Consider the following 72089-nt stretch of genomic DNA (forward strand, 5'->3'; position numbering starts at 1 on the left):
TTTACAAGGTGGATCCCAATATTGTTAAGTTCCTGAAAAACGCCATGTCAACCTGGCGTACTAGTCTTCAAATGAAAGCAGCAGATTGCTCCATTACAACAGGACCTATTCCAATAAAACGCGGAATTTTCCAAGGAGACTCCCTGAGCCCTCTGTGGTTCTGCATGGCCCTGAATCCCTTGTCTCATAGATTGAATTCTACGGAGTACGGATTTTCCATCAAGAGCGGCAGTAGAACTATGATGAAACTGAATCATCTCCTTTACATGGACGACTTGAAACTCTTCGCATCTACCAAAAAACAAATGCAACTGATGCTGAAAATGGTGGAAGGATTCTCGGAAGACATCAAAATGAAGTTTGGACTAGAAAAATGTCGACTGCTTAACATAACGAGAGGGAAAATAGAAGATGGTACGTTCAAACTCAAGGAAGGTGCAGAAATTGAAGCATTAAAGGAAGGAGACACATACAAGTATCTAGGCATAAAACAGGCAAGAAAAATCAATCAGACCCAGATGAAGAAAGAGTTAACGGAGGAGTTCACCCGAAGATTGAGGAGGATAATGAGAACTGGTCTTAACAGCAAGAATCTGAAAAAAGCGATTAACACCTACGCTTGCTCGGCGCTGAGCTATTCATTTGGTATTATCTCTTGGACGACCACCGATTTAGCAGCTTTACAGAGAAAAATAAGGACGATGCTGACTAAACACAATAAACATCACCCCAAAAGCTCAATAGAACGGACCGAGCTGCCACGACATCTTGGGGGTAGAGGAATTGTTGATTTGTCCAACCGTATGTCCCAGGAAATTGAAGGACTTCGAAAATATTTCTTGAGCAAGGCAGCTTCGTCAGAACTCCATCGAGTAGTTTGTGTTGCTGATAGTTCTACACCATTAAAGCTACAACAGGATCACTTGGAAACCGTCGAACACTCTGCAGAAAGTAAAATGCAGAAACTGATTGTCAAACCTTTGCATGGGAGGCACCACAACGAGGTCAACCATGATTACGTCGACATATCTGCGTCGAACTACTGGTTGACTTCCGGAAGGTTGTTTCCTGAGACAGAGGGCTTCATGCTCGCCATCCAGGATCAGGTGATTCCAACAAGAAATTACATGAAGTACATCGCCAAGGATGCCTCAGTGGCGGACGATAGCTGTCGTTATGGCTGTGCGACACATGAAACTATCCAGCACATCACCGGCGGATGTCAGAAGTTCGCGGGCACGGAGTACAAAAATAGACATGATGCTGTTGCCAAGATTCTTCACCAAGAATTGGCACTAAAACACCAACTTCTAACTTCGAAAAAGGTTCCTTATTACAATTACCATCCGGATGCTGTGCTGGAAAACGAACATCACAAGCTCTACTGGGATCGCACGGTTCTCACAGACCGAAAAATAACCCACAATAGACCAGACCTCATATTGCTCAATAAGGATGAGGACAGAGCACTATTCATAGACGTGGCAATTCCAAATAATACCAATCTTCTAGATAGGCACACTGAAAAAATTTCAAAATACAGAGATCTCGAGGAACAAACCAGAAGACAGTGGAAGCTGAAAGATATCAAGACCATCCCTATTGTCATTTCATCTACAGGCCTGATACCGAAGAAACTACTAGAGAACTTGAGGAAACTTCAGTTGGACGAAAATATCTATAGAGTCATGCAGAAGGCGGTACTACTCGGAACGGCGAGAACTGTACGCAAGTACATGGGGAATGCAGAGGAACACCGTCTACTCCGACAGGAAGTGCGGGTGGAGCAGGAATCCAACCTACAGCAGGGAGGCGAGGAGCGACCCGGACCCGACCACCACCACGAGCCCGAAAACCTGGAAAGGGCTCCAACAGAGCTTAATCCTTTTGATATCTGAGATATCTGGGATAAGTGAATTTTCCTCTGGAGAGGAGTGTGAAAGCCGCAAGGCTAAAGTCATAATAATTTTATTTAATCCCTTGAGACATGGTTCATGTATAGGACAAGTCATTTTACAACCAAAAGAAAAGAAAAACAATATATTTCATTCAATAACAGAGCTCAAAAATTCACTTTTGCTGTAGAAACATTTCTCCAGCAGAAGCTCCTTGAGTTCTCTCTTAAATCTATAGTATTCTAAATTTTTTAGCCTATTTGGCAGATTGTTATAAAGTTTAATTCCACTATACATAGGTGAATTCTCAAATTTTGATGTTCTATGCACAGGGATTGAGATAGTGTTCTTATGCCTTGTATTATATTCATGATATTGAGAGCATTTCATGAGAGACTGAGTATTGTTGTGAATATGTAATAAAGATCTTAAGATATAAATACATGGAAAGCTCATTATTCTATGTTCCAAAAACATTGGCTTGCAGGACTCCTGGGGTTTGAGACCGAAGATCAGTCGAATTATTCTCTTCTGAGCAATAAAAACCTCCCTACCGCCTGCTGACCATCCCCATAGAATGACGTTGTAATTCATATGTGAGAATGCCATTGAGTAATAAATACTAATCAACACACCTGGCGGAAATATATTTTTTAAACGTTTCAGTGCAAAAAAGGCACTGCTGAGCTTTTTGCAGACAGACTCGGTATGACTCTGCCAATTTAAATTTTTGTTAACCTTCAGGCCCAAAAACTTCACACACTCAGAAGATTCTAATCTTCCCAGAGGAAGATCAAGAACCAATTTTTCAACAGATTCGCGTATCTGAAAGTGAACTAGATTTGTCTTATCAAGGTTCAGTATCAGAGAATTTTTCCGGCACCAGTCCGAAAAATACTCTACCAACATTTCGCATCTACTCTTTAGTTCCCGTAAGCTTGATGCTGTTATCAAGAAGGACGTGTCGTCCGCAAACAACAAGATTCTAAAATCAAACAGGATGATGAAGTATATTTTAATAGAGTCCGGTAAATCATTTACAAATAAAATAAACAAAAGTGGCCCCAACACAGATCCCTGTGGTACACCCATTTGAATAGGATAATCTTTAGAACTTTTTTGATTACTGTAGACAAACATTTTTCTATCCGCAAGATAACTTTTAACCCATTCGAGAAAAATTCCCCTGAATCCTAGATGGTATAGTTTTTCCAAGATGAATTCAAAATTCAGACAATCGAACGCCCGAGATTCGTCGAAAAACAACCCTGCCACAAAAAGTCCACTATCCAGGCAGCCATGTACATAATCTACCAGTTGACATGCCGCGGTCTCAGTTGACCTACCAACTCGAAATCCATGCTGGCAACTTGTTATTGTTGAGAACTTATTGAGGTAATTCATCATCCTTTCATACACTAGCCTCTCCATCACCTTCGCCAAAGAGCTCAATATAGATATCGGACGATAATGAGCTACATCGTCAATTGCATTTTTCTTTTTATAAATAATAATAATCAATACTTAATCAATGAATTATAGAGGAGCTTTCAGGACTCTGGAGAAACAAAAATTGGAATTTTTTACCTTTTTCTGCGACTGCCGTTTGTCTGACGCTGCCGATGAAGAACTTTTCGACACCAGACGTTACCCGCACAAATCGGCGAATTCTTTACACTCAACCGAACTTCCCGCACTTTTCCGTCGCAAACGTTTTACGCTTTAAGTTTCCCTATCCAAAATTCCAACACAATTCTATATATGGTCTTACTACAAATCAAAATAAACGATCACTCCTCGACTACTACTTTACTGATTCCCGATAAAACTGACTTTAGCTCCAAATTATTTCCGTTCTCTTCAACTACCTATTTCCCGATATTCCGTTTTTATTTCAACAAAACCAACAAAACAAAGGACTGGACTTTTCTTTATACGCAACTCTTCCAAATTTATGAGCCGACCGAGTCTCCGATTCTAATCCGTGATCTACCTCTAGTTTTTTCTCTTACTTCGTGCCAACCTAATTATTCTAAGTCCCTATACTCTTTCCTTACTGACTGACTCTACAAAAGACTTATAATTTCTCTCCTATTCCGTACCGACTCGAAGGGGTATATTTTTCGATATTTTACAGATCACGTCCCCGGACCGACTTAAAGGGGTATTCTTTTTTTTTATCACGCTCCCCGGACGACTTAAAGGGATATTCTTTTTGATCACTTTCCTCGGACCGACTTAAAGGGGTATTCTTTTTGATCAGTTTCCTCGGACCGACTTGAAGGGGTATTCTTTTTTGATCACTTTCTTCGGACCGACTGACTAACTTTTCCGAGGTACTTTTGCCCCCGGTCTTTCTCTCCCACGCTATGGGTGGTACCAAAACGTCCCAAAATCAAAATCATTGGACTATCATTCTTGCTGAGTTGAAAAATCAGCGTTCTCAAGCTCGGCGGTTACAAGAAAATTTCGGCTACTTCGAACTCTGCGAACTGATTTCCTCTCAGGGTCTCCAGACTAATAAATCTCCTTAATCAACATTGCTGACCATTTTCGCTTGTTCCGAAGTCCCTATCACCGGATATTGAAATCAATTACAGATCTCCTTACTGAGTGTCATGAAAAACATTTTCAACTCTTATCGGTCAGGTTATTATTTAAATTCCCGCGACTTAATACCGTCTGATCTCAAGCGCCTCAAAGTATCATATTTCCGAATAATAAACGCCTTTGCAGCTCTGCTGCAACAATGTATGAAGGTTCTAGCTATATACCGTTGAAATTATCTCAAATTAATTCGGAATCTCGTATTCCGATTTATTACAATACTCCCTCCTTTTAAAAAGTTTCGGCATTGGATGCCACAACTTTTCCTAATTAACATATATTCGTCCAAAGTCCATCATCTCCTGCTCTTTCCTAAAACTAACATTCACCAAAAATTAAGTTTCACAAACAAATTTTCCTCACAAGCTACAGTTCCTTCCTTATCACTTAACATACAAATGCTCTAACAACTCTACTTATGTAGTAGTCCTTTAAATCACACATCATCTTTAAGCTCTATAAACATAAAATAACAACAAAAAAAAACAAACATGAACAAACTAAACCTAAATAGTACATTATTCGGACAACGGTCATCAAAATAGTTTTTACCCACATCTTTTCATCAATCACTTCACTATCTCCAACATGGAGTTCTTTAGGTTCAATTTTCGGAATTCTTTCTCACTATCGCGAACATTCTCACACAACCATATATATCCTCGGAATCATATGGAATAACTCTTCAAGTGAAAGACCAAAACTTATCTCAGGTGGAAAAGTTTCTTTAAACGGAACGCCACTGTTCAACCCGTGCTAATGTCCATATCGTATGATCATCTGGGTTACGAAAACACAAACTCAGTTCGACCTTTTTGACGCGGCACATTATTCGGCGCATCGTTTACCGGCTATGTCTCTCAGTTCAGTGTGGTGTCACTATAAGTAAAATTGGGTGTAACCCTGGATATTGCTCGATTTGTTTTTGGTAGCGTACTTTCGACGTTGGATTTGCTCGCACTTTCTCGCCGTTATTCGTCTCCCTTAAGTTGAAAACATTCTTTACTGAGTGATGCATTTGATTAATCGCAGTTTGTTGAGCTTATCCTTTTCCTTCTTGATCGTCAAAATATGTAGTGGACAGTCTATGTCCCGCCGTCTCTAATCTAATTCTCTTCTGGTTCCCTTCCACTCGCATCTCTCGAAGAACCTTTTTAAGCTGAACTATCGTCGTTCTACTGATGACGATTACGTCATCATGAATGATGAATTTCGAGCCTTATATACGGACCGACATTGTTCCATAAACCGCACTTGATCAGTTCAGAATACCCTCGTACGCACACGTCCACATATTGAGTTGAATGTCTCTCATTTCTTCTTTCTAATTCTTTGACGCACAACTTTTCGAGTTCATGAAGATTCTCAACATTTCTGATGAAATAGCCGCAATATTCGGTTTTCCGCACTATGGTTATACTTGACCAAAACCAACTTATCCACTAAATGCAAGAATGACAAAAAAATACATGCAAAAATCATACAAAAACAATTCATCTCCCATGAGCGTGCAATTTAATCATATAGGAAAACAATAATCATAAAATGACCTATCATATACCTAAATAAAACTCAAATCTTATGAAATAGCATGCAGAACGTTGTGCTCACATTAAAGGTGACCACAACGCTTCTTCATAATCCTTTTCCGACAAGGATTACTTCTTTCTCATTTCATCTACCTACTTCCGATATTCTTTATTGATGATATTTAAAATCATCCATCAGCAAATCACAATTAACCCCTTTTTTCGTTAATCTAACTCCCAACATGAAGCTCCTAACACAACCGAATATGACTTTAGATCCAGCTTAACTCAGAATACTTCAACTCTGCAGTGTCTCTTTCAAAACTTCTCATATTTAATACAGCAAACAACCTTTAACTTCAACGATTTCAATCTAAACGAAAATGAACCAATTGCTATATAATGATCAAGGGTTTCTCGGGAGATTAATTCGTTATGATACTCAACCCTGGCGCCCATCTGACCCAAAAAAAAATTAGAGAAACCCATCTTTATACCATTCATTTCCCTTACTATAAGTCATTATTACCGGACCTCCTTGTTATTCTACTTATAATCTATGGAATGGGAATGGTCGATTATTCCTTTTTCAGGACTATCAGCCAGAATGTCCTGCCACTACCCAGAAAAAAAAGAAAAAGGACCCTTTTCAGGTTGTGACTCTCCGGGTCAGTGAGAGCTCCTGGAATCTGCGAAAGGGCAGGAGTCGATTCACTTCTCCTGACAGGTCAATCTTACAGATTTTCCCGCCGCTACCCTGGTCTCCTATCTGATCAGGTAGGTCTCCACCTATCTGGGGGACGCCTTATGTGGGTAGACCTCCTTAAAATCTTGTCTGGTTCTCTGTTGTCATCATCACTGCCTTCTAATTCTGTATCTGAATTCCGTGTATGTCTCCCATACCCCTGTGGAACCATTATCGGATAAATCCTCCGAGGTTTCTCTATTTCCGAATCGGTCATAGTAAAGTGCTCAAATCTTTCCTCCCTTCCTGACAAATGTTCGTCAGGGCGCTTTTTCCGAACCTTAGCGACATAAGGCTGAATGTTTACTCGAACAATTCTGCTCTCCCACCCCCACATTTTCGTATCCTACAGGTTACCGAATCAAACACTTCCTTGATCTTGTTTGGCCCTAACCATTTCTTTTCCAATTTTTCAGATACCTCCTTGAAATATACCAAGTCTCCTACCCTAAATTCCATCATCTGATCTTTCTCTGTATTGGGTCTATTTTCCTCTGGATACTCCACTTCGTTCGTATCCACTACTATTTCAGTAAACTTCCTCCTGATCTACTTCGATCATCTGCTCTACGTTATCGATTATTCCCATATTCGATTCTGCTAACTGGCATTCCTCCGTCGCGACCGTCCTTGGCACGCGTTCCCTAATCTTTGACCCCCTGGGCCCCTTTTCATGTAAGTACTTAGCATTCCTCCCTATCATTTCTGTATTTATTGCTAAGTTTCCTCCTTCAAAATCCCTAGTATTCTTATTTGAGGCTTCCTTTTCCCATGCCTCTACCGGTTTTTTCTCGGGTTTTCCTTTGTTTGTTTGTTTTTTCCGAACACCTTAATTCTCCTGAATTCCCTCCGCAACTTCTGCTTTAACCATGGAAGACTTCTTCCCGCAGTTTTCAAGCTACTTCCCTTTCCCCTCTAGTCTTCTTGTTTCCTTTTCCATTCTCCTCTTCCCCTCAGGATTTCCACCAGTGACTCTAGGTTCGCCGACCTATCACCACCCTTGTGACCTACCCCTGCTGGGTCCGGATTTTCTATTCTGATAGTATTAATACCCCTATGTATGTTATCCTCTTGCTTCCTGGGTTGGAACTCCCGCGAAAATGGAGACAATTGGTTGGAAATAGCTTCCGTACTTCGATTCCCTTCTCTAGTTGAATGTTGTGCCATTTCCTCCCCCCTTTGCTGAATCATTTCCAAACTTACATCACCTCCTCTTATTGGGTTCGTAGGTGTCTGTAGTCTATTTTCCCTAAAATTCTCTTGTCCCCGACTATTTTGTCCTAGACAATCTCTAGCCCAATGACCCTTTTGACCACAAGTATAACAATGTCATTTGCCCTGACCTTCCATAATTCCTACACTCTCTAGCGAAATGTCCCGATCTACCACATGAATAGCACCCTTTTTTTGGTGTTTTGTCCTACATTTTCCTGACTCCTCCAGCTATTTTTACACTCTTTCGCCGTGTGACCCTGCTGCTCGCATAACTGACACACTTTGTGTGTGTGAACTGCCGATATTCGGATGTTTGATGCCCTTCCTTGTATCATCCTGGTTGCAGTTTCTTAAAAAATGACTAGTCTCTCCGATTTTTCTAAATCTAAATTTTCTTCTCTTAATAAAACTACCCCCATATCTTTCATCAAGTCTTTGCGCAACCCTGTTTTAAACTGATTTAATATCAACTCTTTATTTTTTTTTTGATTCCCGCTTCTTCGCCTGGCGATGCTCCGCCCAAATCTTCCCGAAGTAATTCCGCGCCTAAAATCCGCAGCCTAGTACAAAATGATGAAACATCTTCATCATGTCGCTGGAAACAACGACTTAAATTCCACTGACTCTCCCCTGGCAATTTTGATGGTGTAAATTTTGAAATAAGCCGCTGTTTCAATTCCGAGTATTTCAATTTATCATACACCTCATCAGACTCAAAATATTCGTACGCCGCGCCTATCAGTTTTAATTTCAATAGAGTAAGTATTTCTTCCTCACTCCATCCGTCCAATTTCGACCTCAACTCGAATTTGTCGAAGTACCGCTTTGCGTCTTTTCCCGAAAAACCATCAAGTGTTGTCGCAATCATCCCCAACGAATACATAAACGGAAACCTCATAACATTTTTTTCCGCCACAGCAGGGGTGGTAATACTAGCACTAGCCGCCGGCAACATTTTCAAAACTTTCTGAATAACCTCAATAACAATTAAATCCGAAAACTATCTTCAAACTCCGCAAATTAGTCGTGCAAAACAAAACAATTATATCAGGTTTCCGATATTTCAAAGTATGAATCTAGTATCCCTATTTCGAAATCCAAACTACGCTGTGCACACACGATAGAATCAATCAGACTATAAACGCCAAATACTCTCCCTATTAAAATTATATCAACCTTATATGGAAACGTCCTGAAAGAAAAATTATATCAAACAAAAAAATACTATTCTGAACGCAACTGTTATCCCAAAAATAAATAACGCCCTGAAAAAAAATTATATCTCAACAGCAAAAATAAAATTCAATAAACAATGTCCTGAAAAAAAGCCTGCAACCCTATCTTGTCCTAACTTTCCGATCCAAAAATCACATCCGACTGACTTAAAATTCCGAAATATTCTGACGTTTACTTGATCAAAACACTTAACTTGAAATTACTAAAATTGCAAATTTCACTTAATTGAAACAATTAAATTCAAATGACCGAAATTCAAAATTATTTTATCCTCCAAATTGAAAATAATATAAATTAATTGAAATGATTTCACCCTTAAATCCGCGTTCAAATTCTTAAAAAAACAACATTAACAAACGTCCCAATTTTCCTTATCTGCTTTCTCTAAATTGTTTTAAATTCCACAAAAAATATACTTGAATGAAACTAGCTAATTCTTGAATCCACTTTTTTTCTGTAACGAAATAACCGGTCATTCAATTAGTCATCAATAAGCATTAAATGAATCATTCATTCATTGCTGTATCCCGTTACCGGGAATAAATCTACAAAAAGAAGAAGGAAAAAAAAAAAAAATCGAACAGACTTGTAACTTCTTAGTGCTAGTTGCGACTGTGTGCCCTCCTGTGACTAAAGAGACCCAACCGTGACCTGCAGATCCTTCCACACTCAGGGCATGGATAGTCTCCAACCAGATCTGGCCGCCGCTGTATCCTTCTCGATTCTCCATTATAACTGTGGACCAAAGACCTCCACTGTGACCTGTCTAACGCTAGTTGTTCCCAGTTATGATTAGCATTAACTGATTTTAGGGATTGATGTAGTGTATCCTTAAACCGCTTATACTGGCCTCCAGGTTTCCGGGCTCCCTCAGTGAGTTCGCCGTATAGAGCTATTTTGGGGAGTCTTGTGTCTTGCATCCTCAGAATGTGGCCACTCCATCTGAGTCGGGCCCTCGTTACTTGAGTCTCAATTGTTGTACAGCTCGCGCGCTGCAAGACTTCTGCATTCGAAACTTTGTGGAACCATCTGATGTGCATTATCTGTCTTAGATGACGTTGCTGCGTCTGTTCAAGCTGTTTAATATGTCGCCTGTAGGGAGTCCAGCTTTCGCTTCCGTAAAGAAGCGTTGGGAGGACCACTGCTCTGTAAACAGCTGTCTTGGTCTTCAGATTGAGGTCGTGATTTTGGAACTCTCTGTCCTTCAGCTTCCAGAATGCCCTTGATGCCGAATTGATACGGTTGTGTATTTCCGTGTCAAGGTTAGCCCTAGTATTTATGAAGCTTCCCAAGTATTTGAACTGCTCGACCTGTTCTAGAGTTTCATTGTCCAGGCTGATATCTGTTTGAAGGCTTTCTGGCGGACTTACCAGGATTTTGGTCTTGTCAATATTGAGTCTAAGGCCTAAAGCTTCGTATATATGTTTATAGGTGTCCATCATTATCTGTAGATCCTCTGAGCTGCTAGCGATGAGTGAACAGTCGTCTGCATGTTGAAGTTCCGTGATAAACTTGGTACGGGTTTTTGCTCTGAGGCGCTTCAGGTTAAACAGGCCTCCATCAAATCTGAATCTTATCCCAACACCTCTTACGGGCATGCTCATGTCAGCAATTATCGATACAGCTATGGCGAAAATATTGAACAATAAAGGCGCTAATACGCAGCCTTGTTTTATTCCAGAGTTGGTTGAGAAATGGTCGGTTGTAGAGCCATTATGCTGTATTCTAGCGGTGTTGTTGGTATGAAGGCTTTTACACACTGCTAGGAATTTTTCGGGTACTCCTAGACGTGCCATGATTTTCCATAGCGCTCTCCGATTCACCGAGTCGAATGCCTTGCTTAAATCGATGAAGGCTGTATAAATCCTTGATTGTTGTTCACGGGCCTTTTCTTGCAGCTGTCGCAGTGTAAAAATTAGGTCCACCGTACCTCGATTTGGTCGAAAGCCGCACTGGGATTCAGGTAAAAGCTTCTCTAAGAGTGGAACCAGACGATTAGCCATAATCTTCGAGAGAACTTTACCGGCCAGATTAAGCAACGATATGCCCCTGTAATTGTTGCAATTCGACGTATCGCCTTTGTTCTTATAGAGGTTGATAACTAAAGCGTCTCTGAAGTCTTGTGGCACATCTCCCTGTTCCCAGATCTTGCGGAATAGTATTAGGAGACTATTGACAATGTCCTCATCCAAGGCTTTGAATATCTCCGCCGGAATGCCGTCTAGACCAGGTGACTTATCATTTTTCATATTTTTAATCGCGCTTATGATTTCCGACATTGAGATTTCATCATCAAGCGATGTCATCGGACTATACGCGGGGAGCAGGTCTAAAATGGATAAATCCGAGTCGTTATTTTGATTCAAGACCTGTGAGTAATGCTCCTTCCATCTTTCGAGAATTTTTCTATCATCAGTTAGAATAGCTCCATGAGCATCTCTTATAGGAAAGCTAGCTTTTCTGCTTGGACCGTAAACAGTTTTAATAGCTTCGAAAAAACGCCTGTAGTCATGGTTATCGGCGTAAGCTTGTATTTCCCTAGCTTTTTCTTTCCACCAGCTGTCCTTGATTTTTCTTATTTCTTGACGGACCTCGCGTTTTATGTTTATGAAACCTATTTGGGCTGCAACATCGCCAGGCTTGTTAATTGCGGTTTTCATCGCTTTGTGTTTTGCGTCCAAAAGGGGTGCGATATGAGTTTCGCTGTCGGCAAACCAGTCTGGGGATTTTCGGGATCGTTCTGTGCCCAGTATTTCTTTCGCTGTATTTGTAAGGGATGACTTGATACGGAGCCAATGAGTCTCAATGTCGTCGTTATAATCCGGTGGTGTTAGGCTATCTTTGACGGCAGCTGTGAATCTGTCCTTTGTAGAAGGGTTTTGTAGTTTGGATATTTGAAGGCGCTCTCTTAGATACTTCGGCTTGCGTTGGTATTTTGGGCGCATTGAGATTTTCATTCTCGAGATTACCAGCCTATGATCAGTCCAGCACTCCAGATCTGCTCTGGGTTTAGTGACCAACACCTCTTTCAGATCTTTCCTTCTCACGATCACATAGTCGAGGGTATGCCAATGCCCTGAGCGCGGGTGGCGCCAGGTCCCCCTTGAATTGGTTCTCGTAATAAAATAGGTGTTCGTTATACACAGATTGTGTTCTGCACAAAGAGCCAGCAGACGTTCTCCATTCGAATTGATGCTGTCTGTGCCGTGTTTCCCTATTATTCCTGGCCATAGTTCTGAGTCTTGACCTCTGCCCACTCTAGCGTTGAAGTCTCCAAGGAGAATAATTCGTTCCCGTTTTGGGATTTTACTTAATGTAGCAACGAGTGTTTCGTAAAAAGTGTCCTTTAAGTTGTCAGAGGAGTTCAAAGTGGGTGCGTATATTGCAATGATGTTCACAAACGTGTTATTCGCTGCAGGAAAACGTAGGGTCATTAAACGTTCTGAGATACCAACTGGATTTTCGGTAAGTTTGGCGGCCAGGTCGTTTCTAATGGCAAAGCCTACGCCATGTTGTCTGATTTCGCCTTCCGGCAAGCCTTTCCAGAAAAAAGTATACGCTTGTTCTACCAAGCTACCTTCGTCCGAAAAGCGTGTTTCGCTTAAAGCAACTATTGCAATGGATGTTCGTTGCAGTTCCTTATCGATTAGGGCAGTACGCCTCTCTGGTCGGTCGGCCTTGGGGTTGTCTAGCAGGGTTCTGACGTTCCATGCTGCAAAAGCTATGTGCTTTTCATTGGTGTTTGTTCGATGATTCACTCGCTCAGGCACCCTCCCCCGGAGATCCGAATGGGAGGGTATTTTACCTCCGGATACGAATTTTGTCCTGTTCGACTGATCCATCTTTTTGTAGGAGCTGCGTTAGAAGGTGTTCAAAAGCTGCACTGGTAACGCTGTCAGTGCAACTTTGGTTGCGGCTACGACTAGATTATCTTGTGGCACAGGTATCCTGAGACGACAAGGTCTGAGACGTAACTTGAGCAACGCAGAGAGCCATTTCCTGCTCAAGCCAATGTTTAGGCTACGTAATTGTGGGAAACAGAGTTATACCGCTCATGTTCGGTCGCCAGAGCCTCGTTCGTAAGAACAGGGTGCACCGCGAGTAGGTGAGGTTGGCATTTGAGAGGAGAGGCTATAAAACGCATCCTTCCCCCTTACACTCCAATTAAATGAATAACTATGCTCGCAAAAATAAAACTTGATTGACGACTTTTCTTCTAAAATTTTCGATAAACTGCAAGTCCAAATTCAATAAATCCGCGCACTCAACTTACACACAGTAATATACACTCAAAAAAATAAATTACCTGAAAACAATGAAAGACAAAAAATATCTTTCGCCATCAGCCAAGAATGCACCCTCAAAACAATAAACTTATCGCGAAATATTGAATTCAAATGTTCAATACTGATCAACTATTTTATCAATTTTTCTTAACGTTTCCATCAATCGATATAGAAATAACTCAAGAGTTCCTTCATCCGAAAGTCCTCAAATTCATTGATATAATCTAAAATCTCAACTGAATCCATCAATCAACCACAAAAATTTTTATATCAAAATTCTCTTAATGCTTCTACAATGGCAATGGATTTTATCTCGACTCGCTCCAGAAACAACTAAAACTATAAAAATCAAATTTCTCAAAAGAAAGAATTTAGTATTCTACCCCAGAAAAATCAACTTAAATCCCACCTAGCTGTTCACCAGTGTAATAATGCACCCCGTATCTTGATCAATGGAAGAGCGGCTTTCCACTGTTCATGGGGTGATTATTTTTAAGACGTTAAACACACAAAATTGAAGGCCCTCGAAGGGGGAAAAAATGTGGATTCGGCCCGTCGCGCGAAGGACAGGTCTTGAAGTTGATATTATTTCTGGGGAGAAATTTAAATGAAACTCATGGAAAACTTTAACAAATAAATCTATTGGCAAAATGAAATTGGAACTTCTCTACAAATACGTTCCTGTCGAAGACGACCAACAAAAATCTTCAATTTCTTAAACATATGCAAATGAGCGCAAAACAATAAACCATATTTATCGTAACAAAAATCTTGGTTTAAAATTCAACTTCCCCAACTTAGCGCGCAATAATAATCAATACTTAATCAATGAATTATAGAGGAGCTTTCAGGACTCTGGAAAAACAAAAATTGGAATTTTTTACCTTTTTCTGCGACTGCCGTTTGTCTGACGCTGCCGATGAAGAACTTTTCGACACCAGACGTTACCCGCACAAAACGGCGAATTCTTTACACTCAACCGAACTTTCCGCACTTTTCCGTCGCAAACGATTTACGCTTTAAGTTTCCCTATCCAAAATTCCAACTCAATGGTCTTACTACAAATCAAAATAAACGATCACTCCTCGACTACTACTTTACTGATTCCCGATAAAACTGACTTCAGCTCCAAATTATTTCCGTTCTCTTCAACTACCTATTTCCCGATATTCCGTTTCTATTTCAACAAAACCAACAAAACAAAGGACTGGACTTTTCTTTATACGCAACTTTTCCAAATTTATGAGCCGACCGAGTCTCCGATTCTAATCCGTGATCTACTTCTAGTTTTTTCTCTTACTTCGTGCCAACCTAATTATTCTAAGTCTAAGTCCCTATACTCTTTCCTTACTGACTGACTCTACAAAAGACTTATAATTTCTCCACTATTCCGTACCGACTCGAAGGGGTATATTTTTCGATATTTTACAGATCACGTCCCCGGACCGACTTAAAGGGGTATTCTTTTTGATCACTTTCCTCGGACCGACTTGAAGGGGTATTCTTTTTGATCACTTTCCTCGGACCGACTTGAAGGGGTATTCCTTTGTGATCACTTTCCTCGGACCGACTGACTAACTTTTCCGAGGTACTTTTGCCCCCGGTCTTTCTCTCCCACGCTATGGGTGGTACCAAAACGTCCCAAAATCGAAATCATTGGACGATCATTCTTGCTGAGTTGAAAAATCAGCGTTCTCAAGCTCGGCGGTTACAAGAAAATTTCGGCTACTTCGAACTCTGCGAACTGATTTCCTCTCAGGGCCTCCAGACTAATAAATCTCCTTAATCAACATTGCTGACCATTTTCGCTTGTTCCGAAGTCCCTATCACTGGATATTGAAATCAATTACAGATCTCCTTACTGAGTGTCATGAAAAACATTTTCAACTCTTATCGGTCAGGTTATTATTTAAATTCCCGCGACTTAATACCGTCTGATCTCAAGCGCCTCAAAGTATCATATTTCCGGGTGATAAACGCCTTTGCAGCTCTGCTGCAACAATGTATGAAGGTTCTAGCTATACACCGTTAAAATTATCTCAAATTAATTCGGAATATCGTATTCCGATATTCTTTTTTGTCCTTAGTTTATGAGTGTTTTTTCTGTTACACTGTGTCTTTCCTTTGCTTGATTGATTTCGATTTAATTTCAACTTGCTATTTCACTTGCTCATTTAATTTAAGATGTATATGTATCACCTCATAAATATTAATTGTGGGTGCAGTGATTCGACTTTAATAAGTCCGTTGCATTCCTTATTCGTAATAATAATAATAATATAATAATGATGGATTACAGAACTTCTGGATCAAAAAATTTTGGATTATGCATGACAAATTGACCTCCACAATAAATGATGTCATTGAAAATCCTGAAAGAATTCCAGTATTCCTTACACATGGCACAACATATCTGTTACCTAAAGATCAAAGGAATTCAGAAGACCCATCCAAGTACCGACCAATCACATGTCTTCCAACGATGATAAATTAATCACATCGTGCATTTCAAACCGAATTCACAACTAAGATGTCTAAAACACTGGTGTGTGCACTTGTCACTTTTTGCAAGCATCAACATTTCAGAAAATCGGGGATATGGGATCAGTTTCGTGGCGGCGCCACCATGTCATTTGCTTCGTTTTATCCTTGTTCTACCAAAGGAAGTCCAATGATACTCTCTCGTTTTATTCTGTTTTGCGTTTTGCGAATGTCGATCAACGAGTTCAAAATATAAACTGGCCCATTTTGTCAGCTGTTAAGGAATATTTGTGCTTTACAGTTCAATTTTCGTTGTAAAAACTAATCTGTAAATATTTCAACACTATGGAATAAGGGTTCGGGGTTCGTTGTTCTTCTTCAAGATAATTTCCGTTTGACAACTTGAATTCATGAGGGGGGTACCTAATTCAATATGATTTTAATAAAACATAGTTGATTGGTCAAATATCCAATATATTAAGTTGACGGAAAGGGAATTTTCACTATATCTACTCAGGAAGAATATTTGAAGTAACAGATTCGAATAGATTTATATATTTCTGATTTTCAGTACATGCTCACAATTCACATTACGTATTTCCAATACAGTTTCTTTGAAATATTGCTGAAGTTTCCATAAAACTTAGCTATATCCGTCCCGAATGTTCGTTCATCTGATTTGGTTCTGCGTTCTGCCTCAAATTCCAACAACACCGAATTATTAGCTGTAGTTCTTGATTCTCCATACAGAAACTGAACTTACTGAAGGACATGTTGAATAAATGAATGTTCTACACCCCTTTCTCAAAACTAATAAATATTCACACATACAATAATCTTATAAATACAACATATTCGTAAGTCGTAGGAAAGTATTCGAATTATTTTCAAATATCAATTGACAATGCCCTGTCAAATTCTAAACAGCGCTACCTACAGTAGGAAAAACGAAACTCATCCCATATCCCCACGAAATTAAAAACAAAATCGAATCAGTGAATACACCAGAGTTTTAGACATCTTATTCACAACCATTGCGGAAGAAATAAAATCATCGCCATACAACCATAGAAATCATAATATATATACTTACTCTAGAATGCTAATCCAGTAGTAAAAAATGCGGCGAAAAATTGACAGTTGTCGTTAAAGCGAATGCGCGACATTAGTTTATTTCAACTCGAACGTTGCCTAGACATTTCTACCTTATGTCAATCGAATTGTTTATTTGGTATATATGAGAAATAAACATATTTCATTCGGTGAAAAAACTTATTTTTCGATTCATACAGGACTTCTTGTCGGTATTGAACGCATGGATGACTACTTGTTGTAGGAGTCAATGAAAATATATCGGGATCTCGGAGGTGACGTGTTATAAGTCCAAATCTAAATTTGTCGATAGAAGTATTATTGAGTATTCATTGATTGTTTGACCAAACCGTGAATTGGCTGAATATTGGAGTTTTATAGCGAATTCCATGGTAATAACTGGTGCTTACTAAATATTTGGAACTCACAACAAAAATTCCAGCAGATCTCAACTTAATATCACCAATGCAATTCGATATTATCGCAGATTCCATTAGATGAACAGGTACCTATGCATTGAGTGCATATTATAAACTCCATGCAACAATTTTGAAATATCCTGATCTAGTGCAATACTAGGTACTATATACCATCAATGGAATTCGCTATCAGTGGAACTCGATAATTCATTCAACTTTTGAATTTTTTTTTTTGCATTTATTATTTCAATATGATAGACAAGTACACAAGTACATTTCAGAAAATGTGACTTAAAACTTCTTACCTCTGAGCAGATCGTGCAACAGTGAAAAATCAAATGACTGAAAGAAAACGCGTTGTTGTCCGACATACCTTCGTTACATGAATTGCCCCCTCTTCATAAGATTCGTTTGACAGAATATTCAGAAACTCGGCAACGTTCTACTAGAAAATAAACTAATGATGCGCATTCGTATTAACGACCACTGTCAATTTTTCGCCGCATTTCCTACTACTGGATTAGCATTCTAGAGTAATAATATATAATATGATTTCTATGCATACAACAGAAAGGATGCACCAAAGACAGCCGAGGGTGCAAAGAACAACAAATAATTGATTCAGTTATCTGCAATCAAGCGTTCTCAAAGCGAAGGAATCTTTACGCTGCGTACATAGACTACAGAAAAGCATTCGATTCTATACCTCACGAATGGCTCTTGACGATCTTGAAGATTTACAAGGTGGATCCCAATATTGTTGAGTTTCTGAAAAACGCCATGTCAACCTGGCGTACTAGTCTTCAAATGAAAGCAGCAGATTGCTCCATTATAACAGGACCTATTCCAATAAGACGCGGAATTTTCCAAGAAGACTCGCTGAGCCCTCTGTGGTTCTGCATGGCCCTGAATCCCTTGTCTCATAGATTGAATGGGGTATTTTCCTAAAACTCAAAAAAAGAATTAAAAATTATTTTTGGAAACCATTTTCCATTGGTTAGTCACCACATAAAAGGTTCCACTCAAAATTCAGTAGGAAAAAAAATATAGCCTTTGAAAAAAAATATGTGAGAGCTTGTGACGTAGAATGCCTTTACTAGAGTCTAGTAATTTTTGTGAATTCGACAACATCGGAACTGATCAAGAGGATATTATATAGAACTTGGAACATAAATGCATTTATGTATTTATGTTCCAAGATACAGAATTATATCTTCCTGAAACCGATGACAGTTTCTGACATTGTTTTAAACGTTCTTGTCAGATTGTTATAACTTGTGGAAATGGAGTCGAATTTTTCAAAAGCAAGCAGTGAAAATTTACCACCTGTAAACTTTTTCATATTGATGACTCTAGGAACCTATAAAATATATCAGCAATGCCTTCTTTCATCAACAATAACAGCCCAAGGAAGATCGAATATTAACTGACAATAAACAACCATAGACTCAATAATATATTATCAAGTCTATGGAGATCAGAAAACATTGATGAGAGTCATTGACATATATCTATTATACCAATATTGATAACACGCGTTCTAGACTACGACAAAAAATGAGCCAAATCGTTGGGAGGAATCCACTTGTACGCATGCGCGAATTAGAAGTTCGAAAATGACAATCAAGATATTGCTTAGTTTGTTTTCATATTTGTCGTTGAATGAATTCGAATGATGATTTATTTCAAATTCTTATACAAATTTTGAGAAGAATTTTACATGAGGTGAAAGTTAATGAATATTAAATTCATCGACAAATCGTTTTTTTCAACTTTCAGATGAAACAACGAAAAGAGATCAAACCAAATAAGTGCATAAAAACTATTCACCCAATATTATTATGAATTGTGAAATAATAAGTGCCGAATAGGAATGGTATTATCCATACTCAGTAAATTCAAGAGTGACATAATAACAAGTTCGTTTCATATTACTGTTTCATACCAGTTTCAATATTGCGTGTACGTGTTAACATCATACTTATCTCACCTCCTGAATTTCCCTCTTGTAAATCTACTCAATATAATAGATATATGGTCATTGATGGCAATACACAACCATAGACGCAATAATATATGGAGATCAGAAAATTTGATGAGAAACATTGATGAGTGTTCCAACGATGCCGGATTGTAAAAGTGACGTAGAATGTTTCTGGGAGAATGCCTCCGCGATGTGAATTTCCGTAATTAAAAACAGGCTAAATACAACTGTTAAAATAGAAAAAAAATACTTTTCCATATATTTGAGATATGAGGATTTCGTTGATATATATTTTGAAATTTAGGAAAATACCCCATTCTACGGACTACGGATTTTCCATCAAGAGCGGCAGTAGAACAATGATGAAATTGAATCATCTCTATAAACGAATTCCACCATTAGTGTGAACAGTATTTAGAAGAGGTAAAGTGTAGTGTTTGTGTCTGTTCAGTGGATGCCCACATTGTCTCATGTACACCAGTGAATGCGCCGGCTGTTGATTAGTCAGTCGTTTGATAACGCTTATCGAGATTGGACGGGCGTACTTACTGGTGTAGTGGTGAGCCAGTGATATTGTACATACAAAGGTACTTTACAAGTGGCGACGAGGTAAAAGGTAATTTAACTTTCTAATCAAAAGGGGAAGGAAAGTAAGGTCGGAGAATTCCTTTTGGAAAAGAAAAATAAAAGAGTTCGATCTAGAGTTGTTATTTACTCGTGTATCAAACTTTTATCCGATTATGTAAGTAGGACATATTCACTTCATAGAATGAATGCAATCAATTTCGAGTTATTGGTAAAATTGGTACCTGACTTAGTAATGTAGCTATGTACCGAAGCGTAGAAAGTTTCTACAAAAGCTCATAGCATAAATAAAACGAATTATGGTTATGCTTCGCCTTACTTTCTTATCTAAGGTTTATTTTATTGCCATTTCAATGCATGAAATAATATACCTACATTTAATTGCAATGTCATTAATGTTGTGGTATATCTATGTGAATGTGTCGATTGTCATTGAATTGACGATAACTGAATTGACTTCCATTAAATTGAATGTCTTGTTTGTCATTAAATTGACGATAACTAAATTGACTTTCATTGAATTGAAGGTGGTTGTCATTAAATTGACGATAACTGAATTCACTTTCATCAAATTGAATGTGTTGATTGTCATTAAATTGACGGTAATTAAATTGACTTTTATTAAATTGAATGTGTTGATTGTCATTAAATTGGCGATAAATAAATTGACTTTCATTAAATTGAAGGTGGTTGTCATTAAATTGACGTTAACTACATTGACTGTTCATTAGATCAACGTGTTAATGAACGGTGGTCTTATCAAATTGTAATGAGGATATGATTCGACTGTTATCCTATTAAGGGGCTGATGCAATCCATTCAATTGGATGTCCTTTCAGGTAACTCAACTTCAATTCATTATGGCCTACAACCTACCTACCTCAGCCAGAAAAACTTAATCTTGAAGGGGACAATTCGTCAGTCGCTGTAAGATGGGAAAGCTGGAAAAGCTCTCTGCTAATTTATTTTGAAGCTGCCGATATCACGAATGCATCTAAAAAGAGGGCAATGTTATTGGTACTGGGTGGTACCGCGCTACAAGATATTTTCTACAATCTGCCTGGCGCGAGTGGAGAACCTGGAGATAATACTGATGTGTTCGAGTTGGCTATCAGGAAATTGGACGGATATTTTCTTCCAAAACAAAATAAGACTTACGAAAGGCACATTTTCAGCCACATTAAACAAGAGGAAGGTCACAGTTTTGAAAAAATTTGTGATTAAACTCAGGGAGCAAGCTAATAAATGCAAATTTCACGATCCTGAAGAATATATAATCGATCAAATCATAAGAAAATGCTCATCATCCGAACTGAGAAAAAAAATTTTTACTATGGGAGATGAAGTAACACTGGATAAAGCGATAACTATTTCAAACACTTTGGAGATAGTTAATCATCAACTAGAGAGTTATGAAAAAAATGGTAAAGTACAATCCAGCGAAATCAACGCAATTAAAATGAGGAATACGAATATATATAAATATGCAGGGAATGAATTGAAACAAAACTCAAGTGAGGAACGGATGACTAAGTGTAGCAGATGTGGAACTTTCGCACACGTCAATAAAGGTTTACCGTGTCCGGCGAAGCAAAGAAAGTGTAACGGATGTGGTAAACTGGGCCATTATCAAAAATGTTGCAGAACTAAACCCTATGATCGAAAGAGAAAAATTGGAAAACAAGAAGACCAGAAAAATGATTACAAAAAGCATCGAAAAGACGAAGAAGAAGTGCAATATATACACTCCCTGGCCATATTATTAGACGCATTGATTCGATGCAAAATCTCAATATTGAATTATTAATTTGAATGTATAGGTATGTTACATATACTTCATCTGTAAATGGTTTTCACTATAATATATCATATTCAATAAAAAATATTGATTTATTGATGATTAAACATGAAATTCTAATATTTTGTTGAGCCACCCTGTGTAGCTATGAGAGCTTCATACTATCAATGCAGAATTGTTCGGTTTGCTGCATTCGAGGATAATGATTTCATATATGGATTATCGAAATAACGTCCGAACCTGCAGAATGCAAGACGTCCACTGGAAGACATAGTACTGATTCATACTTAAGTACTAATACTACAACATCAAAAATAAATGCCAAATAGAACAATTTAATGAGAGTCGTAGATAAAACTGACATTCTGTGGAAATGAAATTCAAATATTCTGCTTTTTCCTCGGGCAATACCAGTAAATATAAAAAAAATCCTCAGTGCGTCTAATAAACTGGCCAGGGACTGTATTCAATTTAAATGATGATGCTACTATTAAATGCGAAATGGGAGGCGTGTGTTTAAAAATGCTAATAGACTCGGGCTGCAAATCGAATTTGATCTCGGACGAAACATGGGAGTATTTGAAAGAAAACAATGTTAACTGCTCCAACCAGATTAAAGAACCAAAGAAAATATTCTTGGCCTACGGCAGCACGACGCCATTAAAGGTGAAGGGATCCTTTGAAACATCGATTAAAGTTAACGGAAAAATCACCCACAGTACTGTTTATGTTATAAGCGATGGATCCAGAAATCTTCTGGGTAAGGATACCGCGTTACAATTAGGGGTTTTGAAACTGGGCGACATGGAAGTCGATTCGGTTAAGGAGCTAAAAACCCCGTTTCCGAAGTTTAAAAATATTATCGTTGAGATACCAACAGATCCGTCAGTGAAACCAGTCATGCAACCTTATCGAAGAATACCTATTCCACTAGAAGAAAAGATCCATGAGAAAATTGAGGAGTTGTTAGAAATGGATATAATAGAAGAAGTAAATGGACCATCGAAATGGGTTTCGCCTATTGTGCCTATTCTTAAAGACAATGGTGAAGTACGAGTGTGTGTTGATATGAGGCGTGCAAATGAAGCAATTTTACGAGAAAACCACCCGTTACCATGTATGTGCCATTTACTCCCAAAGATCAAAAGAGCACACTTCTTTTCTAAACTCGACATCAGTAACGCTTTTCACCAAGTGGAACTAGATCCAAACTCCAGACATTTGACAACATTTATTACATCCAAGGGACTTTACAGATATAAAAGGCTGATGTTTGGAATCACCTCCGCTCCAGAACTTTTCCAGAAAATCATAGAGAAAATGTTGATAAAATGCGAAGGAGCTCTCAATTTTATCGATGATATATTGGTATGGGCGATAGCGAAGAAGAGCACGATGCACATTTGTCTAACGTTCTGAAAGTATTGAATGACAATAATGTATTATTGAACAAAGGAAAATGCATATTTAAGGTGCAGAAAATCAGCTTTTTGGGGCACGAACTAACACCAGAAGGAGTCAGGCCATTATCTAAATATATTAAGAGCATTGAAGAGTTCAGGCAACCTAATTCTATTGGAGAATTACAAAGTTTCCTTGGATTGATAAATTATATATGTTCGTCGTCAGAACCGGTCAAATAAAACTGAGGTCCTCTGGTCGTCAGAATATATATAATTAACTTTTAAGAGATAAAAAAATGACATTAACAGAAAACAATTATTATGTTATCAACTGTCGCTGTCATCCAGGGCTAGATTTATATTTTTTCCTCAACATTCTCCACCCCGATGACAGCAATTTTAACTGCTGGTCTTCTTAAAACTCCTCGATTGGTCTTGATTTCCGCTGATCGGATTTGCCCATCTTTTCCCGGAAATACCTGAATGATTCTACCCATTGGCCAAGAATTTCTAGGTAAGTCATCGTCACATATTATAACGAGGTCGTCGATTTTGAGAGGTCTCGCTTTCAGGAACCATTTTGAGCGCTTAGTCAAGGTAGGTAAATATTCTTTCAACCAACGTCGCCAAAAGTGATCTGCCATGAGTCCAACTTTTCTCCATTGTTTTCTGGAAAATATATCGTCTTCCTGAAAATTTGTAGATAGGAACAAATAAAAATTGCCTCCCAATAAAAAATGGTTGGGAGTTAATGGTGCTCCATCAGTTGCGTCCAAAGAAATGGGAGTAAGCGGTCTAGAATTGACGATATTTTCTACATAAGAAAGGAGTGTCTGTAGTGTTTCATCTTTAGGATATTGTGAAGTAAGTACTGCGCTCAAGCCTTTCTTGACAGATCTAATCAACCTCTCCCAGCAACCTCCCATGTGTGGTGTTCGTGCTGGATTGAAATTCCACTTGATACCTTCTTCCATATGAATAAGGGTCTTCTGAATTTTTTGATGATCCAAATGTTTCACTTGTTGCTGTAACTCTCTATTAGTACCTATAAAGTTTGTACCACAATCAGAGAAGATTTCTCGTGGACAAGGTCTGCGGCTGGTGAATCTTTGTATGGCCATTATACAACTGTCTGTTGTTAGCGAATGAGCGACTTCAATGTGAATAGCTCTGACAGACATGCAAGTGAATAATAAACACCAACGTTTTTCATGTCTTCGTCCTACAGCAACTTCGATGGGTCCGAAGAAATCCATTCCTGTGTAAAAGAAAGGATATGGAGGTTTCGTCACTCTACACTGGGGTAATGGTCCCATTTCTGGCACTTCAGGTTTAGAATCTCGTCTCTTACACCAAAGACAAGTATTTTTTACTTTCTTGACAATTGTTTTAATCTTAAAGATCCAAAATTTTTTTCTTAGTTCCATTATAACAGATTCTGTTCCTTGATGTAAAAATCGTTTATGCACATGTTGTACCAACAATCTTACTGCTTTACAATCATCTAGGATTACAGGAAATTTCGTCATTCGGTCAATTTCAGAAGATGCTTCCAAATGACTCCTCATCTTAATTATTCCATCTTCATCAAGGAAAGGTGACAATGGAAACAGTTTGCTTGATTTTTTCAAGGCTTTTTTACTCTGCAGGTGCTTCACTTCTTCTGGAAATAGGAGAAACTGTATTGCAATTAGAGTCATTTTTTCTGCCTCTTCAATTTCTTCTAAGGTGAGTTCAGGCACATCCAATGATCTATTCAGTGTATTTCGAACTTTTTTATGACTTTTCAAGTTCCTTGTGAAACGAATAATCCAAGCAGTGCATCTAAGATATTTCAACCAGGATGAGAATCTGTTAATATATGAATTCGGAATAATCCAGATGCAATTCTCCATATGAACATTCACATACTCCTTCTTCAGTTCTAAATCAGACTTATGATTCAAAAATATAGGAGGTTGGTCTGGCCATTCGGATTTACAGTTTTTCAAGAATGGTGGACCTTCTAACCATAATGAATTCAATGTTAGAAATTTTTTCTTGCAGAAACGAGTCGCTAGGTCGGCAGGATTCAAGTCAGTGGATATCCATTTCCACTCTTCGGGTCTTGTGAGATCATGGATTTCTGTGATTCTGTTCGCTACAAATTGTTTATATTTTTTGGAGTCGGATTTTATCCAATGAAGAACAGACTGGGAATCAGACCAAAACATTCTTCCTTTTATTTCTACTTCCAGGGAATTTTGAACTGCTTCAGCAAGCCGAGATCCAAGCACAGCTGCCTGAAGTTCCAGACGTGGTATTGAAATTCCTTTGAGGGGGGCAACGCGATTTTTCGATATAATTAGGGAAACTGAGATTATTGGACCATTTTCGTTTCTCAAATAGACTGCTGCTGAATAGGCTTCTTCACTGGCATCAACGAATATGTGGAGTTCCGTAGATCCATAACTGCTTGAGAGTGGTAAATAACACCTTGAAATTTTGAACGTCTTCACATTATTTAGTAACTGGAGCCAGATTTCCCATTTCGCTTGAAGATCTCTTGGTAGACGTTCATCCCAGGTAATATTTGAACGCCAAATATTTTGTAATAAAATTCTGCCAGCCACTAATATTGGTGATACAAGTCCTAGTGGGTCGAAGATACTCATCACAACTCTCAATATCTCTCTCTTTGTTGGACTTTTTAAATGAATATTTTCAAATTTCGATTCATTAACTCGAAAAATAAACGTATCTGCTTTCGCGTCCCACCACATTCCTAAAATCCTCTCTGTAGCGAGGCCATCATCTGAATTCAACTGTTTGTCACTGTGGGCTTTGAGATCTTCAGGGATATTGTCTAAAACTTCTTTCGAATTACTGATCCAATTACATATAACAAATCCACCTGCTTTATGAATTTCAATTACTTGCTGAATTCTGTTAATAGCATCATCAATTGTTTCACAGCAGTCTAAATGGTCGTCCATGTATTCCTTGGTACAAATTGCTTTACTAGCTTCAGGATATTGATCTTCAAATCTTCTGGAATTCAATTTCACCACATAAAGGGCAGTCGATGGTGAACAAGTTGCTCCAAAAGTCATTGCTTTCATGATGTAGGTGTCTGGTTTTCTATGCCTCTCCATTCCACGCCAAAGAAATCTTTGAGAATCGACATCTTCTGTTTTTATGTTAATTTGATGAAACATTTCTTTTATGTCTCCAACAAAGGCGATGGCATGCTGTCTAAATTTCATGAGGACCGCTGGTAGTGAATTCAAGAGATCGGGTCCAGTTAGTAAAGCATCGTTCAAGGATACTCCATGACTTTTTGCTGCAGCGTCGAACACTAAACGCAATTTTCCAGGTTTATTTGGATTCCGCACTCCAAAGTGTGGCAAATAATAAGTTTTATTGTGTGTTTGGGCTGCTTCTTCTACACTTAATTTCTTGACGTAATTTTTGTTTAAATATTCATCTATTTTTCGACAGTATTCTTCCGCTAATATTGGGTCTCGATCTAATTTACGTTCTATTCCATGAAGTCGACTTAGAGCGTTGTTATAACTGGGAGGAAATCTGAAGTTTTCTGTGGCCCATAACAGTCCAGATTCATAACGTTCTCCTGTATAGGCAGTTGTTTCTTCTAAAATTTTTAGTGCCTTTTCCTCCTTCGGTGATAATGAAGTTTCGTAATTCGGCTTTGTAATTCCATAGTTATCAAGCTTAAATGAATCTTTGACCAACCGATGTAAATCATCTTCAGATTCTTGATAACAAAAGAAATTGAAATTTGAATTGTCGAGAATATCCTTTTTGCATGTAAATTTTCCGTGAACAATCCATCCAAGTTTAGTCCAGCTTAAAAGTGGTGAATTTGGTGGACCTTCATAAATCTTTCTAGGCATTATGAGATGGTAGTTATCTTGTCCCAATAAAATAGTTGGCCTAACGTCGTTCTTGAAAAATAAGTTTTGCGGACAAATAGACAGATGAGACCATTCATTTTTCATCTTCGAGTAATCGAAATTCTGACTTGGCAGACTGAAACCAGTCATAGTTCGAACGTCATCGATTTCATATTCTTCGTTTTCGTAAAGTCCCCTTATTTTCAGTTTCACTCGACGAGAATTTTGATCTTTATGACTTGTTGAATTTGTCCAGCAAATGTTCAATGGATCTTCCTTTCCATTTAATCCCAGATATTCTGCAAGGTTGTCTTCGATTAGAGAAACAGTAGATCCGTCGTCAAGCAAGGCATATGTTTCGATTGAATTTTTCTCTCCGGATAAAACAACTGGACAAATCCGAAGCAAAACTTTTTCATTATAACTAGGAGTCGTTGAACAAAATGATGGTTGGCTATTCGGACCCTCGATTTGTGCTTCTGAATCTTGTTTATGTAGGACATGATGATGGAATTTTGTGCAATTGTTAATTCCACATTTTGTCCTCCTCTTACAAGATTTAATTTGGTGTCGTCTAAAACAAGAGAAACACAACTTCTTCTTTGTAATCAATTCCCATCGACTGTCGATACTTCTTTCTAAAATCTCTTTACATTTTGAAGTTTGATGATTTTGACTACAAATTTGGCATTTTGGTGTTACTTGCGTTAGAACATGTCTATTGTTGGAGTTTCTTAGTTCTTTGGGGCTGAAGTTTTCTTGTCGTCTCCTGTCATCTGCTTTGGGTTGTAAAAATATACTCAGAATTTTAGCTTGATGTTGGATCCACGAAGAAAATATATCTAAAGTAGGCATTCCAATATTATTCATTCCAGACAGATGGACTGCCCAATTGTACTTCAAATGAGTGGGTAATTTATTGAGAAGCTCCCTCAATACTTGTGGATTACTCAGATAGATCTCCATGTTGAGATTTTTTGCTGTAGCGCTGAAATTTTGAATTTCAGTGGCGAATTTGATGAAACTGGCTTGGTCATCTTCTTTCAAATTTGGCAGGAAACGAATTTTTCTGAGAATTGTCTCTATTATGAATTCTGGTCGCCCAAATCTCATCGCTAAGGTTTCCATAATAGAATGTGTATTTTCGAACGATATCAACAGCGGTCGAACAGCCTCGAGAGCTTCCCCTTTGAGACATTTTTGAAGTCTGGATAGATTTTCTTCCTCACTATAATTATTCTTTGTTCTCTCGAATACGGTTTTGAAAATAGGCCATTCTTCAGATTTCCCATTGAAATATGGTAAATCTTAGGAAGAGTTATTACGTATGGAATTTTCCAGTACACCAGATAGTACATTAACTCCGTCTGCTATGGTCTGCGTTAGTAGTGCTATGTTTTCGCTAGAGTTATTAGTTTGATGAACAGGATTTTCTTCATACAACCATTCCTTTACTTTTTGTACTGGACATATTTTTTCTGATGTTACAACAGATTTTTTACTTGAACATGATGTGTCTGATGCTTCTGATAATTTAGCTTTTTCCAATTCAAGGGTTTTTCTGACTATTTCTCTCATTGAATCTATTTCTTTCTCTTTCATTTGTAGAAGTAATTCTGCCTTTTGTTTTTCTAAAACCATTAAATCCTTCTGGGTCTGTAGCTCAACTTCTAAAATAAGTATTCTTGATTTGGAAGAATTACTTGTCCTGGTATTGTGTGATTTGTCATCGGATTTGTCTTTAGTGTCACAATTTTCTTCCTGAGTTTCAGAGTGTCGGGGGTAATGTCTGTCGGACTGCATTCTACTTGAAGCTTTATCGTCGTCTTCTCTATACGTTATCTCCTCAGTAGAAATGCGGGTTACCTTTTTACTCTGACTTGGAAATCGTATCGGAGGTTGACCTTTATTATTTCGTTCGCTCCTCCTCAGATTATAACAATAACAATAACAATAAATTTATTCTCAGAATCCAGAATACAAAGAAATGAGAAACCGTCAAACAAAGAGAAAACTAGAATTACATTTCAAAATTCCTATAATCATATTTCAAAAACTCTAATACTGAATAAGGTTCAATATTGACGATCAAGTTGGTGAGTTTTTTCTTGAATCTTCTGAAATCCATTATATCTAATATGGCTTTGGGGACACTATTATACAATCTGATACATACATATTTGGTGTTTCTTTCTGTTAGAGTCAGATTATGTTGTGGAAAGTGATAAGGAACTGTTCGCCTGGTATTATTATTATTTTTGAAATTTTCAAAGTAATGGGGATTTTTTCTGGTAAAAAGAATACTCTCCATAATGAAGAGTCCGTAGAAAGTAAGAATTCCATTCCTTCTGAAATGGCCCCTACACGTTTCTCTATATTTTAATCCTATCATGGCTCTCAAAGCCGATTTCTGAAGTACAAATAATTTACTGGCATCAGAACTGCCACCCCAAATCACGATTCCATACCGAAGCAAAGAATCGAAACTTGCAAAGTATATGGACCTCAAAAGATTCACATCCACCCGTCGAGATAATACTCTTATCATGTAAAGAGCACTATTCAGTTTTTTACCAAGTTGTAGAACATGTTCACACCAATTCAATTGATCGTCCACATGAACTCCCAAGAACTTTGTGGACTGTGCTATCTTAACTGATGTATTGTTGAAGTCTATTTTTTCCGGAAAATTCAATTTGGATCTATTAGTTTTAAACATGACGCACTCTGTTTTTTCAATATTTAAATTTAGGTCATTCCCAATACACCAATTTTTAATCAATTCGAAGACAACCTGCGTTCGCTCGATACCTGACTGGAGATCCCTATCTTTCACAAGAGCATTTGCGTCGTCCACGAACAGCAAAATAGTGACAACATTCAGGACAAAAGATGATATAGCCGAAGGTAAATCATTTATAAATACTATAAAGAGAAGGGGCCCAAGAATACTACCCTGAGGTACACCCACATTCAGAATTTTGTCATTAGACGTGTGAACTCCAGCGCCAATGGTAACGGACACCCTTTGAGTTCTATTGCTCAAGTAACTACGTATCAACTTAAGCTGGCTGTCTCGAATACCATAGAGTTCCAATTTATTCAACAGTTTTATGTGATTTACGGAATCGAAGGCCTTAGACAGGTCGAGATAAAGTCCGATAGGCACCTCACTCTGTTCAAGTGCTTGAATAATTGCAGATGTTAATTCATAGAGAGCTGTGGTGGTGCTTCTACCGCTCAAGAAGCCATGTTGATTTGGCGAAAATATCCTGAACTTATGAAAAAAATTTAATAAGCGGTTGACCAATACTTTTTCGAAAACTTTACTAAATGTTGTCAGCAAACTGATAGGACGGTAATTATGAACATCATTAACATCTCCTTTTTTATGAAGAGGTTTTATAACAGCCAGCTTAAGTGCCGATGGAAATAAACCTTCTGTAAAAGCTCTGTTGATAATGTTAGACAGAGGTTTAGCGATTATATGGATCGATTTCTTGATGACTGTGATAGGAATTTCATCATAACCACAGGAGTTTTTACTTTTCATTTTGGCTACAATATCCATCAATTCCGCCTCGGTGACAGGAAAGTAATAAAAAGATTTGTCATTTCGACTGATACCAAATGTAATGTCCGATATATTCGAATTATTGGAATGCTCTGAACGTGGGCCTGCGAAATACTGACTAAATTCATTGACAAGTTTTTGTGGGTCTCCAACATGACCAAAGACATCTTCTTTGGACGTATTTTTACCGGTTAGTCTACCCAGTATGCTCCAAGATGTTTTGCACTTATTTTTACTTGTTGAAATTAATTTTCTGAAGTAGTCTTGATTCATTCTCTTCAATTCCCTATCATAACGACGTTTTACTTCTCTGTATTGACCTTTAAAATTTGAATTATTTTCTGACATTACAAATAAAGTATTCAATAATTCACGGAGTTTTTGAACCGGGGGTGTAATTGGAATATTAAATTTGTTGTAGTTTTTAACAGAAATAAATGGAAATGAGCCATCAAATATTCGTTTATATGTTGTGCTACTCCAAATATTAGTCAATAATCACACGTCTTAGCACAAAATAGTTTTATTTATTTTCTCCAAATTCAATCCAACACTTCATATCTAAATCTCAAAAACCCCGTAACTATATCAACTACAAAAACTCAAATCTCCTTCATTAATATTCCTGCCGACCATAGAAACTTTGCTGCCGACACGTTCCACTCATACTTCAGCTTGTACAGTGCCACATTCCCTCCATTTTTTTCAACTTCAGTAACGGCAGCTTTCCTGATACTTTAGATATTTCCTTCTCTGGTTCACTTTCGTTGATAAGCTTCGGAGATAAGGGATGTGTAATGGGATTTGGCGATTCTGACCTAAGATCTGGTTTGTTTCTGGAAATATCAGTTTCATCGCACCCCTGTATTGGTTCGGGGAGTTTCTTCAAGTGGCTAACGTGTCTTTTTACTATCTGGCCATCTTCACTTGAAAGGGTTACTTCATTTCCCTTTCTTTCCACTACAGTGAACTCTTCGTTATTGAATCTCGGTATCAGTTTGTTGGGAATTATCATATTCTTCGCTAACACTTTGTCACCTTGTTTTATTTCGATTATTTTTGCTCGTCTTGATGAATCTTCCTTTTCCTTTCCTTTTTGTTTATTTACCATGTCATTTTCGCGCGCTTCTTCGTCTACCGGCTCAACAACTAGATCTGCCATAGATGGGATTTTGTCACGAATGATTCTGTTGAACATCAGTTCTGATGGTGATTTACCGGTGGTTCCATGTGGCGTTACATTATACATCATTGTAAATTTTTGAAGTTCCGTTTTAAAATTTTGTTTATTTGCCTGAGCTATTTGTAATCTCTTTAATATAGCCCTATTCATGTTTTCTACCTCGCCGTTTGCTTGAGGCCAATATGGTGGTGTGTGGATCAATTCAATATTATTGTGTGAACAATAATTCTTGAACTCTTGACTGGCAAATTGGGGTCCGTTGTCCGCTCTAATAGATCTTGGTATTCCTAGGCGACAAAATATCTCTGACAAGTGATTTATAATGACAGCGGAGGTAGTCGTTCTGAGAAATTTTATTTCTTGGTACCTTGAATAGTAGTCTATTATGACCAAGAGTTGATCTTGATTTGGCAAGGGTCCCATAAGATCTATTGCTACACATTGCCACGGCCCTTCCGGGAATTTATGCCTTTTCATCGGTGGTGGTTTATCCGGAATTGTAACTAATAAGCAGCCTCTACAATTTTTTACAAATTTCTCGACTTCTCTGTCCATAAATGGCCACCAAACCTTAGCTCTCAGTCTCCTTTTCATCACCGTCTCTCCCGGATGCCCCTCGTGGGCTAATTGTAATACCTCGGCTTTCAACGAATCAGGTATAACTAGTCTACTTCCTCGCAGAATTACTGATCCTATTGTCATCAGCTCTTGGCGAAAGGGGTAAAGAGCATTTTTGTCTGCAATTTCCCAACAATCATCCTTGATCTTTTTTACTGCATCAGATATTTTCCGATCATGTTGACTCTCACTTATAATTTTGCTAATATTCATAGCTGCTGGTGAGTCAATTTCAAGCAGGGCACGGACGTGATATTCGTTTTCCTTGTCGAACGATGGCTCTTCATCGAGTTGGCATAATCTTGATAATGAATCGGCTATATTTAGTTTCCCCGATTGGTAGATAACTCTGAATTTGTAAGCCTGTAGCCTGAGAACCCATCTTTCGATTCGAGCTGGTGGCTTCGATGATGGTTTGAAAATTGCCTCTAAAGGCTTGTGGTCCGTAACTAATTCAAATTCCAAACCCGCTAGATAATAATGGAAACGCTCCACGGCCCAGACGAGAGCTAAGCTTTCTTTTTCCGTTTGCGAATAGCGTTTTTCTGTAGCCGAAAGACTTTTACTAGCGAACGATATAACTTGTGGTGTTCTTTGTTCATTAAACTGTAAAAGTACAGCTCCCAGTGCCACAGGGCTAGCATCTGCTACTAGACGGGTTCTCAGCTGAGGATCAAAGTATGATAATATCGGTAGAGTCGCCAGCGATTTTTTTAGTTTGTTAAAACTTTCTTGCTGGACTTGACACCATTCAAACTTCTGGTTTTCTCTAATCAGCCTCCGGAGTGGTTCCGTTGTGGTTCCCAGATCTGGTATGAACTTCCCTAGATAGGTGACGAGTCCAAGAAAGCTTCTTGTTTCTTCTTTTGTAGTCGGTGGTCGGAACTGCAATATTGTTTTTATTTTCGCATGGTCTGCTTCGATTCCTTTGTCGGAGAGCTTGTGGCCGAGAAAATAAAGCTCCTTGACCTTTTTTATACATTTCTCTTCGTTTAGGAGAACATTGTTTACCTTGAATACCTCTAGTACGTTATTCAGGCAGTAATCATGTTCTTTTTCTGTTTTTCCATAAATAATTACATCATCAATATAATTTAAACAGTTATTGCACGATGCAAGCATTTCTTCAAAAACTCTCTGAAAAATTTCCGGTGCCGAGTTGACTCCAAACATTAATCGTTTGTAGCGAAACATACCTTTGTGGGTAATGAAAGTAGTAATAGGGCGGCTTTCCTCATCAAGTTCAAGTTGGTGGTATGCATTGGCTAAATCAAGTCGAGAGAAAAACTTTGCTCCCCGGAGTTTAGTCATGAAAGAGTCGAAAGTTGGAATTGGGTAATTCTCCCTCAGAATTGCTTCATTGGCACGGCGCATATCCACACAAATGCGGATGTCATCGTTGGGTTTCAAAACCACTACTATGGGTGAGATCCATGCACTTGGTTCAGTAACTTTCTCTATGATATCAGACAAAAGTGCTTCTTTTAGTTTTCTCTCTACTTTAGCCTCTAAAGTAATTGGGACTCTTCTGACTGGTTGTTTAACAGGTTTGATTTGAGAATTGATTGTCAATTTGACTTTGATATTTTTAATCTTAGGGAACGATTTTATTTCCTCGATGTGGTTAATGTTCAAGCCTAATTTCAGGATACCTAATCGTTTTGCGACATCTTTACCTAGAATCGAGATGTCTCCCTGTTCTACAACATAAAAGTTTGTAATTATTTCGGGCTTACCCTGTAAACTCACTGTTGTTTCGAACGTGTGACTGACGTCCAGAGGTTCTCCCGCTGCGTATCCTCTGAGGGAATGTTGGGATTGAGGGTTGATGTCCCATGTTACAGCTTTCATTTTCTTTAACGATTGCCAGTCACCACCATTTATTATATTCACTTTCGAGCCTGAATCTATCAATACGGTGATAGGTACACCTCCTATGTTGCATTCTATAAGGTCATCATTCTGGTCTTCTGGACATATACCTGACACCTTGAAGCATTGGAAATTTCTAATGCCAACTGTCCCTTCCATTTCTGTTTCTTCTTCCTCTATACGGTTAACCCTAGAACTTACTCTCCTTCGTTTGTTTTTAGGTTCATGTGAAGAATTTCTGTTATAAGAAAACCGTTTTCTTTGTAGGTCGGTTCTGCATAGAAATGCATAGTGGCCTACAAACCCGCATTTATTACATTTGGAATTTTTAGCAGGGCATTCTTTTGAAGGTACAGAATGGTTGCGTTTTCCACATCTTGTACAGTGAGTACCACGGTCGTTGTTGAAGGGTTCAATTTTGTTGACACCGAATGATGTACTAGGTCCCGTGTCAGCTAAATCCATAGCTTTAGACTGACTACCAATTTGTTCGTGAATTTGGCATAGGTTGAGTACTTCATCTAGTGATCTTTCTTTTTCCAGCAGTTTCTTCTTCAAATCTAGAGGTGCCCAACTATCAATTATCTTGTCTTTAATATTTATTTCATTCGATTCTTGTGCCGAATTTCCAAATGAACACTTGCTCGCTTGGTTCCTGATTTTAAGAACAAATTTACTAAAGTTTTCATTTTGTTCAGGTTTGATGTTTCTGAATATGTGCCGTTCGAAAGTTGAGTTCTGTTTTGGTGAAAAATAATCGGTCAGTTTTTCAACAAGGGTTTTGAAAACGTCGTTATTTATGTCTTTATCGAAGATTTCTAATGCTCCTGGAAGATTATATGCTACTTCTTGAAGCTGCGATCCTCCAAGATGTAGAAGTTTGTTCCTTTTCTTAACAATATTTGTTATATCCTCTGAAGCTAGATATAATTCCAAAGAACGTAACCATTTTTCCCATTCTCCCCTGATCAAAGCCTTGTCGAGGTTATCGCAGAGAAAGGGTTTTATATTGTTGTCTGTCATGATCAGTAAACTTTTTCGACTCTTCTGAGCTCGTTGTCTTGGACTGCCCTGAAATAGGGTAACAGTTTGATTAATTCTGTTATTTTCTTAAACTGCCCTGTAAACCAGGGTAACAGTTATTTATGGACTGCCTGTAGAAACAGGTAACAGTTCACATTTTTTTCAACTGCCCTGTGATAGGGTAACAGTTTCTTTTCTGAACTGCCCTTCGAAAGGGTAACAGTTATTTCTGTTGAACTGCCCTTCGAAAGGGTAACAGTTATTTCTGTTGAACTGCCCTTCGAAAGGGTAACAGTTATTTCTGTTGAACTGCCCTCCAAGAGGGTAACAGTTATTTCTTTATTAGTCATGACTAATTTTATAATGCATTATAAAATCGTATCGATAGAATTGTTAGCACTTGGGAAGGATTAAATGTCACGAATGTCAGTATCCGACTCACCTTGTTCAGAAATCAACGTCCTGCGGGTAAAATTACCACTTCTCGTCGCCAATTGTGCTACTCCAAATATTAGTCAATAATCACACGTCTTAGCACAAAATAGTTTTATTTATTTTCTCCAAATTCAATCCAACACTTCATATCTAAATCTCAAAAACCCCGTAACTATATCAACTACAAAAACTCAAATCTCCTTCATTAATATTCCTGCCGACCATAGAAACTTTGCTGCCGACACGTTCCACTCATACTTCAGCTTGTACAGTGCCACATATGTCTCATGGAATCTATCCCACAGAAGATCCACACAAGTGACAGAATCAGTTGAAAAAATGTTCCAGTCCACTTGAGACAAGGACATCAGAAACACCTCAGTAGTAGACTCATTCATTAGGCGAATATCTTTCTTGTTAATAACATCATCGAAAGATACAAAACTGAACAATTGCACTCTGTGATCAGAAATATGTTGTTCGAAAACACTTGCCGAAGTATCATTTTCGATATTGGTTATAATATTATCGATATATGTCGAAGATGTTGGTGTTACCCTAGTAGGTTCGGTAATCATACATTTTGCATTGAAACCTTCAACAAGTGATATGAACCTCTCTGCTAACAAATTTTTTGAAAGAATATCGATGTTGAAGTCTCCAGTTATCACAAAAGAACATCGTTCCCTTGTTAATTTCATAAAAATGTTATGCATCTTCTCAAAAAACGTATCTAAATCCAGTTTGTTAAAACAGCTGGGGCGATATATGCAAATGATAATTATTTTTTTACTATCGATAAGACATTCAACAGCTGAACATTCGATTACAAATGGAACTGAAGACTTAAGATCAGATCGTTCTTTACAAGTGATCCCACTCCTACAATATATGGCGCAGCCGCCGTGTTTACCTGTTTCTCGCGTGAAAAAGGAAATCAAATTATAGTTCACAAATTTGTAGTTCAGAAGTTCACATTCACTTTTCCAATGTTCTGTGATCGTGACAAATGACACATCAAGTTCATTTATAAACAGTTCCAACTGATTGAAACAATTTCCTATCGACTGAACATTTTGATGAACGATGCTATAACGCTTCTTTACTCGTTGATTTTGCTCTTCATCAGACGAAATAAAAAAGGATTAAGTCTTACTCCTTCCGGCCAAATTTCAGGGTTCCTCAGGGCTTCAAAAAGATGATCAGGTACCATTATCTTGAATGAGGAATATTCCTCTGGTCTATTCGATTTCATTCTGGAACATTTTACATCCTTAATTCCATTTTTCTCGAGGTGACCAACAATGACACTCTCCTCCATATTCGGGTGCAAATTACATACATGTAAATATTTAAATTTAGGTGCTGATTTTATTGCTATGTTGTCATTTTTGCAAGTACCCAAAATGGGATTGCTACGATGACGTCTTTTTCGTTTTTCAACTACAGTAAAACCTTCGTTATCAGTTGTTTTTGCTATCTTGTTGGCTGACTGAACATTATTCATACACGAGTTTCGGCACCAAATGTTCGTCGTCAGAACCGGTCAAATAAAACTGAGGTCCTCTGGTCGTCAGAATATATATAATTAACTTTTAAGAGATAAAAAAATGACATTAACAGAAAACAATTATTATGTTATCAACTGTCGCTGTCATCCAGGGCTAGATTTATATTTTTTCCTCAACAATATAAATAAATGGATACCCAACATGGCCACCATCACGGAGCCGCTTAAAGAGATCCTAAGGAAAAAATTAGGAAAAAACGCTAGTATCAAAGACCACTGGAAACAAAGACAGCATGAGTCATTTCTGCAGTTGAAAAACGCACTATCAAAGATTGAGACCTTAGGATATTATGACGTGAACGATAAAATCCAAGTGATAGCGGACGCCAGCCCTGTAGGATTAGGAGCGGTCTTGGTACAAACAGACAACAAAGGACCAAGAATCATAGCGTACGGAAATAGGACTCTGAATGACTGCGAAAGAAAATATAGCCAAACTGAGAAAGAGGCCCTCGCTCTAGTTTGGGCAATCGAACATTTCAATACCTTTTTATTCGGAAAAGAGTTCGAATTGATAACAGACCATAAACCTCTGGAATTTATATTTAGTCCCAGGTCAAAACCATGTGCACGTATCGAAAGATGGGTTTTAAGGCTTCAATCATACCGTTACAAAATAAAGTACAAACCAGGAAAGACGAACATAGCAGATTCCTTGTCACGTTTATGTGATTATTCCGATCAACCAGATAAATTATCAACTAAGGACCATGTGTATCAAATAGTTGAGCACGCAAGACCTCACGCAACCTCGATGCAACAGATAGTAAAAGAATCAGAGGCAGATACTGAAATCATGAAGGTGAAAGAAGGCCTTCACAGAGACCACTTTGATGAATCCATCAAAAATTATAAAATATTTTCTAATGAATTATGTTTTCATGAGAATATCTTACTGAGAGGTAATAAGATTGTCATTCCACGAAATCTGAGGAAACAAGTACTAGATGCGGCTCTCGAAGGCCACCCAGGAATCGTGGGGATGAAAGGAAGACTGCGGTCTAAAGTCTGGTGGCCCAGAATAGATAAGGATGAAACTATAGTTAAGGCTTGCAAGGGATGTACTTTGGTTGGCCTACCCAATCATCCTGCTCCAATGAAGCGTCGTGAGCTTCCGTCTGAGCCATGGGTGGATGTCACTATGGATCTTCTGGGGCCATTACCGAACGGGATTTACCTTCTAGTAATAGTCGATTATTACAGTCGATACAAAGAAGTAAAGATTATGAAAACTATAACAAGCGCACAAATAATCATTATTTTGAAAGAATTGTTTAGTCGCCTTGGCTATCCGCGATCAATGACTGCTGATAATGGCCGGCAGTTTGTGAGTGAAGAGATTAAATCATTTTGTCAGGAATGCAATATTATATATAATTCAATACTGCACCGTACTGGCCACAGATGAACGGAGAAGTCGAACGCCAGAATAGGGACATTGTTAAGCGCCTCAAGATAAGTTCAATAGAGAAGAAAAATATCAAAGACACGCTATATGAATATCTAATGATGTACAATTCTACTCCTCACTCTGTAACGGGAAAGTCACCGTCAGAACTCTTTTTCAAACGAAAGAATAGGGATAAAATACCCATGTTAGGAGATATACACGATCCGGAGGATGATCATGAAGTGAGAGATAGAGATAGATTATTAAAGGAAAAGGGGAAAGAATATGGGGATAAGAAGAGATGTGCAGAAAAACCTGATATGGTGGAAGGCGACAAGGTATACGTGAAAGGAATGAACAGATTGAACAAACTCGATCCGACATTCACTCCCACACCACATACAGTGCAGAAAACGTCAAGTGGAGACATAACTATCAGGAATGATGAAACCGGTCAGGAATTAAGAAGAAACGTAGTACACCTTAAGAGAGTGGAGAGTCAATGGAAAACAGTAAATGCGGAGACCACAACGGATGACATCAAAAACTGTGATCCTCAATGAATGAATATAATTATAAGGAAGGAAATTTAAAGCTTCTAAATATTGTTGAGTGTTATATCATATATTATTATTAGTATTGAAATTGTTAATGAGTTGGATAAATAAATTTAATAAAAAGGAAGGGATGTAGTGTTTGTGTCTGTTCAGTGGATGCCCACATTGTCTCATGTACACCAGTGAATGCGCCGGCTGTTGATTAGTCAGTCGTTTGATAACGCTTATCGAGATTGGACGGGCGTACTTACTGGTGGTGAGCCAGTGATATTGTACATACAAAGGTACTTTACATAAAGAAAACACACTAATCCAATTTTTATAAAATTCTCTTGGCGATCGATTTCGACATTTATGCCATCATCAGGCCAGCTGAAACACACATAAACATATATTCAAACAAAAATTGCATGGAGAAGTTGTTCGATATGACATCACAATTTACAAGTCATCAGGGAAAACGTGAGTGACCTCGAACATGGACCTACCGTAAAAATATGAAGAACCGTTGTAATAAGAGTCATACGGCTATCATAAAAAAAGTTTCATCAAAATCCGCTATTTGATGTCAATTTATCCTTCAAGAAATACCAGACCATCACTCTTCAATTTCAACAGAACAGCGTGTGAATCGCAATATAAGTATTTAAATATATGCGGAAAAATCTGAAATGTCATTTAGAAGGTGAATATTATCCTTGTTTTTGAGGATCTTGTATATACCACTACGATATTCACTACTAAGTTTAGATTTGTTAATAATTAAAATGTTCTCTAGGGTTGGATGTCGTTTGTTGACAACATAGACATATAGACATGGACTGTGCCTTCCCTTTCTATCTATGCATGAAATACAGTCAAAAAAAGTGACAGAGAGAAACGCACGTCGGGAATGCAGTTGTCTTTTTCTAGAATTTTGATTGGTCTACACTCACCTCTTTGTGAACAAAAAAGGGACAGGTAAATTCCCGACGATCATTTCTCTCTTTCTATAAAAAAAGCCAATTTCATGCTGACATTGCTCAGTCCATGTCTCTATGTCTATGGTTGATAATTAGATAATCATGTTTTCTCAGAGTGGAATTCAGTCTATCATTGAATTCTCTAAGGAATGGTATGGAAATGTAATTTTGTCTGATACAAATGTGGGGGTAAATTTTTTTGAGCAGTATTTTCTTCTTATAGATCTCAAAATACCTTCAACATAACATCTGGGAAAGTCATTAGATTCAGCGATCTTAAATATTGTCATTAATTCTCTGTCAAAATCGTCCAAGTGAATGGGAATGTTTCCACTAAGTATCAGAACAACCTTGGTGTCCCACAGGGTTCAATTCTGGGACCACTTATTTTTCTTTTGTTCATCAACGACTTGCTTCATTACTTGGTTGATTACCTTATCGAGTGCATTTTGATTCTGTTCGCAGATGACACCTCACTGGCTATCAAAGGTGGTCGCCTAGTCGAATTAAGATCCAGATGTGAGCTAGTAATCCATCTCTTCAATGAATGGTGTCGAAGTAATTCACTCATCGCGAACGTGAACAAGACTCAAATAATCAAGTTTCGCTTGCGAGGGTCGACACCAGTTTTTCCATTGGTTGTCGAGACTCGTGAGGGCGCTTTAACGTCTGTTGAATGTGTCAAATTTCTTGGGTTGCATGGGACGAGTTTTTGAGATGGAATTACCATATCGAACATCTGTCCAAAAAATTGAACCTATCTTTCTTTGCCATTCATCGTCTCAAAGGTTCACTACCGTTGGATGCATTAATAAATATCTACTACGGTATGGTAAATTGTCACCTCAGCTATAATGTAGTCTTGTGGGGCGCATCTTCTGGTACCGATCGAATTTTCATTGCTCAAAAGAAAATCATTCGGTTGATTTTTGGTTTGGGCTCTCAGGAGTCTTGTAGATCGACATTCAAGAATTATGGAATTCTCACATTTCCATGTGTTTACATTTTGAATTGTCTCCTGCATGTAAAACATAACATCCGTAACTTAACGAAGTGTTCTGACTTTCATCAATACCAGACACGACACAATAGTATTCTATGCATACCACAGCATAGCACTAGTAAATTTGAATCATCACCTACTTTTGTGGGAATCCAGCTATACAATAATATTCCGAAAGAGCTGAAAACATTGGATACCAAATGTTTCAAAAAAAAGATCAGATCTTTATTGATCAATAAATGCTTTTACAGCACCCAGGAGTTTCTTTGTGACTCATTGAATTGATTTATGTTTCATTTATCTTTGTGGTCTTGTTACTTGCATTTAAGTGTTTATATCGCATTTTTCTTTTTGCTTATGTAGACTTGTCCTATACATTATTCTATGTCCAAAGGATGAATAAAGAATTGAATTGAACTATTTTGCGCTTTTTCTATGGTGAATTTAATTTTAAATTTTACATTTAATGTGTTGAAGAAAACTCTTAATTCTTCTTCAGTTCCGGCCCATACGCAAAAAACATCATCGACGTATCTCTTCCATAGTATTATATATTGAGCCAAAGGTAGAAGCATAATCAATTTTTCTCCAAAGCTAAGATAAATTTCTGACATTGGGCCACTAAAGAAGAATTAAGAGTTTTCTTCAACACATTAAATGTAAAATTTAAAATTAAATTCACCATAGAAAAAATAGTTCAATGAATTTCTTGGATCTAAAAGTCGATAGTTCAACACCGTTAAAGCTACAACAGTATCACTTGGAAACCGTCGAACACTCTGCAGAAAGTAAAATGCAGAAACTGATTGGCAAACCTTTACATGGAAGGCACCAGAACGAGGTCAACCATGATTACGTCGACATATCTGCGTCGAACTACTGGTTGACTTCCGGAAGGTTGTTTCCTGAGACAGAGGGCTTCATGTTCGCCATCGGGATCAGGTGATTCCAACAAGAAAATACATGGAATATATTGCCAAGGATGCCTCATTGGCGGACGATAGCTGTCGTTATGGCTGTGCGACACATGAAACTATCCAGCACATCACCGAGGGATGTCAGAAGTTCGCGGGCATGGAGTACAAAAATACCAACTTCTAAGTTCGAAAAAGGTTCCTTATTACAATTACCATCCGGATGCTGTATTGGAAAATGAACATCACAAGCTATACTGGGATCGCACGGTTCTCACAGACCGGAAAATAACCCACAATAGACCAGACCTCATATTGCTTAATAAGGATGAGGACAGAGCACTATTCATCGACGTGGCAATTCCAAATAATATCAATCTTCTAGATAGGCACACTGAAAAAATTTCAAAATACAGAGATCTCGAGGAACAAACCAGACGATAGTGGAAGCTGAAATATATCAAGACCATCCCTATTGTCATTTCATCTACAGGCCTGATACCGAAGAAACTACTAGAGAACTTGAGGAAACTTCAGTTGGACGAAAATATCTATAGAGTCATGCAGAAGGCGGTACTGCTCGAAACGGCGTACATGGGGCAAGTACATGGGGAATGCAGAGGAACACCGTCTGCTCCGACAGGAAGTGCGGGTGGAGCAGGAATCCAACCTGCAGCAGGGAGGCGAGGAGCGACCCGGACCCGACCACCACCACGAGCCCGAAAACCTGGAAAGGGCTCCAACCTAGCTTAATCCTTTTGATATCTGAGATATCTGGGATAAGTGAATTTTCCTCTGGAGAGGAGTGTGAAAGCCGCAAGGCTAAAGTCAAAATAAATATAAAAAATAATGAAGGTGAAACTATGACCGATCACTTAAAAATTGCCAATTTTTGTAATAGATATTTTAATGAAGTTCGTAGCAAAAACAATTCCTTCTCCACAAGATAAATGTGAGGAAGACACAACCACAATTAATTCAATTTTCCTTAAACCTGTTACCGAAAGTGAACTAATAATAATAATAATATCTTTATTCCACTGAATATACAGTGACGCTAGCAACTTGAAAAGTTTTATAGTGAACAGAAAAAAAGAGTAAAAAACAAGTGAACAATAAAGTCAAATATACAAATACTCAAATACAAGTAAAACAAAAAATAATAAGACCCTCATTGCCGAAACGAACTCACTCACGCTATTATAAGAGCCATTGGCGAGAATCGATCTCGATTCACGCCTGAACTCCGAAGGACGTTTTTCAATTAAATACTTCGGTAGAACATCATATATCTGAATACCCGATATCATCGGAGATTTCTCATGAAATGCATGGTTCAAGCCCGAGTGGTAGAATCTTCGACAACCGCGAGTATCATACGAATGGTGGTCCCAGAGTCTAGAAATCCTGAATCTCATGTCATGAATATATGAGTGTCAGGAGTCCACGGGAACGAAAGTACACGAGGTTTGGGGATCGAGCCCAAACAACGCGCGAATAATACGCTTCTGCAAAACAAATGCTCGGTGAGATCCCGCAGTACGCTCCCAAACCAGCAGACTATATCGCAGTACTGAGGCGATGTTTGAGTGATAGAAAGTCAGAGCACAACGAAAGCCAACATGTCTTTTCAGATGACATAGGGTATAGTAACATCTATTCAACCTAGCGCAAACGTTGTCGATCTCAGATGTCCAGCGCAAATGTTTGTCAAAAGCGTAGCCAAGAAGCATCACCTGATCTGACAGCCTTAGAACAGCAGCTCCGAAAACAAGACGAGGTTGGCAAGGCTCCCTATAAGGGCTGTGAAACTCGATACAAACAGTCTTTTCATTATTTATAATCAAATGGATATTATCGCACCACTTTGAGAACTGGTCGAGCACAGCGTCGCACTTCTCCTTCAATACTTTGGGGGATGGATCACTTACCACAACACCAGTGTCATCAGCATAGAGAAATACCTCTCCATCAAGTATGTATTCAGGTAGATCGTTAATGAATAAGAGGAATAGCAACGGTCCCAATGAACTTCCCTGTGGGACTCCGAATAAGATGTCAAATTCTCTTGAAATAGAATCCTCAACCCTTACGCCAAATCGCCTATTGCGCAAGAAGGATATGAGCCAATCATTCAGCTTGCCGCGAATTCCCAAGCGATACAATTTTCTCGAAAGAAACAGCGGATCAACACAATCGAACGCCTTACGCAAGTTGTAGTGGACTGTATTTATTTATCGGGTCTTGGAATCAAAAACGGTTTCTTATTTACAATATATTTACAACACACTTGGGCAAACGATGACTGGAGACTGGAGACTGCAGACTTTTTTTTTGTAGCAGGGGGAAAATCTGCAAAACAGACGAACACACCCTCTCCTGAGGGGGAACAGTGTGGGGATTCTCACTCTCTGAGCTCGAGACCCACTAAAAACCCTTAACTGCTTCTTCATAGGTTCCGGCATTTTGCCTATTAACCAGTTGACTCTAATGGTTTCTGGACTCTCACACGATCATAGTCGTGTTGATAGTTGTATGCTGCCTATAGCTTTTATAGGTTAAGCTCTTCTTTCGTTACATTCAACTTCTGCCAAAAATGGCGGGCGATGAGGATGCGCCGTCGGACAGCTCCTCAAAAAAGTTCAAACTTAAGTGTTGCAAGTCAAAATCAACGAACAATTTGATTTGTATCAAGTGCGGAAATCTATTTCACTACTCCTGTGTAGAAAGAGATTTTCCAAAAATTGGTTTATCTGGCGATTCGAGGATTTCATGCTGTGGCACCGTGGAAGAAACTACATGGGAAAGCAGGTGGAAAGTTGTGGAGCGGCAGATGGGTCAATATAATGAAAAGGTCAGTCAAGAAGTTTATGCCTTAAAAGAGTTGATCAAAAATCTTTGTGAAGAAAACAAGAAATTGCTTAACACTCCAGTACTCGCGCGTCCGATAGATACATAAGCAATACGTGGAGCCTGGGGTATTGTAGTACCCCGCGCGAGTACTGGAGTGTTAAAAGTAACAAAGAGTTATCAGTTAGATTATCATCCATTGAAGAAAAAATGTCAACAGTAGATAAGGATAAAACACAACAAAAAGGAGCGAAGAGAAGGCTTAGAAGTGACAATCAAAACAATGAGGGCATTGAAAATGAAAGGAGTAGTTCAAACATACTCCAAATCCAAGATTTAGAGGTTATCTCTCAGAACCAGAGAGAAGCATCAAGGAACACCAGAAAGTACAATAATCAGAAACAAAATCTACAGATAACAGACATAAACACTACACAGGTGGCAGAATTGGAGCGGTTTCAAAGAATGAAAATGAATGAAGTAATCAACTTAACGTCGTATGCAGATAAAGTTAACGTCAGTGGCCAAAAAGGAGATGAAAACAATCAAAGCAATCAAAGCGAGAATGAAGTCGGAAATGGCAAACAGTGGACTACAATCGTAAGGAGAAGACGGAGCAGTTATAGTAAGCAAAGTATGATCTGCACAGGATCAAGCGTTCAGTCAGAAAATGGTAAAATTAAGGGAGCAATACGAAAAAAATGGCTGTACGTCGGACGTCTCTTTGGAAAGGACATATCCCCAGAAGATCTAAGGGAGTATATCGGAGAAACTGAAGAAAATTCTGTCGATATACGAAAGCTTGAAACGAAGGGCCCGAACTCGGCATTCAGTGTAGGTGTTGGAAATGATGAATTATTTCACAAAATAAACTGTCCAACTTACTGGCCAAAAGGTGTAGTCCTGAGACCTTTTAATTTCAAAAATTTTTTCCAGAAGATAAAATAAGTGTATCATCGAAGGAACAAGTTACTACAAAGAATGAATATTTTCAAGATAAAAGAAATTCGGCACTAAACTCTATAGTACACCAAAATGTTCAGTCTTTAGGAAATTCTGTCGATCACCTGGAAACTCTCATTCATCAAATATCCCCTTCGAACAATGTGATGGTACTATGTTTGACAGAACATTGGAAAAGCCAACAACAAATAACAAATTACGGTATTGAGAATTTCATATTAAGCAGTTCATTTTGCAGGGAAGAAAACGAGCATGGTGGTTCTGCAATATACACTAGAAGTGGACTTATATGGCATGAAAGGAAGGACCTGGTTAAGATGTCCCTTAAAAATGTAATTGAGATAGCAGCTATTGATCTTGATTGTGGAAATATTCGAAAAACCATTCTGTCAATTTATGCACAGAGACAGACAAAAGAATTTTTTGAGAGAACGGAAGAAGTTCTTTCTCACATTTATCTCTCCACAAACATCACTATTATCTGTGGAGATTTTAACATCAATCTCTTGGATGATTCCAATAAAAATAAGGATGTTTTCTGTGAATTGCTGAGGTCCTATGGTTTTACCGCCACTATAAAAACTCCTACAAGAGTAACACCAAAAAGCAAATCATGTATTGATAACATAATTACGAATGCAGTGCAGGGCACTTTTACAGTATCTACAGTATCTACAACAATGTCTGATCACAACTTTGCACAGGTTATAGGTTTTGAATGTGAAAGCCCACAGAAATATACATACAAAAGAATGCTCCAACATGAGAGAATAGAGGATCTGAGGCATAGATTAGAACATACAGATTGGAATACAATACACAATATAGATGAAAAGGATGTAAATGAACAGTGGAATCTATTCATCAAATTATTTCATACTGCTTTTGAATATTCCTGCCCCCTAAGAAAAATATGCCTGAAAAGAAATAGTAAAACCTATCTTGACAGTGAAAAAATTAAAGAATGCAAAAAACGGGTTGATATATTGCATTTATGCAAAACAAGAAATTCCATCTTTTCAGAACCATACAAAAGAGCAAAAAGAGAATATGATAAATTATTAAGAGAAGAGAAAAGCTTAAAATACAAGAAACAAATATTAACTTCAGACAATAAAAATAAAAGTTTGTGGAATGCAGTTCGTGACATCAAAGGGCATACACCAGTAAACTCAATTGAAATTGAAGGAAACCCTAGAGAACAAGCAAACAAGTTCAACAACTATTTCTCTACAATAGCTGAGGATGTTGTGGGGAATATGGGAAAGATACCATTCGAGCACAGAATTCCACAAAACATTGACAATCTGGTGTTTAGGTCTGTGACAGAAAAGGAAGTAGTGGACATAGTTTCTAGGCTGAAGAATAAGAGCAGTTCAGGGATTGATAACATTCCTGTCACAGTGGTGAAACAAACTTTTCAACAGATAAGCAAACCTGTGACTTACATATTAAACAACTGTTTAAAATATGGTGTGTTTCCTGATCAATTGAAGAAAGCGGTGATAGTTCCTATCTACAAAAAGGGAGAAAAAGATAAGTTAGAAAATTATAGACCCATAAGCCTACTTCCAGCCTTTTCCAAGATATTTGAAATGTGCATCAGCCAACAATTGCTCGTTTTTCTGGAGAAACATAAGATCTTTTCACCCCAGCAACATGGATATATCAAGGGAAAATCAACAAAGACTGCAATCTTCGATCTTCTGGTAGATATTCTAGATGCACTGGAGGAAAACGAAATGGTCATTGCTCTGTTCCTAGATTTGTCAAAAGCATTTGACAGTTTGAGTCATAAATTTGTTCTCATGAAGATGGAGCAATATGGGATAAGGGATTTGGCTCTGAATTTATTCAAGTCATATCTTGATTCGAGGACCCAAGTAGTGGCGGTAGACAACAATGGTTTCCGAGAACTATCCGAAGAGAAAGACATAAAGATAGGAGTGCCCCAAGGAAGTATTCTTGGACCGTTAATATTCATTTTATTTGTCAATGATCTCCAAAACATTTTTGAAGATACGGGGGGTGATGAAGAAATAAATACACCCTGCTTGACAGATGTGTTGGAAAATCCTTGTATGAAGACAGATCCCAAATCTCCGGAAGACAATTCGCTGATGACACAAATATTTTGATAAGAGCTAGAAGTTTTTCTGAAACAACGCACTTGACAGAGAAAATTCTACGGAGGAGTGATCATTGGTTTACAAGTAATCAGCTTTGTATGAATACAGAAAAAACAAAAGCCATTATGATGAGGACATCTCATACTACTAGCGACACTCCACAACAACTAACAATGACAGCTAATGAAATAAGCTTGGTGAAGTGCACAAAATTTCTGGGAGTCTACATGGATGAAACTCTTTCTTGGACCACACATATAGATGACTTGACAAACAAATTAGCCAGCACATGCTACTCTTTGGGAGTCTTAAGAAAATATCTAGACATACATGCAATAAAGCCAGTTTATCAGGCAGTTTTTGAGTCAAGGTTACGTTATGGCTTAATGTTCTATGGAAGTAGAAAAACTGCTAACAAGATCTTTATAATGCAAAAACGAGCAGTAAGAACAATGCTCAAAATGGGAATAAAAGAATCTTGCAGAGGTAAATTTCGTGAATTGGGAATATTAATATCACCAGCAATTCACATTCAGGAGTGTCTTCTCTTTGTGTTTAAACACAGAAAATATTTTGAAGAAAAAACAGCTAATACATATAACACCAGGACAACACAATTGAAGTTTCCTAGGCACAGATTGACTCTAACTGAGCATGGACCAAAATATTGCTGTGTGAGGTACTTCAACAAGATCTCACCAGAATTAAGAGCCGAAAGAAACGCATCAGTATTCAAGAAGAAGGTATACAGGCTACTACTGGAGTTGGAACCGTATACCATTGAAGAATTCCTTATTGATAGTTAGTTGGTTTGTTTTTGTTATGTTAGTTTGACACTATTTCCATTTTATACTGTGGTTTCATTTGGAAATAAAGTTATTTATTATTATTATTATTATTATTTAAATCCTTAACTGATCTCTCGATCTTCGGTGGTAGGTTTTTGACCTTCTAGCTTCTTCCGTTGGATCGTAGTCGACTAATCTCCGTAGTTCCTCATTTGGATGTTGTTTGGCTTTGTCGAATATCCTTTCCGCCTTTCTCTTCATGAATTCAGTAACTGGTTCCCATTCCAAGTCCTTGTAGATTTGTTTGTTCCTAACAAACCATGGTACGTCCATCGCCATTCTAAGGAGTTCATTCTCAGTGGCCTGTATTCTCTTGATGTGGGTCTTGGCTGCGAAGCCCCATGCCGCCGATCCATATGTGAGTTGTGGTCGCGCAATAGTCTTAATCATCGTCAACTTGATGTTCTTATTCATGTGACTTCTTCTGCCTATGAGTGGATAAAGTTTACTCATTGCGGCTTTTGTTTTATTAACAGCACCTTTGATGTGGTTTTTCCATGTAAGTCCTCTGTCAAGCGTCACTCCTAGGTATGTTGCTTCATTTTTCCATTCAACCTCTTCTCCATCAACTTCAAGGTTTTCTTCCATCCTAAATCTTCTCTTTTGCAGTAATATTGCTTGAAACTTTCTTCCATTGATTTGGATTTTCCATTTGATGCACCATTTGAGTAATTCATCTATGGCTTCCTGCAGTCTCCGTTGTATGATCTCTGGGCGTCGATATCTGAACGCCATTCCTGTGTCATCTTCGTACAAGGTGAGCATATTTCTAGCATTCTTCGGGATATCATAAACGTATATTACGTAAAGCAGAGGTCCAAGTACCGATCCTTGAGGCACTCCCGCTTCCAATTGTCTGATTTGAGAGGTTGCTCCATCTATCTTCACATAAAAGTTTCTATTCCTCAAATAGTTCTTTATAATCTTGCATAGCTTGGTCGAATATCCTGCTTTTTTCATCTTGTAGATTAGGCCTTCGTGCCATACTCTATCAAAAGCTCTCTAGATATCCATCAGAAATAATCCTGTGGCCTGTTTGGTCTGCATTCCTTCGGTGACGTATTCTATGAGCCGTAGTAATTGGAGTTCAGTCGAATGTTCTCGTCGAAATCCAAATTGTTCGGGTGGAATTATCTTCAACATTTCTGTTTCCTCATTCAGCCTTTTGGCGATAACCCTCTCGACGACTTTTCCTAGTGCTTATAGTAGGCTGATTGGTCTATAATTTTGAGGAAATATCCGTTCCTTTCCAGGCTTGTTGAAAACTATCATTTCAGCAGTTTTCCATCTCTTTGGGTAGTATTCGGTCCTCATCACTCCGTTTGTTATATTCGTCAAGGCTGCTATTCCTTTTCTAAGCAATTTCTTCAACATATAATTCGTTATCCTATCTTCTCCCGGTGCTTTCCGGTTTTTCAGTTTCATTATGATCTCTTTGATTTCTGTTAATGAAGCCGGTTTTGGAATGATTTCGGTTTCCGGTGGTTCCATCATCAGTTCTTCGTTTGCCTCCACTTCTTCTTCTAGATCTTCATTGTCATCATCATTTCTGTAATTTATTCTGGCTTCTCTCTCAATTGAGTCGGCAAGTGCTTCGGCTTTTTCAAGTCTCGTATATACCATTCCGTTTGCTCCATGCAGTGGAGGTATAACTGTCCGTTCTCGTCGTAAGCGTTTTTGCATTTTCCAAGCCGAGTGATCTTTTGTATTCAGTTCACTCAATCTCTGGTGCCATCTGTTATAACGCAGTTCTGTTAAAGCATTTTTCAATATCTGACTATGCTTATTCAGTTTCTTCTTGTCTTCTTCTCTTTTTGTTGTTCTGTAGATTTTTCTGAGTGTTCTGTTCTTTTTTATAAGTTCCTTTATATCCCTTGGCGTATCTCCATGTGAATGTTTCGGAATTGGTTTCCTTATTCTCTTGGTGCTTTCTTCATAGGCTTCTTTTATTTGATTTTTCAATTTTTCAACTGCTTCATCTAATTCATCCCGGGTGTTTATTTGGGGAATTTCCGTGATTTTCTCCTGAAGTAAATTCTTTTATTTCTCTCAGTCTGTGCGATCCTTGGTTTGTGTCTCTTCTTCGTTTCTTGGGCCATGTCCCACTATGAATTCTATGGGATTGTGGTATGAAGTTCCGTCTTCTATTGTATCAATGCTGTTTTCTTCAGTGATGTCTTTCATTACGACAATGTCCAGTACATCGGGTAGTCCATTTACTCTTGGTATGTAGGTCGGTATATCAGGTCCTATCACAACTGCATTAAGTTTTTCAGCATAAATCTTCAGTCTTCTCCCGTTGGTATTTTCCACCCTACTGTTCCATTCCTACGATTTGCAGTTAAGATCTCCAATTATGATTTTCGGGTGTCTTCCTTCTTGTAGCATTTTTAGATCCTCTTCCAGCATGTCCTTAACCGGTGATTTATAAGTCGAAATAATCTTCAATTGTCCTCGATTGGTATTCACAATAATCGATATTGCTTTTACTTCTTGACCATTGAATATTTGGTCGAAATGGTGATCCATATTCCTTCTAGCCAGTATAGAAACGCCACCTGTGCTGTTAGGTCTTAGGTCTATCATTTCTGTAGATATCCTAATTGGGAAATGCTATCCGAACGTTGGGGTTAAGTCTTGTTTCTTGGAGAGCTATGACATCCGGTCTCTTCTCTTCAATCAGTTCTTCGAATTCGGCTCTGCGGGCTCTCAATCCTTCTACGTTCCAAGGGACGATTATGAGATTGTTCTTTATCGTCGAATCAGCCATTGAATATTCTTAATAATTTGTTGTTGCATCTTCTTCTCAATCTCTTTCTCCAGATTCTGCATCATCGTGCTGAGGAGGTTTTTCGTGAACTTATCCAGTTCCTCAGTGATTCCAGAAATTCCTTTCCTGGTTTCGGCTTTTTTGACGGTTTTTGCCTTTTCCGTCTTTTTCTCTGGTTTCTTCGTCCCTTTGACTGCTTTGGTTCCAGTTTCCTGGGGTTTCTTCACTTCCGAAGAGTTTTGGGCTGGCTTCGGAGTATTTTGTGTTGGCCTCGAGCTGGTTTGGTTCGATCTTGGCGATCTCTTGGCCTTTTCAGTGACCAATTTCTATTCGCTACATCCCTTGTAGCTGGCTGGATGTCCTTGCTCTCCGCAGAGAACACAAGAAGCATTTCGCTCCTCGTTCTCCCTGGTAAGCGTACACTCCTTGGAGCTTCCACTGGAGTGGTTTTCTGTTGGGCTGGGGTTTCCAAGACTCTTTTTTTGTTCGAGTCTTCATTGGACGAGGAGCTATCCTTTCTCACTCTTTTGGCGGGTGGAGAAATTTTGTTTTGAGGGGTTTTGACCACCTCCATCTTCTGTTTTTGAACCGGTAAGGTCACTTCTTGGACATTTTTCAAAACAATGTTTTTTTTGAGTGCTTTGGAGTAAGGACTCTCCTTATTTTCCTCCTGCAACTCGAGCCTCTCCCTGAGATTTTTAATCTCAGCAACTAAGCTAGATACGCATCTATCTAGCTCATTCACCCTCGCTTTCAAACTTGCGTTCTCCTCTCTCAAAATATCGTGTTCGGACACGACATTAGCGATTCCTAGCGCGTCTTCTTCCATTACGGAATCGCAGTCCGAATGGTCAGACATTTTGAAATCTAATTAATAATTACTTTGCTACTCAAAGCAATTTGAAATGAAATTTTTCAAGACAAAAAAGAAAAATATATCTCATCAAAAATTCTCTACGCTATGAGAATAATCAGAAAAAAGATACGAAAAAAAAGCTCACCCGATGTTTTCTGCAGTACCAACGAAAAAAAAAATTTTTTTGGACACTGAGGATGAACACCAAACAAATTTTAACGAATTAAAATTCCGATAACAAATATAGAACCTACACAAACTTCACAGTCGGAATCAAAATGTACTCAAAATGAATGATACGGATCTGAATTTATCCGATACGTAAATCCCCACACCTCCACCTCTTCGTCCACGTCTGCGATCCGATCTGTAAAAAGTGAAACCACCAATAGAAATGAACCTCGTATCTACCACTTCCTCAAGCCATGTTTCGCCCACCACCTCAAAATCATTTATCAACGCTCGGAAATCATCAAAATGGGCCATAAGTGACCGGACATTTAAATGACACAATTTTATGCCTTTAGTCATTTTTCATTTCAAAACAATTATTACTAACTGTTAATTAACTAAGTTCAACATTATACATAACTTCACTGAAACAATTTTCCCCTCAAGCAATAAATACATGTAGTAAACAATATATATTTCCAAATTGAATATATCTCCAGCTAAATATGATACAATTTCTCAAAATAATAAACAATAAAATATTTCATAAAACTTTTCCTAGAAAAACTAGATAATGCCAGGTACAAAAACAATTATAATCAGTAAATGATAAGAACGTATATAGTAAGTATGTCGTTTCTCCCCTTTCACCGCAAAATATGTTAGAAAACTTAACCCCAGAATATAAATGAACAATTCTATACTTGAGAATATTACAAGCCAAATTGAGTAGAATAAATCGACGAACCGACAATTTATTTTAAAAGAAGTTGGTTGAATTCAGTGTCACTCTTCAAATAATGTTTTTTACCATAAAAAAAATGCATATCCTTCCGCCTTGAGTCCACACGTTTTGTTTCCCATACATCTCTCGTGCCTTAACGAAAATTCCATATCTCGGCTTAGTCAAATCCTCAGATATAGTGATTTTTGATTCCTTAAGCCTCTTCTTATTATAATAGATCTTGTAACATCCATCAGCAGTCGGAAATTTCACAATGATCGGAGGATGTTTTTTATTTCCAGTTTGATTAGTTTTAATTCGGTAACAAGCTTTTATTACGAAATCAGACAGTTTTAGTGAAAGTTTTTGAGTTAATATATTCTGCAAAATCTCCTTTATATTTTCACCCTCTTCATGCCTGACACCATAAATACGCAAATTTGACAATTTCTTTGTCTGATGCAGGTCATCGATTTCAACCTGGAGTTTTTGATTTTCTTGAAATACCTGATCGAATTTTATCTGCAAGGCACGACTCCCATCAGCCAATTGCTCTACATTCGTTGTCATCAGGTCGATTCCGCCTTCCAGTTCACTGATTTTTTCAGGTAACTTCTCCGTGACTACCTCGGATAATTTGTCAGCCACCATATCCATGAATTTCATATCTTGAAAACATTCACTTATTATAGACTTGATGTCTGACCTTCGATCCTTCGTGAAAACTATTTTTTATTTGTAAAATGTATTGTGAATTACAGAATACTGGACACTGAATAATGATATAGTTAAGTTGATGCGCCGACCCAGATAACGTCTATATACTCTCTGAGAGCGCACATGACACAATATGGAAGATGGAACAAAGGGTTCAAGAACTGAATACAATTGATCATTCTGCATGGAGAATGCAAAAACGCCTTCGAGGAGAGAAGACTAAAATTCAACCCCTACACGGAGAAAGGGGAATGGCTTATACCAATACTGACTACAAGTCGGCACTTGCGACAGTACTCCGTGAAGGCGCCGAAAAGGCAGCAGCAAAGGAGAGGGAACCAAACCTCCCAACACCTGCTGCCAAAACTCCGAAGAGGTTGCGCTCTGATGGCAGTACTCCTAGCGCCAGTGCGAAAAAGCACTGTCCTGGGGGAACGGTCAGCAAGGGGGTGACCTATAAGGAGATGGTGGAAGGGATCAAGGTCGGCATTGTCGACAGGGACCCTGAAGCCAATCTGTCAGCTGAGCAGCTGGACCTGCTCCAGGGCGCCATCCTGAGGCATACCCTCAGGAAGGAGGAAAAGGGAGCGGGAATCCGCTTCTTGAGCTGTACTCATAAGCCGGGTTGGCTTATGATTAGATGCGCGGACGAGGCTACCGTCTCGTGGCTTGAAAACTGCTTGTCGCAGATCAAGCCGTGGGATGGGGCCAACCTCCGCATCGTTCAGGGAACGGAGCTGCCAAAGCCCTACGTATGCGTAGCATACATCCCTGATCCTCCACTAGGAGATCGACCCTCACAGGATGAGGTGCTGACAGGTCTGAGTGTGATGAACCCAGACCTGGAAGCAGAAAGCTGGGCGGTGTTACACCACCAGGTTTCAGGTCCGGGCCGGACATGGACCTTCTCTGTAGATGAGAGCTCCATGTCTAGGCTCAAAGCCCTGAACATGATGCCCTACTATGGTTTCGGGAGGGTTACCTTCCGGGCCAAAGAAAAGGGCATGGGTGCCGACAAAGAGTCGGACACCCAAACAAAGAAAGAGGAAGGAGGGGCCAATCCCTCCACCTCCGCTGGCACCTCCAAAGGTGAGCTCGCTGAGGGAGAGAGGTCTAACTCTGCTCCCTCGACGACCAAAGCGCCGCAGGCGTCCCTTCCCACCGGGGCTCTTCCCAAGGCTGGTAAAACGGCCAGGAAGGGGCCGGCGGTGGGAAGAAAGAAGTAAGCCGCAACATCTAGTGATGGCGCGGCTCTTCAAATGCCTGCAGGCTAATGTGCAACATTCCAAGGCTGGATCCTACCTCCTTGGAAAACGAATCCTGGACGAGAGGATAGATATCGCCCTCATCCAGGAACCTTGGGTTACTTCCCGAGGCAGAATCAACGGCCTCAGTAACCTTCCTGGCAAGGTAATATCACTTGGATCTGGGGAATCACCCAGGTCCTGTATCTTTGTCAGGAACACTATTGACATTTTTGTACTTACAGGATTCTGTTCCAGAGATGTAACATCCATCCTGGTAAAACTTCCCATGGAAACGGGCACCAAGGAACTGGTCATCTGTTCTGCCTACTTCCCTGGTGATACCATGTTCCCCTCGCCAAATGAAGTGCGAAAATTAGTTGCCTTCTGCAGGGGGAAAAACCTTCAACTCCTCGTTGCTTGCGATGCCAACTCCCATCACACTACGTGGGGTAGCACGGACATCAACGAAAGAGGTGAGCACTTATTCGACTTCATTCTAGAAGAAGCGCTTTTCGTATTGAATCGGGGCTCTGTTCCAACCTTTGTTACGAAAAATCGGGCTGAGGTATTGGACATCACGCTCTGCTCGCAATACCTGAGCACTAAAATCACTGACTGGAGGGTTTCTGACACGCCCTCTGGCTCAGACCATAGAAATATTCAATTTAACATTGAATTAGGCGGTAAACCCATTCAGGAATATCGCAATCCCAGATTAACCGACTGGGAAGGTTATAAACTATCCCTGCAACGGAATCTGAGATCCATCAACGTCAACGTTAACAATCATGAAGACCTAGAGAGGCTGGCCAACTCAATTGGCCAAGCTATAGTCTCGGCATATCATGAAAACTGTCCACTAAGAAAGAAATCCGACAATAGGAAAGTATCTTGGTGGAACTCAAAATTAGAGAAACTTCGTAAAGAGGTTCGGAAAAAATTTAACCGAGCAAAATCAGCAGGTGAGTGGGAAGTGTATCGTCAAATCCTCACCTTGTACAACAAGGAAGTAAGGAAGGCCAAAAGGGAGTCTTGGGAAAACTTCTGCAGCAGCATCGAAGATGCTGCAAGCGGGACAAGACTCCATAAAATTCTCTCCAGAGAGCCGTCTTTGACGCTGGGATCTGTTAAAAGATCAGATGGCACCTATACGGCCTCTGGGGCGGAAACCCTTAAGATCATGGCTGACACACACTTTCCGGATCACGTGCTGATTGATTCCGCATCTGCGGAAGAAGGTAACTTCACCAGTCGCCTCAAGCGACCCAGCAAGGAATGCTGGAAATTTGTCAACAAACTTGTCACTGCGAGCGCGGTGAGAAGGGCAGTTTTATCCTTTCTCCCATACAAAGCGCCAGGTGACGATGAAATATTTCCAGCTCTACTTCAGCACGGACTGGAATGCTTAATGTCATACCTCATTAGGCTCTTCAGATCCAGTTTGGCATGGAATTTTATACCATCCAACTGGAGGAAGGTCAAAGTCGTTTATATTCCCAAGGCGGGAAAAACAGACTCACAGTCTAAATCATTCCGACCGATCAGTTTAATTTCGTTCGTGATGAAAACTCTTGAAAAGATACTAGACGAGCACGTCAGAGAGGTGATTCTACGGAAGCATCCCCTGAGTGCTCATCAGTATGCCTACCAGAAAGGCAAATCCACAGATCTTGCCCTCAATAATGTTGTCGGCAGGATCAATGAATCTCTCAACTCCAGGGAGATTTCAGTGGCTGCCTTTCTGGACATTGAGGGAGCCTTTAATGCTGCCCTCACTGAATCTCTAGTGAGGGCTGCCAAGGTTAGAGGTGTCCCTCCTACCATATCGAATTGGATCAGCACAATGCTGAGCTCCAGAAACATCATAACCACGCTTTGTGGCGAAGCACTTAGATTCAAAGCAGGCAGAGGTTGTCCGCAAGGAGGTGTACTATCACCCCTTCTCTGGTCACTTCTGGTTGATGATCTAATTGCAATTATCAGCTCGCTTGACGTATATGTTCAGGCTTACGCTGACGACATAGTTGTTTTACTGGCGGGCAATGACGATGTAACCATCTCAGATGCTCTTCAGGAAACACTAACAGTAATTCAGGGTTGGTGTGATGGGGAGCAGTTAGGGGTGAACCCCTCCAAGACCCTGATTGTCCCCTTTACCAGGAGAAGGAAATTTCAAATCTTTCCTCCAACTCTCTACGGTAAGACCATTCCACTCGTAGAGGAGGCCAAATATCTAGGCATTACCCTGGATAGGAAGCTTCTATGGAACTCCCATGTGGAAAAAGTCGTCCACAAAGCCAGGCACTCCCTATGGGCCTGCCAAAGGATCTGTGGAAGGACATGGGGGATAGCGCCGAAGCAGCTCCGCTGGCTATACGTCACGGTGATCAGACCATTGATCACCTATGGCTGTGTCGCCTGGTGGTCCTGCACTGAACGCGTTCTAACCCAAAACAAACTTTCCAAACTCCAAAGAACGGCTTGCCTCATGATTTCGGGGGCATTCCGCTCTACTCCAACTTCGTCCATGGAGATGCTATTAGACCTCCCTCCCCTTCACATTTTTGTCCAGGGAGAGGCAAGACTAGCAACCCACAGGCTCCACCACCTTACCGTAAACGAGCCTGATAAACTCACTTTCTTGCCCAGTCGTCTGTCGGCCCAACTGGAGGCTGACGGGGTGATGGGCATGAGAACTGATCAAATAATCACAAGAACCAGCACCGAGGGAACATTCGTTTCTCTGATTCCAAGCAGAGACGAATGGCTCCATCACAAGGATTTCTATTTACAAGGACCTTGCTGGTTTACTGATGGCTCCAGAACCAGTCAGGGATCTGGAGCCGGAGTCTACAGCCGTAGACCGCTGACCAAACTCAGTGCTACTCTGGGAAAGTCGGCGACAGCTTTTCAGGCAGAAATCTTCGCTATTGATCTGTGCGCAGGCCATTTACTTGACAGTGGCTGGGCGGGCAGATCGATAAAAATCCTTACGGATAGTCAAGCTGCGATCAAATCTCTCGCGGCAGACAAATGCAACTCGGCACAGGTATTTGAATGCAGATCTAAACTCACCACATTGGGAAGTTTAAACAGACTGCAACTGATTTGGATACCTGGACACTCTGGCTTCAGTGGCAACGATGTATCGGATGCTCTGGCCAGAGAAGGCGCGACATCAACGCTTATTGGCCCGGAACCCAGTATAGGAATTCCTAATTCCTTAATCAGGGACCGAAACAACAGCTGGATAAGGCAAAAGGTCCTGGAGCACTGGCGCAACCGTCCTGGATTGCGTCACTCTCATAGGGCTATTTCAGTGCCTCCCAGCCCATACACCAGTCGCTGGCTAGAATTTTCTAGAACTTATCTGAGATCCATAATAGCGGTTTTTACAGGACACTGCAGACTCAGAGCCCACCTCAAAAAACTCAACATCGTCAATGACCCACTCTGCAGACTCTGCTTAGAGGAAGACGAAACAATTGAGCATATCCTCTGTGACTGCCCGGCGGCAGACAGGGTCAGACTCGGAGTTTTCGGCTCTCCGAAGATGATCCTAGAGGAACTCAAGAATCACTCCCCCTCCGACATCATCTCCTTTTTGGGTAGGATGGGACTAGAGGGAGAGATTTAGCTCTTTGAGCATGCTTGTGTGCTACAATAGACCGTTGGTCGCGGTGGCAGGTTTGGGTTAGTCCGTCCAACACACCCAGCAATCAGTAATCAGTATACCAATACTGATAAGGCAGATGCACTGGCGAACTCGATCGAACGAGAATCGAGAATAAATTACAGGAACTGGTTGAAGAAAATGAGGAAGAAATGGATGAATTACCAGCGGCTGCTGAAATAAACAAACCAACATTACCAAATGAAATCAGGGAAATAGTTAGAAGTTTTCATCCTGGAAACGATAAAATAACGAATGTTATGTTAAAGAAATTACCTAGAAAAGGTGTAGTCGCTCTAACAAATATCGCGAATGCAATTATGAGAATAGAACACTACCCAGAAAAATGGAAAACAGCGGAAGTCATAGTGTTCAATAAACCATTCGAAGAGAAGAAGTTCCCACCAAACTACAGACCGATAAGTCTACTCTCGGTTAGGAAACGTAGTAGAAAGAATTATAGCCACGAGGCTAAATGAAGAAACCGAAAATCTAATACCACTAGAACAGTTTGAATTCAGAAGAGAGCATTCAACAGAGCAACAATTATTAAGGCTCACAGACGTTACAGAGGGATTCCAAAATAAACAAGCTTCAGGTCTTGTTTTACTAGACGTCGCCAGAGCATTCGACAGAGTATGGCATGAAGAATTAATATATAAGATGAGATGTGCTGGATATTCGATCAAAATATGCAAGTTGATCCGGAATTATCTCAAAAATAGAAGATTTTACGCGAAAGTGAAAGGAAAATGCTCCACAACAAGAGATATAGAGGCTGGAGTACCCCATACATTCACGATATTCCGAAGAATCCAAGAACCATGCTTACGTTATATGCTGATGACAAGGGCATAGCAACTCGACACCGCAACCTTTTTTTTTATAGCAGGGGGAATCTGCGACCGTGAAATCACGGGGCTCTATCTCTCGCCCAGAGGAACTCATTTCTAGGGAACACTGTGGGGTTACTCACTCTTCCGAGTTTGCGACCCACTAAACCTAACCTGCTTTTTTGGTTCCGGGCATTTGCCTATAAACCATTCATCCCTTGATCGGTTAATCGGTTAATTTCTTCTTGCACATTGTCGCGCTAGGTTTTTCATGTTCGTCCATTTCGGATATCTCTTCTTAGTATAGTTTCAATAAGTTTCTGTTCTCATTTTAATCTCTCCTCAATTGATCTCGCGGTCTCCTTCTGTAAATTCTCATTCTTCCTCTGTCTATCTCAGGATCGTAGTCCACTAGTCTCCTGAGTTCTTCGTTTGGATGTTCCTTCGCTGTTTCGAATATCTTTTCAGCTTTCCTCTTCATAAATTCGGTGATGGTTTCCCACTTCAAATCTCGATATATCTGTTTGTTCCTGACAAACCAAGGCGCATCTATGGCACATCGTAGTACATCGCGGCTCTTTGCCGCGAATCCCCAAGCACCTGATCCATAAGTCAGTTGCGGTCTAGCAACGGCTTTGATTTTTTTCAATTTTGTCTCATTTGACATGTGGCTCTTTCTACCTATCAGCGGGTAGAGCATATTCATCGCTGCCTTGGTTTTGTCAACGGCTTGTTTGATATGGCTTCTCCAAGTTAGACCTTTGTCTAGGGTAATACCTAAATATTTCGCTTCGTTTTTCCATTCGATTTCTTCTCTATCTACCTCTAGATTTGTTGTAGTTCTCAGTCTCCTCTTTTGCAGTAATATCGCTTGGCTCTTTTGACCGTTGAGCTTTATTTTCCATTTAATACACCAGTCATTTATTTCATCTATAGCTTCTTGTAATATTCCTTCTATGATTTCTGGCTTGCGATGTCGCATTGCGATTCCCGTGTCGTCGGCGTATAGTGTCAGCATAGTCCTTGCAGATTTTGGTATATCGTGAATATACCTATATGTTATACAGTAACGGCCCAAGTGCTGACCCTTGAGGCACCCCTGCTTCCATATATCTGGTTGTGGAGTTTTCTCCTTCCTTTTTTCACGTAGAATCTTCTGTTCCTCAAATAATTCCTAATCAACTTGCACAGTTTGATTGAATATCCAGCATATCTCATTTTGTAAATCAATCCTTCATACCGTACTCTGTCGTATGCTCTGGCGACATCTAGTAGTACAAGACCAGTTGCTTGTTTATTTTGGAATCCTTCTGTTATGTATTCTGTGAGTCTCAGTAATTGCTGTTCTGTTGAGTGATCTCTTCTGAATCCGAATTGCTCTGCTCAACTCTGCTGTAATGAGATTCAGATTTTCAGTTTCTTCTGTAAGCCTCCTAGCGATTACTCTTTCTACTACTTTTCCTAGGGCGGGCAATAAACTTATCGGCCTGTAGTTTTGGGGGAGTTTTTTATCTTTGCCTGGTTTGTTGAACACTATGATTTCTGCAGTTTTCGGATAGTTTTTCGGATAGTGTTCAGTCCTCATTATACCGTTTGCAATATTTGTGAGAGCAGCTATACCTTTTCTAGGTAATTTCTTCAACATAACATTCGTTATTTTATCACTTCCGGGACCTTTTCTATTTTTCAAGCTTCTGGTTATCTCCTTTATTTCGAATGGAAATGTTGGTTTTTCTATTTTGTCGTCTACTGGTGGTTCGTCCATTTCTTCTTCGTTGTTCTCAACTAGTTCTTCCAGATCATCATTATCGTCATCAGGTCTGTAATTTATTCTCGATTCTCTTTCGATCGAGTCCGCCAGTGCTTCTGCTTTATCGATATTCGTATATGCCATTCCTCTTTTTCCGTGGAGAGGTGGTATTTTAGTCTTTTCTCTTCTCAGACATTTTTGCATTTTCCATGCAGAATGATCGATAGTATTTAGTTCTTGAACTCTTTTGTAGTAAGTAGGAGCGATTCAACATGTCGCCCTTACGCGGACTGGTTTGTTCTCAATGTTCGAATAAGATAAGTCGTTACGATGATTCTATTAAATGCAGGATTTGTGGAAACAGTTTCCATTTGAATTGCCTGAACATCACCATTGAATTTTTTAATGAAATGCGTGGGAATGGTAATATTGCTAAGTGGTTTTGTGATGGTTGTACCGATTCCAGTAGTTCAAATCCTGAGCCAACCGAGCCTCAGCAAATCAATCCAGGGGGTGAGGATCCACTTTTCTCTACCATCCATAGAATTGTTGATAATTTAGTTACACCATTGCATTCAGAAATTTTGGAATTGAGAAATCTTATCGTAATTCAAAATAAACAAATATCTTCCCTTATCAAGGAGATACAAATGTTGAAGCAGGACAAAAACACCGAAACAGATATCATAACAGTTGTACGAGATTCCCCAGATGATATTGGTCACATATCGGGAATCCGCTCGACTAGCACATCGTCGGATGTTTTACTTCCCACAGATGATGGCATATCTACAGCTGTTCCAAATGATTCCAAGCTCACTCCCGTTGTAAATCTTGTTGAGGAGAGCTTACCTCCACAAAAATCTGATACCAATGAAGGATGGAAAATCGTAAAAAGAAAAGGAAAGCAGAGATCTGCAGATGAGTTAAATAAACCTAAAAGAGAGCCTGCAAAGAAGATGACTAAGTTCAAACCGATAATTGGTTCCTCGAGTTCGACAGCTCTTGTGGGTGTTCCTAAGAAAAGACTATCTCACATTCACGTATCGAGACTTAATCCTTCAACTACAACCGAAGATCTACAGAATTTTTTGAGAGATAATGTCACTGATCTGCACATCGAAAAATTGAATTCGAAGCAACCGGAAATGTATTCCTCGTTCAAGTTGACTCTTCCATCTGAATTTCAGTCTCTTGTAATGGAACCATCATTTTGGCCCGAGGGGATACTGATTAATAAATTTTTTCTACGATCCCGTAACTTGGTCACTGAAAAACGGGATCAATGACAACTTGCCTACGGAGAACTCCATTACATCCACCAATAAGTTAAGAATATTACAACTAAATGTACAAAGCATTATCAGCAAAATAACCCGAATCGAAGTCTTTCTTAATCTGACTGGTCCTGATTTTATCAGCGTCGTTGAGCACTGGTGTCCACCTGAAAGGATCCTCTATATGAATCTGACTGGCTATCGCATCGCTGCTCAATATTGCCGATCTGAACGTGAACATGGAGGATGTGCGATATACGCTCGTCCTGTATACGAAACTCACCCTTTAAATATAGATAAGCTATCGGTGCCGATGCATTGTGAACTATGTGCTGTTAAAGTAAAGTTGGGAGATGTAATTTATTGTATAGTTAGTGTCTATAGACCTCCATCCGGCGATTTGATGATTTTTCTGCGTACTCTGGAATACGTCCTACACTATTGTACTACTATTTCCCATGTACTATTCTTATGTGGTGATTTTAATATTAACTACCTACTTCTGAACGACAATCGCAAGAAAATATTGGATGAATTGTTTTTAACTTATGGTTTGAATCTTGGCTCATGTGAACCAACTAGAATATTCACCAACAAACACGGCGTTACTACAGTCAGTAAGGTAGACTATATTGCTACAAATGTGATCCGTGATAGGTTTCATGTCTCTGTGAAAGAACCATTCATAAGTGATCATAAGGCGGTTTTTTTAGAGTACTTGTTGAATACATCCGTCAAATCCTGCTCGTTACGTACTCAACCGTCTCGAACGATTTCACAAGGCAGCTTGAACTATCTATTTTCCCTCATCGCTGAAACTGACTTCGATAGCACCTATTGTGGTCAGTCTGTTGATGATAATTTTAATAGCTTTTTAAATACTCTCAAGTCTTTGATCGATATTGCATGCCCCATGAAGATACATAAAAATTCTCAGCCATCTCGTCCAGGATGGATCAATTCGCAGATTATTAGATCAAGAGATAACTTACGTAAATTGCATTGGCTAGTACTGAATTCAAATTCATCGTCGATTAGAGATGAGTACAAAAACGCTAAATATCTCTATAATCGTCAGTTAAACTTTTTCAAACAAGAATACTATAGAAACATCTTTGCTAGGTCTACAAATGTGAATAAAACTGTTTGGAGGTGTATTAATGATGAATTGCACTCTCGCTCTAGGAATAATAAAACCATCTCTCTTCAATTGGATGGTAAAGTAATATCTTGCCCACGAGGGGTTTGTGAGGCGTTCGGTGAATACTTCTCGGAGGTAAATGAGCGGTCCCTTCGTGATCATTATGGTGATGTCCTGTCTGACAGTTGTACGTTGCAAAAACTCGTTACCCATAACTTCTTCTTCTTTCCAGTGGTGAGTGATGAAGTCCTATCTACAATTCAATGTTTAAAAAATAGTGGAAGCATGGGCCATGATGGCATCTCAATTAGAATATTAAAAACGATCGCCCCTCTTATAGCTGATCACCTAACTTTCCTCTTTAATCAATCGATTGATTCTGGGTGCTTCCCATCAATTTTAAAACTTGCCAAAGTGATACCAATACACAAAAGAGATGCTGAAAATAACATAGCGAACTATCGTCCGATCTCAATTCTGAGTCCATTATCTAAGATTTTTGAAAAAACTGTTTATCAGCGCATGTGCGGGTATCTGAGGAAGTTTTCCATTTTGTCTAACCATCAACACGGTTTCAGGGTGGGCAGATCAACGCAGACTGCCTGTACCGAGTTTATTGAGTTTGTACACGTTTGCCTCGATCAGGGTGATCATGTAATGGGAGTTTTTTTCGACCTCTCACGTGCATTTGACTGCTTGAGGCATGAATTCATAGTGGATAAACTGTATCAGATGGGATTCAGGGGAGTTTTCCTTAACTGTATTCTCAGTTATTTATCTGATAGATCAATATTTGTAGATTATGGCAATTGTTCTTCCAAAAAATATTTCTGTAACCTGGGTGTCCCTCAGGGATCAGTCTTGGGACCACTGTTCTTTTTATTGTTCATCAATGATTTACCGGAATACCTAATTGCATGCATACTAATTCTTTTTGAGGACGATACATCCATAGCAGTACGATCGAAAAGTATAGATGATCTCATACGAATTTGTGAAGAACTTATTCAGCAATTTGAAGCTTGGTGTCGTAAAAACTCGCTCATTATGAACTCCAGTAAGACTCAGATTATAAAGTTCCAGAATCGTGAAATGGGACAGTCTACACCGCTGATTATTAATATGTCGGGCGGCAGTATAACAACCGTAGAGTGTGTGAAGTTCCTAGGTCTTTACGTCGACGGCTTCTTGAGGTGGAACTTTCATTTGGATCATTTGTGTAAGACTCTCAACAAATCCTACTACGCACTACACCGATTAAGAGAGTCACTTCCAATTGAGACCCTCATCAGCGTATATTACTCTCTGGTGTACAGTCATCTGAACTACAATGTTCTTCTTTGGGGAGCATCATCGGAGAGTAATCGTGTATTCGTCACGCAGAAGAAGATTATTCGCCTAATATTTGGTCTGAGGCCTAAAGATTCTTGCAGAGACGTCTTCAAGAGCTTTCAAATTTTAACGTTGCCGTGTATATACATGTTGAATTGTCTGTTGTACGTGCGAGCTAACCTATCCAAATTGGAGAAATGTTCAGACTTTCATGATTATAGAACAAGGCATGGCAATTTATTGAGTATACCAATGCACACAACTTCCAAATTCAGGGCATCACCTAAATTTGCTGGAATTTCTCTCTATAATCATCTACCAAGCAGGTTTAAAAAGTTGAATGATAGACAGTTCAAGAAAGAAATCAAGGTGCTATTATGTTCTAAGGGTTACTATGAGCCAAGAGAATTTTTTTCTGATCAATTAAGTTGATAGTTGTATTAATATTTGTGAATTTTCTTTTTTTTTTCTTTGACCTGTCCTTTATATCGCTATGGTATCTGAAAGGATTAATAATTTTTTTTTTTTTTTTTTTTTTTTTTTTCCTTCGTGTGAGGGGAAAACCCTTTATGGGCACCCAGAGGGTCCGCACTCTAGGTAGTGTGAGACTCCGAGATCTTGTTTGGCTACTCACTAAAAACCCCTCACACATTCCACGGAGAAGTTCTTCGTCCAGCCCTTGCAGCGTCCCTTAACAAAAGAAATGAGCTGCAAGTGGCATCTAGAGTTCTTGGGATCTGATGACATGCAGTGACCCAAGCAACACCGCCTTCTGCATTCTGTGCGCTAGTATCTCGGCCCAAGATCTACAGGCCGGAATAATCTTCAATTCTTCCACGTAGTTGGCTCTCATTCCTCCGAGACATCCCATGATCAGTACAACCATCCTGACTTTATGACCCGGGTACATAGTTCCAAGCTCGAAAACAAGATCTTTGTATTTTTGCCTTTTTTGCTCTTCCTTCATCACTATGTTGTTTTCTGCAGGGGATGAGAATTCCACGACGAACAATTCCTTCAGCTCTTTGTCCAAAAGAAGTATGTCTGGCTTTATTGCATTGATCTGCCGTGTTGTTGAGACAGGGTAGTTCCAGTATATTCGAGCTTTCTCGTTCTGGACCACCGCTTCAATCTCCAGAGGCACATATGGTAGCACCGGTTCTTTGTCTATCTCATATGCCGCCCTCAGATGGAAGTAGAGAACTCGGAGTGCCGCGTTGTGTCTCTCTATATACCCCGATGGAGCATGGACTCTGCAGGCGGAAAGAATGTGCATAATCGTTTCTTGTTGACTATGGCACGCTCTGCACGTTGTTGGGGTGTCCATTTTCATGATGTTCTTTTTATACCATCTGGTATTTATTACTCCATCCTGACACGCCATCACAAATCCCTCCGTCTCTGACTTAAGGCTAGCCGACTTTAGAAAGGCGAAAGACAATTCTTCCGACAGATCTTGGTCTTTTAAACTCCTGAAAAATATGGAGTGCAGGCTCTTACTCATATGATGTTCGAGTAATGTATTCGACTGAGACTTCCGGATCAGTCTTGCTAGCCTTCTTTGGTCCGCTTGAGTGATCGGTGCTCCAGCACGCTCAGGATCAATCGACACGCCGGTTATACCGAGCTTCTCCAGGGCTCTCTGTCCAGCTCGGAATAGGAAGGCTCCGTGATTCGCGAGTTCATGCTGAGCTACAAACTTCAGAAGCGGATCTTCACTTCTCAGGACCCTTACTGCTGTTTCCAATGTTTGTTGATAGTGTTGGTATTCCAAACATTGCAATCCTCTACCCCCCTGGCTTCGGGGAAGGTATATCCTCTGAATCGAGCTATTTGGGTGAAGGCTACGATTCATGTTCATCGTTTTTCTTGTTGACCTATCAAGATCGAGGAGTTCGTTCACCGTCCAGTTTACCACCCCGAAAGAGTATGTAAGTATCGGGATGGCTAGCATATTTGTAGCTGATACTTTGTTCTTTCCTGACAGCTGTGATTTCCAGATGTCTCTCAGCTTCTTCTTGTAGCTGGCTGATAAGGCGTCCTTTATTTGGGTTGTCTCCAGTACTCCCCTCTGTTTCATCCCGAGAAACTTGTAAGTTTCTCCCTCTTCGAGACATCGAAAAGTCATTCCATCTTCCAGTTGGATATCTTCTCCTGGATCATCAACCCTTCCCCTGCGGAGATGAAAAACAGCACACTTGTCCAAGCCAAATGACATTCCCATTGCAGAGGTGTAGTCGGAAACGATATTCAATAGTTGCTGTAGTGCGGTCCTGGAGGGAGCGTAGAGTTTCAAGTCGTCCACGTACATAAGGTGGGAGATCAGGTGGTTCCTTCTGCCTGGTGGACCGGCCTTGTATCCTATTTTGCTTGCCCTCAGCTCAATTGATAGTGGCATGAGTGTTATGCAGAATAATAACGGGCTTAGCGAATCTCCCTGGAACACTCCTCTTCTGTACCTCACCCATCCCGTATAAACGGTTCGTCCCTCTGCTCGGATGGCAAACTTCGTTTTCCACAACGCAATGATGCTTTCTATCGCATGGATGATGTTAGGGTGGACTTTCAGCATTTTTAATAGCCGTATGATCAGGTCGTGCGGCGAGGTGTCAAATGCTTTCGCGTAGTCTAACCATGATGTATGTAGGTCGCGCTTGCAATGTCTGGCGTCTAGGCATACGCTCTTGTCGATCAGCAAGTTGTCCTTGCATCCTTGTACTCCTTTCTTTGCTCCCCTCTGTTCGTAGATACTGTCCCACACTGGTCCAATGACCCTCAGAATTCGATCTTGAATAACACTTGTGAGTATCTTGTACAGTGTATTGAGGCAAGTGATTGGGCGATAGTTCTTGGGTTGCCCTAAGTCCCCTGATTTTGGTATCAGCACTGTCCTACCCTCCACCAACCATGAAGGAATGGGCTCACGGCGAATCAGCATTCCGCTGAATAATCTTGCCAGGTGTTTATGTGTAGCCGGAAAGCTCTTCCACCAGTAGTTCTGAATACCGTCTGGTCCGGGTGCTGTGAAATCATTCTTGTTCTTAAGGGCTTGTCTAATATCTTCGGCTGATATTTCAGAAAGTTCGTCGTTCTGCTGTAGGGTTTGATCACACATCTGCTGGAATCTGGGAAGTGCTGGAGTATCCCTGGTTTTTGCTGGTTGTTCGTACAGGCTTTTCCAAAACTCTTCGACGTCCAGAGGTGATGGTGGGTTTTGCACCTCTTGCTGTTGAGGTTGAAATAATTTCGATGGTTCCGCGGTGAAGGTGTTGTTATCTTCGATCCATCTTTTTCTCCTTATCAATTTCTTTCGTGCTGCTGCAAGTGATCTTATTTTATCTACTGCTTTCTGCTTCAGTAGATGGACTGTGGGCAAGTTAACGGTACCATGTGTAGCACGAAGCTCCTCAATCATCTCCTTCATTCTCTTGCTCGGTTTAGTTTTTCCTTTCAGAACATCTATGACACATTGGTACCAAGATGCCTGCTGCCTCATTGATTTTATTTTGATGTCAAGTTGATTTAGCCTTTTCCTATGCTTATTATTATTATTCGCAGCTGTACTTTTCGGTGGACATAGTAGATAAGCGGCTGCTCTCACTGCAGCCTCCACCTCTTCCAGTGAACAGGTCTCGTTAAGATGATCTTGAATGATGCTATTCAAAACGGCTAGATCTTCAGCCTTATATCTGGATTTTATCCGGGTGGGTTTGATCAGTGGGTCTCTAACGGCAGCCTCAAATGCCTCTTTCGTATTGTCGATTAACTCTGATGAATCTCTCACTGTCCTTGGCCTTTGTTGCTGTCGGTCTGGAGCATCTGTCACCTGCTCTCCAGCTAGTTCTATCTCTGGAACTTCTCTCACTTGTTCCGTTCTTGGCCTTGCTTCTAGGGCTACAGCTTCACCTCTGTGAGTCATCGCTTGGTGTTGTTGGCCTGGAGCATCTGTCACCTGCTCTTCAGCGCGTTCTATATCTGGAACATCTCTCACATGTTCCGTTGTTGGCCTGTTGGAGCGTGTACCAGTCCTGGTTCGGCCCGCGATATCACTCAAAAGGGCTACAACTTGTTCTTGAGTTATGTCAACCGTCAATTGCTGATGTTGGCTCAAAGCATCTGTCACCTGCTCCTCAGCTTGTTGTTCCAACCTTCCTTGCTCTTGAGACCGCTGCAAGATTCCTCTTCTTTTGAGATGACTGATCTGATCTCTCAGGTTTTGCTGCGTCATGTAGTTGAGGTCTGGACAATTTTCGCACCACAGACCATGCAGCCTATTCATGTATCCCCTTCTGTCGGGTCCTGATCTTCTGTATAGCGCAGACAGCAGGCTATGTTGCTCGGGCGTCCACTTGTGGCGTCCCCTTTGTGCTGTCCTGTTTCGGCTGCCGGTTCCGACTACGGGGTGCTCTTGCGAGCTTTGAATCCCTATGCGACCGACAACCTGAACTCTCTCCTCGTCGATGTCCTCCTCGTCTAGAGGCGTAGCTTTTTGTGTGGCAGGCGCCCGCCTTCTTAGCGTTCTGCCGTTGGTGTCCCGCATGCTGTCACGTCCAGCACCAACTCCAGACGTGCCCTGACGATCCCCAGGCAGCGACTGTTTTCCGAGGCTTAGCTGATTTCTTTCCGACATCGGCTGAGAGTGACCGGGGTCCGCGGGATTGTCACACCCGTATACTACTAAGTAGTACCCCCGTGCGGTAAAATTATTATGACTTTAGCCTTGCGGCTTTCACACTCCTCTCCAGAGGAAAATTCACTTATCCCAGATATCTCAGATATCAAAAGGATTAAGCTCTGTTGGAGCCCTTTCCAGGTTTTCGGGCTCGTGGTGGTGGTCGGGTTCGGGTCGCTCCTCGGCTCCCTGCTGTAGGTTGGATTCCTGCTCCACCCGCACTTCCTGTCGGAGCAGACGGTGTTCCTCTGCATTCCCCATGTACTTGCGTACAGTTCTCGCCGTTCTGAGCAGTACCGCCTTCTGCATGACTTTATAAATATTTTCGTCCAACTGAAGTTTTCTCAAGTTCTCTAGTAGTTTCTTCGGTATCAGGCCTGTAGATGAAATGACAATAGGGATGGTCTTTATATCTTTCAGCTTCCACTGTCTTCTGGTTTGTTCCTCGAGATCTCTGTATTTTGAAATTTTTTCAGTGTGTCTATCTAGAAGATTGTTATTATTTGGAATTGCCACGTCGATGAATAGTGCTGTGTCCTCATCCTTATTGAGCAATATGAGGTCTGGTCTATTGTGGGTTATTTTCCGGTCTGTGAGAACAGTGCGATCCCAGTAGAGCTTGTGATGTTCGTTTTCCAACACAGCATCTGGATGGTAATTGTAATAAGGAACCCTTTTCGAAGTTAGAAGTTGGTGTTTTAGTGCCAATTCTTGGTGAAGATTATTATTATTATTATTATTATTATTATTATTATTTTTTTGATCAATCTATTTGTTTTCATTTCCTTCAGGGCATTTTTTAGAACTTGGCTGTGTCGGTTTAGATTTCTCTTATTTATATCTGTTTTGTTGAGCCTGTATGTTTTTCTTTGTCTCCGATTTTCCCTGATGAGATCTTTGATTTCTCTTGGTGTATCACCGTGTGGATGTATCGGTGCTGGTCTCGTTATTTTCTTTGTGCTCTTTTTGTAGGCATCAAGTATATTCTTTTCTAGTTTATCAACTGCTCATTCTAGGTCTTCCGGTGTGATGATTGTTGGTATTTCTGTTACCTCCGATTGTATCAGATGGCTATATTTAGTCCAATCGGTGTATTCTCTTGTTTGCATTAGTTCTCTTCTTGGCCCTTCTCCTATTGTTGATTCGATGGGGTTGTGGTTAGAGGTTCCGTCCCACAAGGTCTCTATCGAGAATTCTCTAGTGATATTTTTCATAATTGCCATATCAATTATATCTGGTAATCCATTTCCGAATGCTAGGTACGGTGGTTCTTCAGGTCCAATAACGATAGCTTCAAGTTTTTCAGCGAGATCTTTCAGTTTTCTGCCATTTCTGTTTTCCATCCTGCTGTTCCATTCTGGAGATTTGCAATTGAAATCTCCGATGCAGATTTTCGGGTTTGTTCCATCTAGTAAGTTGTTGATTTCTTCTTCCAATAAGTTATTTGATGGTCTTTTATATGCCGATGTGACTTCGACTAGTTGACGATTTATTTCAGCAAAAATCACTATTTCTATTTGTGACTCGTCAGATCTTCCTTTAAAATAGTGTTTCAGAACTCGTCTAACCAGTAAGGCAACACCTCCTCCAGTGTTTGTGATTCTGTCACATCTATATATCTCATAATTCATGATGTTCAATCGCGTATTTGGTTTTATTCTCGTTTCCTGTAAGGCTATAATATCAGATTTTCTCTCTGATATTATTTCTTCTCTCTCGGATTTTCGAGTTCTGACCCCGTTTATGTTCCAGGAGACTATTTTAAGGGAATTTTTCCTAGTTGTATGTTCCATTATTTCAGTTTACTGAACATTCCTTGGAGTTTTTTCTCCATCTCTCTTTCAATTTTCAACATGATTTTGTT

General features: G+C 39.6%; 2 protein-coding genes across 2 annotated transcripts; one reads left to right on the forward strand and one right to left on the reverse strand.

Annotated features, from left to right (window-relative positions):
- The first annotated feature begins 22394 nt into the window (after nucleotides 1-22394).
- Nucleotides 22395-23291, forward strand: LOC123315922 (uncharacterized protein K02A2.6-like). Its single transcript, XM_044901828.1, has one exon. It carries the CDS (start codon nucleotides 22395-22397, stop codon nucleotides 23289-23291), a length of 897 nt encoding a protein of 298 aa, XP_044757763.1.
- A 340-nt stretch (nucleotides 23292-23631) lies between these two features.
- Nucleotides 23632-28299, reverse strand: LOC123315923. The gene has a single exon (XM_044901829.1). The coding sequence runs from the start codon at nucleotides 28297-28299 to the stop codon at nucleotides 23632-23634; it is 4668 nt and encodes a 1555-aa protein (XP_044757764.1).
- Nucleotides 28300-72089: the final 43790 nt, after the last annotated feature.

The sequence above is a fragment of the Coccinella septempunctata genome, chromosome 6, assembly GCF_907165205.1.
Source record: "Coccinella septempunctata chromosome 6, icCocSept1.1, whole genome shotgun sequence".
Lineage (NCBI taxonomy): Eukaryota > Metazoa > Arthropoda > Insecta > Coleoptera > Coccinellidae > Coccinella > Coccinella septempunctata.

Excerpts from the sequence above, each read along its gene's own strand:
- LOC123315922 (XM_044901828.1), top strand. The coding sequence starts at position 22,395 with ATGCTAATAGACTCGGGCTGCAAATCGAATTTGATCTCGGACGAAACA.
- LOC123315923 (XM_044901829.1), bottom strand. The coding sequence starts at position 28,299 with ATGGAAACCTTAGCGATGAGATTTGGGCGACCAGAATTCATAATAGAG.